The 72,089-nt window shown below is 41.5% G+C and overlaps 1 protein-coding gene across 1 annotated transcript; it reads right to left on the reverse strand.

Annotated features, from left to right (window-relative positions):
• Positions 1–565: 565 nt before the first annotated feature.
• On the reverse strand, positions 566–54,694 carry LOC138850928 (cytosolic phospholipase A2-like). Its single transcript, XM_070101581.1, has 17 exons — positions 54,293–54,694; positions 35,158–35,163; positions 30,145–30,163; positions 26,647–26,731; positions 26,053–26,199; positions 21,338–21,491; positions 20,576–20,708; positions 19,833–19,969; positions 19,095–19,311; positions 18,562–18,675; positions 16,678–16,816; positions 15,653–15,760; positions 14,246–14,744; positions 13,614–13,840; positions 11,093–11,343; positions 8,361–8,487; positions 566–2,926 (listed from the first exon to the last, which is right to left on the reverse strand). Exons 1-17 carry the CDS (start codon positions 54,421–54,423, stop codon positions 2,484–2,486), a joined length of 2,937 nt encoding a protein of 978 aa, XP_069957682.1. The 5' UTR covers positions 54,424–54,694; the 3' UTR covers positions 566–2,483.
• Between the last annotated feature and the right edge of the window lie 17,395 nt (positions 54,695–72,089).

Raw genomic sequence — 72,089 nt, forward strand, 5'->3', positions numbered from 1 at the left:
TTCCTCTCAGAATTTTATGTTATCATGGCCTCCCTAACCTTCCTGTCCTCCAGTGTTGTCAGGTTGATTTCCCTCCCAGCATACATCAGGGGGATTACCAATAGACCCCTGGCAGTCTTCAAGCAGGCACTGGACAGGCACCTAAAGTCAGTACCTGACCAGCCGGGCTGTGGTTCGTACGCTGGATTACGTGCGGCCAGCAGTAACAGCCTGGTCAATCAAGCCCTGATCCACCATGAGGCCTCATCACAGACCAGGCCGCAGGGGTGTTGACCACCGAAACCCTCTCCAGGTATACTCCAGGTGAGGACAATGGGGTGAAATTTCTTATGTACATATACTTTTGGGTCCCACTTTATGGCATTTCGCTAATATAATTTCAAATTATGACCAAAACTCGTTATACAGCTCCCTACTTGACTCACTATTATGGCATGTGTGCACCATTGTTGTTTACATCCTCCATGGGTTCTGTATCTCTCCATTATACCTTGAAACTTTGCAGAATTTCAAGTTGTTTAGAGTTATTGTGTATCAGAGCAATGTAGTTAGAAAATAAAAATACTTTTCTCTGTATAAATGTTTAATGTACTGACTGTACAATATCATTTGTACTAACAGTTATAATATAAATAAATAATATGTCTACAGGATACATTTGTCATGAACAGTTTTTAATGAAAATGAAGTTTAGGACAGTATACACCTATCATGAACAGTTATTAATGACAATGAAATGTAGAAGAGAGCACAGCTTATTTCATGTACATTTTCAATATGCCAAGATGAACAATTAACAACTAATGAAATGTAGTATTCCTAATTAAAGGAAGTCACAATACTCCACAGGTCTTAACTGGCACACAATTTCTCTTTGCAACATACTGATATAATAAACATCAAACAAAATAAATTCCTCTGTTGAATATAATTTTGATGTATAAAACTGAGGTATACAAATTAAGGATTGTAATTCTAAATACCGAATAGTCACATTCAAAAGCCCAGTGTATATTACCTTCGGAATTTTGTTATCAAGCTAAAGGGATTTTTATCTACAAAAATACTTGATCCATATTTTTACCAAAATATTTGCCAGTTATAATATCTTTAAAACTTAAATGGAATACATTAAATACAATATTGTATTGTTAAATGTAAGTTTACATGAAGCTCATGCAGTAAGCTGCTATTTCAGGAGAGATGATATGTAATGACAATAGTTCATAGCCACCCATATACAGTGGAACCTCGGCTTATGAATGCCCCACCATACGAATTTTTCACGATATGAACAGTCACTCGATCGATTTTTGCTTCTGGATACGAACAAAATTTCAGGATGTGAACGTCCCCCTCAAGGGAGGTTCTTTGGTGAGGGGCTCTTGATCAAGGGAATTGGATCTGTGCTTCACCTTCCTAAATTAATAATAATAATAATAATTATTATTATTATTACTTTAATACAACCATACTAATAATAATAATACACTGCAGCAGGCCTGTTGGCCCATACTAGGCAGGTCCTTCACAATCCATCCCACTAACAGAACATTTGCCCAACTCAATTTTCAATGCTGCCCAAGCAATAAGCTTCGATAATTTTATTTACTCATGTGCAGGTCCCACTCACATCCAACCCCTCCCACTCATGTATTTATCCAACACAAATTTGAAACTACCCAAGGTTTTAGCCTCAATAACCAAACTAGGCAGATTGTTCCACTCATCAACATAAGAACATAAGAAAGGAGGAACACTGCAGCAGGCCTGTTGGCCCATACTTGGCAGGTTCTTCACAAATCCAGCCCACTAACAGAATAAACGCTACCCAAGCAATAAGCTTTAATAATCCTATTTACTCACGTGCAAGTCCCACTCAAATCCAACCCCTCTCACTCATGTATTTATCCAACCTAAATTTGAAACTACCCAAGGTTTTAGCTTCGATAGAACCTTGGGTAGCATTAAAAAGAGATTGGACAAATATATGAGTGGGAGGGGATGGGTATGATTGGTGTCATGGGTACATAATAACATTAGAAAGGAGGAACACTGTATTAGGCCTGTTGGCCCATATTAGGCAGGTCTTTCACAGATCCAACCCACTAACAGAATAAGCGTACCCAAGCAATAAGCGTTGACAATTCTATTTACTCATCTTGACTGTGTGATAATGGAGTTACAGGAAGCTGACATCGAAGAAATGCTGAACACTGACAATGATGCACCTGTTGTGCATTCCTTGAGTGATGGTGAAATTAGGTGAATTGTGATATATAAATAAGCCGTAGAGTTGATATTAGCATCATAATGAAGTATTTTGTCATGCCTCCTAAGAGCAGGGAGTCCGCTGGAATGCATTAATGCCATTTCAATTAATTTAAATGAGGAAAATTGACTCAGCATATGAACAAATCGGGATGCAAACGAGGTCACGGAACGGATTAAATTCGTAAGCCGAGGTTCCCCTGTACCTAGGTTCACAAATTAATGGATTCATCTGAGAGCTCCTCTAAAGCATCTGTGTAGTCACTCTCAGAGCTGTCTCTACTAATCTGGCGGTCCTGTATGAGTGATTTCCGTGCAAAAGTTTTCAACTGGTTTTCATTTTTTTTGGAAACTTTCAATTTGAGATCTGAACTGCCTACAATGCCACAAAAGCTTGACACACGTTTCACTGTCTTGACCACAGCATCTAAAGTGATCTTTCTTGGGTAATACTGTTTTTTCCTGGAGATAACATCTTCAATTTCCTTCTTCACAGTGTCGATGCACAACAGGGTGTTAAACTCCACTAGCTTTGTCAGACGATCAAATTGCTTTGGTTCGTACACAAAGTTCATAGAAGAAAATGAATTATTTGGATCATCAAAAATGGGAAAGTCAGCAAATTTAATTTCCTCTTCAGTTTCCCGTGGAACTCCTGAAAAGAATAAAATTTTATAAGTAAATTTATTTTAATTCAGGCGCCAAAAACATAGTAATTCATAGTAAGGATGTTCTCATTACATCCTACATTTACAAAAAAAAAATCATCTATTTATTAAATAAAACAGGAAATTGTTTATTATTTTTGAATATTACCCTACTAGAATTTGTTGAGGATAATTAGCAGGACACTCCATGGGAAAGTGGAGAAAAATCCTTCCTCTGTAAACCATGTATGTTGTAAGAGGTGACTAAAATACCATGAGCAAGGGGCTGGTAACCCCTTCTCCTGTATACATTACTAAATGTGAAAAGAAGAAACACGTTTCTTCTTTTTTCGGATCACCCAGCCTCGGTGAGTGACAGCCAGTGTGTGGAAAAAAAACAGAAGGACAATCACTAAAGCCCATGAAAGATATGATGATGATACAACTGCACTTCAAAAAACTAATGTACTGCATTGTAAATAATGCACCCTTCTATGGATGCAAGTGATAAAAATTGCCTGCTGCCAAAATGAGGGAATGTCAAAAAACGATCACCATCCAGAGGAGATGGCTTTTGATTCACTGACTAAGAACATAAGAACATAAGAACGAAGGAACACTGCAGAAGGCCTACTGGCCCATGCGAGGCAGGTCCAAGTCCCTACCGGCTTAAGCCAATGCACCCAACCTAGTCAGGTCAGGTCACATTGAGTTAAGGGAGGAACACGGCAACCGACCTGTTAGCACAAGCTATCAGGTCTAACTCACACCCACCCACATCTACTCATGTATTTATCCAACCTATTTTTAAAGCTACACAACGTTCTGGCCTCTATAACGGTACTTGGGAGTTTGTTCCACTCATCCACAACTCTATTACCAAACCAGTACTTTCCTATATCCCTCCTGAATCTGAATTTTTCCAACTTAAAACCATTGCTGCGAGTCCTGTCTAGGCTAGATATTTTCAGCACACTATTTACATCCCCTTTATTTATTCCTGTCTTCCACTTATAAACCTCAATCATATCCCCCCTGATTCTACGTCTTTCTAGAGAGTGCAGTTTCAGGGCCCTTAGTCTATCCTCATAGGGAAGGTTTCTGATACATGGGATCATCTTTGTCATCCTCCTTTGTACATTTTCCAGAGAATTTATATCCATTCTGTAATACGGTGACCAAAACTGTGCAGCATAATCTAAATGAGGCCTAACCAAGGATGTATAGAGTTGAAGAACAACCTGAGGACTCCTATTATTTATGCTTCTTGATATGAAGCCAAGGATTCTATTAGCTTTATTGCGAACACTTATGCACTGTTGTCTTGGTTTCAGATTACTGCTAACCAGAACTCCTAAATCTTTTTCGCAATCCGTAATATTAAGATCTACATTATTTAGTTTATATGTGGCATGGTTATTGTCCTGTCCAACATTTAGAACTTTGCATTTGTCTATATTAAACTGCATCTGCCACTTCTCCGACCACTGCATCAGTCTATTCAAATCTTCCTGGAGTGCTCGAATGTCCTCGTCAGAATGAATTCGACGGCCTATTTTGGTGTCATCGGCAAACTTGCCGATGTCGCTCTTTATGCCCTCATCTATGTCGTTTATGTAGATTGTGAACAGCAGGGGGCCCAACACTGACCCCTGTGGAACACCGCTCGTGACGCTTCCCCACTCTGATTTCTCCCCATTTATGCAAACTCTCTGCTGCCTATTTGTCAACCATGCCTCTATCCAGGAAAAAATTTCTCCTCCTATTCCATGTGCTTTAATTTTCCTCAATAGTCTCTGATGTGGGACCCTGTCAAAAGCCTTACTGAAGTCCATATACACAATATCATATTCATTACCATGATCTACCTCCTCAAATACCTTAGTGAAAAAAGTTAATAAATTCGTAAGGCAGGAACGCCCCTTTGTAAAACCATGCTGAGATTCGTTGATTAATTTATGCTTTTCAAGGTGGCTACGAACTGCCTCGGCAATTATTGATTCCATAAATTTTCCCACTATGGAGGTTAGGCTTATTGGTCTATAGTTCGAAGCTAAGGACCTGTCACCTGTTTTGAAAATAGGTATCACATTTGCCATTTTCCACTTATCTGGCACCATGCCAGTTTGTAGTGATATGTTGAAAAGATTAGCCAAAGGTGTGCTAAGCTCCTCTTTACATTCCTTTAGAACCCTTGCATACAGTTCATCAGGGCCTGGGGATTTGTTAGGTTTTAATTTATCTATTTGCCTAAGGACCATGTCACTTGTGACCCTAATCGTGCACAGTTTATTATCGTCCTGTTCTACATAATTTATCATTACTGGAATATCGCTGGTATCCTCCTGTGTAAAAACTGAGAGGAAGTATGTGTTAAAAATTCTACACATTTCCTTATCACTGTCAGTGAGCTGACCCGAGGAACTTTTGAGTGGGCCTATCTTGTCCCTGATCTTACTTCTGTATACCTGAAAGAATCCTTTTGGGTTAGTCTTCGATTCTCTTGCAACTTTAACCTCATAATCTCTTTTTGCTTTTCTAATTCCCTTTTTTATTTCTCTCTTTAACTGAATATATCGATTTCTTAATTGCCCCTCTCCTCTTTTGATTTGCCTATATATGCCTCTCTTTTGACCAATCAGATATTTTAATCTATTGTTCATCCATTTAGGATCATTTTTGTTTGATCTGATTTCTCTATTTGGAACATAATTTGACTGAGCAGCTAGAACTATGCCCTGGAAAGCATCATATCGGCAACCATCACCACCTACCTGACCCCTAGTCAGGTCATTCCAGTTCAGCCCACCTAAGTAATTTTTCAGTCCTATGAAATCAGCCAAGCGAAAGTCAGGGACGGAGACTTGATTGCCATTATTAGGGGAATTCCATGATATGTTAAAACTGAGTGATTTGTGATCACTCTCCCCAAGCTCATCATTAACCTCAAGATTATTAATTAGTGTTTCCCTACTGGCAAGAACCAAGTCAAGGAGGTTATTTCCCCTAGTTGGCTCTGTCACAAACTGTTTTAAAAAACAATCCTGGATCGTATCAAGAAAGTCACCCGACTCTAAATTTCCTGTCAAATTGCTCCAGTCAATCTGTCTATAGTTGAAATCTCCCATTAGCACAACATTTTCGTATGTAGATGCCTTACGAATTTCGTCCCATAGAAGTTTACTGCACTCCCTATCAAGATTTGGGGCCCTGTAAATCACACCCAAAATTAGTTTTTCTCGGCCCTCGAGAAGCTGTAACCAAACAGATTCAGTGGCTGACGCTTCTAATTTAATATCTTGTCTAACACAACAATTTAAATTGTCTCTGACATACATCGCTACTCCACCACCTTTCCTGTTGACCCTGTCAGTGTGGAATAATTTATAGCCTTGTATGTGACATTCAGAGGGCATCTCTCTATCTTTCAGATTGAGCCAGGTCTCTGTTATAGCAATAATATCTATGTTTCCTGCACTTGCAATTAATCTTAGCTCATCTATCTTATTTCTAACACTCCTGCTATTAGTATAGTAAACCTTAAGGGAGCTAGTCCCTTGCTGCCCTCTGCTGTCCCCCTTTGTTTGCTGACCTGTTCTATTGTCTTTATTTATAACTTCATGCTGAATGCCTTTTATACATTTAATGTTTCCAACCCTAGTGTTGCAACCTGCTTGTTTCCCACACACACCCATACCTCTATCTTCCATCAGTTTAAAATCATAGGCATTTCACCAATGGCCTTCTCAATCGAGTCTGCAAGTGCTACCACCCCTGCCCCAGAGAGATGAACCCCATCCCTTGCATACATATCATGTTTGCCATAAAAGTTGTTCCAGTTGTCAATGAATGGGATTGCAAGCTCCTTGCAGTATCTGTCTAGCCAGCAATTTACACCAATTGCCCTAGACAACCATTCATTTCCTACTCCCCTTCTAGGCAAGATGCTACATATGATTGGGATCCCTCCCTTAGACTTAATGAAATCTATAGCTGACCTGTACTTATCTAGCAGCTCTTCTCTCCTACCCTTCCCAATATCATTTCCACCAGCACTGAGACAGATAATGGGCTTGTTCCCATTACCTGACATGATATTATCCAGTCTGTTGACAATGTCCCCAACACCAGCTCCAGGGAAGCACACTCTATCTCTCATCTTCTTATTCCTATTACAAAAAGCACGGTCAACATATCTTACCTGAGAGTCACCAACCACAAGAATGCGCTTACCTTCATTAGCAGGGGCAGTAGTACCCTTACCTTCACTGGCCACTGAAGTACATTCATCCTGGAGAACAGAGAAGCGATTTCCTACCTTCAGATCTTCACTCTTAACTTTCCTTACTCTGATGCGCCTCCCATTACTGTGAACAACTCGCCACTTGTAGCAGGTGCTGGGCTGCACCTCACTGCTGGTAGCCGTTGCTACCTCCCCACCTACAGCCTCCTCACAGTGAGAGACAGACTGCACCTCACTGCTAGAAGCCTCATTCCCCACATCTCCAACCACCTCACACTCTCTCCCAGGCCCATTGAGGTGGACCTTCAGCCTCCTAATCTCCTCCTGGAGAAGCAAGACCTCCTCCTTCAACTCTCCAACCTCAGTTTTTAAAACACTGCAGAAGCAAGCCATGCTTTGTAACCGTCCACGCTAATCCCCAAAGCAGCTCAGGGTCTGTGACCTCACGTGACGACTGACCACTGAACACTTCTAGTGTGAATATATACCTCAGAACTTCCTAGTGTGAATATATACCTCTGAACTTTCTAGTGTGAATGTATACCTCTGAACTTTCTAGTGTGAATGTATACCTCTGAACTTTCTAGTGTGAATGTATACCTCTGAACTTTCTAGTGTGAATGTATACCTCTGAACTTTCTAGTGTGAATATATACCTCTGAACTTTCTAGTGTGAATATATACCTCTGAACTTTCTAGTGTGAATGTATACCTCTGAACTTTCTAGTGTGAATGTATACCTCTGAACTTTCTAGTGTGAATATATACCTCTGAACTTTCTAGTGTGAATGTATACCTCTGAACTTTCTAGTGTGAATGTATACCTCTGAACTTTCTAGTGTGAATGTATACCTCTGAACTTCCTAGTGTGAATATATACCTCTGAACTTTCTAGTGTGAATATATACCTCTGAACTTTCTAGTGTGAATGTATACCTCTGAACTTTCTAGTGTGAATGTATACCTCTGAACTTTCTAGTGTGAATGTATACCTCTGAACTTCCTAGTGTGAATATATACCTCTGAACTTTCTAGTGTGAATATATACCTCAGCCTTCGTCAATCTAACTTTGTGTTAAGTTAGGTGAGGGATCTACACTGGTATATTCAGAACTTTTGGAAAACCTTCAGAAGAGGTACAGTATATAAAGCCCACAAAAATCTCAATAAATTACATAAAATTCACTTCCTTAACATACCTGGTGCTTTAAAATTCTTAAACTTGTTGTTGACTAGAGGGAAATGCAATATGACCGGACAAAACTGGTCGGTTGGATGCCTGAAAACGTAACACTCACGTACTTCTTCATTTTCATACTGAGCAACCTGTAAAATAAATATATTTTTCAGTATCTGCACTGTATATTTAAACTTCAGTGCTAAAATAATGTTTTATACAATATTTCTTAGTTTTAATAACCCCTTTGAGAGGGTGCTTTAAGGCTGATGCAAGGTTCTTGATCCAAGGAAATGGAGCTATCCTTTCCTGGGTAAATGAAGGCAAAGGACAGCAAGCTTCAAGAACTCTTGTATTACCGCTATAATATTTTGGCCATGACTGGACTTTGTCAATTATAGAAAATAACACACTGTACAGTAACGGCCCCCTTCAAGGCTGGCGACATTGCAGACCTGGAGAGTGTACAAAGAACTTTCATGGCACACGTAAGTGCGATAAGGCACCTAAACTACTGGGAACGGTTGAAGGTCCTTGATCTGTATTCCCTCGAACGCAGGTGAGAGAGATACATGATAATGTACAATTGGAAGGTCCTGGAAAGACTGGTACCAAACCTGCACATAAAAGTCACTCCCTGTGAAAGCAAAAGTCTTGGCAGGAGATGCAACATTCCCCCAATAAAAAGGAAGGGCGTCACAAGTACACTGAGAGACAACACAATAAGTGTCTGGGGCCCAAGACTGTTGAATTGCATCCCAGCATAGAAAAGGGGGATTACCAATAGACATCCCAGGCTGTCTTCAAGAAGGTACTGGACAGGCACCTAAAGTCAGTACCTGACCAACCGGGCTGTGGTTCGTACGTCAGCTTGCGTGCGGCCAGCAGTAACAGCCTGGTTGATCAGACCCTGATCCACCATTAGGTGTGGTCTTAAACTGGGTCGTGGGGGCATTGACCCCTGAAACCCTCTCCAGGTAAACTCCAGGTCACTGCAAGTATAAGTACAATAAAGCACCTCAATTACTGGGAACGGCTGAAGTCCCTTTTGACCTGTACTCCTTGGAATGCAGGCGAGATAGATGTATCTATGAAAGCAAAAGACTCAGTAGACAGTGCAATGTCCCCCCAATGAAAAGCAGGGGTGCCACGAGTATGTTAAGAGACAACACAATAAGTGTCAGGGGACCAATTGCCTCCCAGCATACATATGGGGGATTACCAATAGACCCCTGGCTGTCTTCAAGAGGAAGCTGGACAGGTTCAGCTGTGGTTCGTATGTCAGTTTGCGTGTGGCCAGTAGTGACAGCCTAGCTGATCAGGCCCTGATCCACCCTGAGAATTGGTCATGGACCGGGCCACGAGAGCGTTGACCCCCGAACACCCTCCGGGTATATAGATACTTTTTTTTTCGACAAACTGGCCATACCCCACAGAGTCAAGGTGACTTAAAAAGAAAAACAAAATTTCTCTTTTTAAATTTAGTAATGTATACAGAAGGGGTTACTAGCCCTTTGCTCCTGGCATTTTAGTTGCCTCTTATGACATGCATGGGTTACAGAGGAAGAATTCTGTTCCACTTTCCCATGGAGGTGTACAGATATACCACTTCATAAAACAAATAGGAATCCTGAGGTCAAGTTCGAGAAAAGTCACAGAAGAGGTCAATGTGGGGTAGGGGAAATGATTCAGGGATGAAGTAAGAGATAAAGTGAGGGAGGTGCAGTCATAGGGTCGCCTGACCTTCCTGATCTCACTTCTGTGAGCTCACCTCTTCATCACCTCCTGGACTTTTTTCTTTATCAAACCTCTGACCTCTCCTATGACTGCCTTATAAGGCAGTATATATGTATTTTTGCACACATTTGATAAAGTCCAGTCATGGATGAAATGTTATAACAGTAATACAGGTATCTTCACAACCATTTCTTCTCAAACCTGTCCTCCTGAGATCAGACTTCATGACCTCCCATTCTAGGGAATGGGAGGTCATAAGTATAGTTTTAACACTTCCAATTAAATGTAGAGTAATAATAAATAATAACAGCATTTTGATCACTCCAAATGTGGAGCAATCAAGGCCGCAAGACTGAAACCTTTATAATAAATATGCAGCACTATATGACCCTTACAGGTTTAGCGCTTGATTATCATTACATTTTTATTATAATCATGGGGGAGCGCTAAACCCGTAGGATTATACAGCGGATGTGGAGGGGAGGATGGAAGGTACTCAGGCTTAATTCGGGGAACTGGAGCACAGATCCAATTCCCAAGATCAAGAGCCCTTCACCAGCATCAAGGAGCTTCCTTCGAGGAGGGTCACCATTACAATAAATTACAATAAATATGTCCTAAGTTACTGCATTTTGTGTCTTTTCACATTATTAATTATTATTATTGCTGTACATTTAAGGGGAAGTGTTAAAACTATACAGTCCATGATTTTGTGATTAGTCTGCGTGAAATGCACTGCATGCTACTGGATTTCTTTTGTGCTTAATATTTTATTACATGTAAATTATATATTGTATACTGCAGAAAAGAAATAGAGTTATATTGCATTGCACTGAATTTCCAATACTTGTTGGTATCATATAACTTTGTAATGATAATTAAACATAAAAAAATTAAAACTTATTCAAAACAGATATTGTACAGGTCGGCCATCACTAATCCGGCACACTACAGGTCCCAATGATGCTGGATTAATGATGGCCGACCTGTATTATGGTAATATGTTTCAAGGTTTACCTGGTTTTCTATTGGAGGGAATGGAACTTTGTTTTGAATTGCCCACTTTTCAGCAAAAAGAAGCTCTTTGAAAGGCTGTGTTTTGTCTGAAGTTCTCTGAGAGAAGTCAAATGAAAGGTAGATATCCACAGCTCGTTGTGGCCGCAGGAGGAGAGGGTACGGAGAGTTGAAAGCCAAGCCGGAGTCGACTATAAACAACTTCTTTGCTGTGTTGTCTAAAGGTCTGTATCTGCTGCTGATTCCGATATCCACTGTAAAAAAAGAAAATAATGTTTAGACACTCAGTCAATGCAAGAATTGGTAATAAATTATGAGACTAAACAAGTGCTTATCCTAAAAAAATTCTTCCCTTCAAAATTAAAATATCTCTTTATTTGGTTAACATATTATTTAATTGTACAGTAAAGTATATAGCTCTAACTGAACTTTTGCCATTTATTTCTCAAAGAATTTAAACCTTGTGAAATAGACACCAGAATTTTGAAACTTACAAGACATGAGCATTTGCCACTTGAAAATCTTTCCCTCAAATACATAAAATTTGATCTGCAGTAGCCTCTGCCAACCTGTTGCAGGTACAGTATATGCCACTGCTACACATGAGACTATTATTTTAAATTACATTAATCCACTTTTTCCCAAATCAATGTCAATATAATCTAGTTTAATTTCAAAACTTTTAGATTCATCTCCAAATGTCATCCATTTTTATCTCCAAAAGGTGTCTATTTTCATCTCCAAAAGTCTGATTTCATCTCCAAAAGATTTCAACTCCAAAAGGTGTCTAGTTCTGATTTCATCTCCAAAAGGTGTCTAGTTTATTTTCATCTCTGATTTCAAAAAAGGTGTCTATTTTCAACTCCAAAAGATTTCATCTCCAAAAGGTGTCTAGTTAGTCTCATCTCCAAAAGGTGTCTGATTTCATCTCCAAAAGGTGTCTATTTTCAACTCCAAAAGGTGTCTAGTCTCATCTCCAACCATTATCAAATTTCATCTTTTAGCATCATCTAAATACATTTGCAAGTATTCAACTCTAAATACTAATACTTATTTCATCTAAATAAACTGTTAATTTTCATCTCCAAACATCTAATTTTATACTTAAACATTATCTCATTCCATCTCCAAACAATATCTAGTTTCACCTCTAAACTCCTTGTTTCATCTATAGAAATCATCTAATTTCACTACCAAATGTCATCTAGTTTTATTTCTAGACATCCTCTAGTATTTTCAAAAGTTGTCTAGTTATATTTCCATACTGTGAGTTAGTTGTAAATTCAGTGATATACAAATATGAGAAACCAGATGCAGTGAATCAATCCCATTCAAAAAGAAACCATGAACACTAATGAAGAAAAGATAATCAGAGCTTGCTTACTAATTTATATCCATCATAAACAATGGACATTCGATACAGAAATAATGAAGAGATGTTGCAGATTATTATTATTATTATTATAATCAAGGGGGAAGCGCTAAACCTGTAGGATTATACAATGCTTGTGGGGGGGATGTGGAAAGCATTCAGGCTAAATTCAGGGAACTTTAACAGAGATCCAATTCCCTAGATCAAGAGCCCCTCACCAACATCAAGGAACCTTCCTTGAGGGGCAGATGTTGCAGAACAAGCATTTATCAAGACAATGTGTCACTCGGTGTAGAGCAAAACTAATGTCAGCAGCCATTTGGATATGATATAAAAATAGTGCACTCATAAACAAACCATGGTACGGGTGGGGATTGAACTCACAGCGAGTCGTGGTTTGTTTGCAATCGTTTCATTATGAGTTTGTGAATCATGGTGCAGTCATGTGTGATGGTGCTTCCCTGATCTCTGCCCTTTATTGTGGCAGAGATGCAGGGGCATGAGCCTCCTGGCCTGCATGCTCCATGCTGTTGTATGAAGGGCAGTGGCTGCACCTAATGCAGCAGCAGGTGCTACATTAGGTTCAGCCACCTATATATCAGGTGTGACTAGAAATGAAAATGCTCTCTAATTATCAATGGAGGGAAAGATTCAGGACAACTTTACTGAACAAATTTATATCACTAATAAGCTTGTGAACATCATTTGTTCATATAATCGTGAAGAAATGCTAAACCCATAGTTTATAGACCTTTAGCGAATGGGAGGTACATACAGCACAAAGTCTAAATGAAGTAGGGCTAAAAGAAGAGCTTTAAAGGATAAAAAATAAAATGACACCACTGTAAGTATCTCTGTCAATATTTACAGGAACATTTTAAAATTCATTATTCAAATATTATGTATCCAGGCAACCTCTTATTCATTAGAAATGTTTCTTTAATTCATAACCTTTAAAAACTAATAGTCATGAATCTTGTAAATGAATACCCAGTAACCAAAATAATAATAATAATATAAATCCCATCACTCTCAGGACTAATGCAGTACATGCACAATTTTTTTTTAGCACACTGGCCGACTCCCACTGAGGCAGGCACAAATTATTACAAATTCTTTACTGACAGGACATAATATAGTGTAGAAGCTTACTCTCAGAATCCACTTTGTCCTCCTGATCCTCATCTTCACCCATAACATCAACAGCAAAAGGTGATATAGGAAATGAATGCCTCAAGGAAAGTCCACGGAAGGGATTCAGCACTTCGCCAGCTCTCCCTGCTCGGGAGTTGAGTATATTGGTCCCCGTCATGATGTTCTGTTTCAGTGCATCCCATAAACCTGCTTTCTTTTCTATTCTTGACCTTCGAAGTGTTTTTCTGTAAAATAAAAACTGAATCATGATTTTGAGTCTTAATGAAAAAAAGAACAACAGCAATTTTTCTCTGAGTGAATGAAAATAATGTATAATGACATGCAGTAGTGCATGTTATAATGTATTTTAACTTGATTAATGTTGTGGTTGCAGTATATGGACAAGAGGGATTACATGTATTTATAATAGGCTGGATAATCAAAAGTTTGTAATGATTTATTATTTTATGAGAGTTCATTATTTTTTATTTTTTTTATTAACTATGATAAAGTTATATTTCTTATAAAAGTAAAATGACTCTTATTGATACTGAAAGTAGATACTGCAAGTTACGATGGTGCACATTAAGACTAGAACAACAGCTTGTATTCCAAATATGGGATAATTCAATTGACAATGAAGTATTTACCTTCTTTCAGACCAGACGTTTTGTTCGACTGCGTCGTCTTTCTTTATGCGTGATCCTTTAATGGCCCCTTTGCGAGTTAATCTCGAGGCCCGAGCTGTCTGGAGTTCTGTATTACCCCCCGGGTCACTCGCACTGCTGGTCTTTCTTTCCTCTTTAGAAATTTTTCTCCTGGTCACATCAAAACTAAATTTTCTGTTTTTTTGCTTTAAATCTTCTTCAGTCTTTCCAGAAAGTTTTCTTCTCTCTTCAGAGTCATTTAGAGATAGAGAATCAAATGATTTGGATGTCTGCATTATTTTGTTTTGGTTGGTTTTCTGGTCCACAGACTTTGAAAATTCTGATAAGCCATTTTCCAAAGGCTGTAACTTAAATTGTTGCTTCAGTGTACTTCTATGTTCATCAGATTCCTCTTCAGATTCCTTATCATCCTTACCTTGAATATCTTCTTCATCTTCAGAGTCTGAACTCTCCCCTGAACTGTGTGTATCATTTCTTTGATCTGAAAAGGAAAAAAGTATTTGTAGTAATGACAAATACTATAAAGTACTGTACATATTGTATATTATAATATAAACACATGAGTTACTATTGAATTAGATTGCTAGCCTAATTTTTTTGCTAGTCTAAATATGAATTTATTTACCACACTGTATATTTCCCACCAAGTTAGGGTGACTCAAACAAGGAAGCACATTCACCATAACTCAATTTATAGCTGTGTTGTAGCTCAGAAAAACTCTACAGATAGGAAGTGTATCTGTCTCGCACTAAGCAGACGGAGGATTGAGCCTTCACCACATCTTGAGCTGGATGACTCACATGGGTTTAGCTGAGTCTGTGAACTTACATTAACTTAAGATGTAAGACTTTGCTCAGGGCCTGTAATTAGAGATGCTGTGCGTTTGCATCCTTACATCCAACAATCTGAATTTTAAATTGCCCAGTAAACAGGTTATGAGATTTCTGTCTCACTATTATCTCACAGAAAGCAGTTTTTCATACTTCAAAACATTATAAAGAACTTAAAGAACTTTTTCTAATCCTTCAGTAATTTTTTTCTCTATATCAAGTGAAGATGTTTTATACATCCTCTCTAGGTATACTTTTTTATCTTTAGTTCAGCTTACATAACATTATCTGAGGCATGAGTAAATTTTTAGAAATTAAACATATACTGTACATATTCAAGGAACTTTTACTGATGCATTATCCTAGTGGAAAAGCAGTTAGTGGAAAAAATCTAGGCATCAACAGTGAGTAAGAGACATACTCAGCAGATTAAACATTTTTTGCAGCAATAATAATTAAATATTAATACCTATTTTCCAGTTCATCCTTTTGAGCATCTCATGATCTGTACAATGCTTTTATTGTGGCAATAATATTTAGATATCAATATGTACTTACTTTCCAGTTCATCCTTTTGAGCATCTCTCATGATCTGTACAATGTCCTTCTTCCCTCCCTCCATTACTAGTGTCTTGATTAGTACTGTGAAGGCACTGCCCCATACACCTAAAATAAAGATCATCTCATTACTTAATGAAAACCATTTAAAGACTTATAATACAATTATCTACCTATTTTTTGCTTGGGCTGTACATTTGATTACCACATCAACATTTGCAAAAGGTTGAATTTCATTTGGAATTTGATTATGTTCCTATACGAGCCCACCAAATTCAAACCCCATTTTTCTCGTTCTGTTCTGCACAAAATGACCTGAATGTATTTTGTTTAAGCAGTTAAAACACTATTAGCTCCCAATTTAGAGGACTTTGAAAAAAAAAAGAACAAAATCCAGTGTCAACTGACATGGAACCAACAAAGACTGTTGATTACAAAATATCTTGTTATTGTTATGATCACAGTCCAACACTGTATGACCCTTGTGGGTTTAGTACTTGGCTCTGATTATAATAATAATATGATCACAGCCAAACAATTATCTCTACTCACCACAATATCAACTGAAAAATGGTATGGTGATACCAACAAGATGTAAAGAAGGACACTAACGTACAATTCAGGACATTTATTAGAGGAAACATTTCGTCACGAGTGGCTTCTTCAGTCCTCTAATAAATGTCCTGAACCATACATAAAAGCCTTTTTCCATAACCATTTTTCAACCACCAGCTCCAGCCCCTCATTAGTCCGCTAAATCAATGGATCACTAAATAACTGAAAATTTATCCTACAAATAAAATTTATGTTTTTAATCTGATTCATAAATGCACTTATTGAATATTTAAGCAAATACTCTAGGCATACTACTGAAGATCTTCATCACTTAAATTTAAGATACAGTGCCCAAAAATAAGGAACTATTCTTATAAATACTACATATCTTTGGAAAGCGACAGTAAGTAAGTAAGTTTATTACGGTTCAAGTGTTAAAAAAACAGTAGGAATCTGAAGGTAGAACTCACCTTGCAGGAAATGGAGAGGAAATTCATCAAAATGTTTTATTTTTTTCCCAACAATGAATTTGCATCCAAAATCCTGTGTCTTCATAAATGTACCATACTTTGCAATGCCTATCTCAAATGGAGAGAATTCAACCCACTCCTGAAAAATAGTAATACGTACAGTATAATTTTTATTATTATTATTATTATTATTATTATTATATTATCTTTCTTTAACATTGGCTGTCTGCCACCAAGGTACGGTGACCCAAAAAAGGAAGGAACATATTAGTATTATGATTATTATTATTAGGAAGAGCTAAATTTATTGGGGGTCATATAGTGCCTGGGAAATGGGAGGTCATCAGGTTTGATCCAGGTAAAAAACTTTCACTACAGGTCACTAAAATAATCTTCTGGAAAATCATCAATTCTTCAATAAGCAAAGTTTTGGAACCTGTATGAGATTTCCACGATGAATTTCACCTTATAATGATGATATAAAAAAGTTGAAAATTCAAGCAAAGAATATCTTCATTTACTACAAGTACATGTACATGGTATACAGACCATAGCTGACATCAATGACATACTGCACTACCATATAGAAAGCCCTTTGTTATGCTGAACATTTCGGGCAAATTAGGTCAGTGTTCCAGGATGCGACCCACACCAGTCGACTAACACCCAGGTACCCATTTTACTGATAGGGAACATAGACAACAGGTGGAAAGAAACACGCCCAATGTTTCTACTCTGGCTGGGAATCGAACCCAGGCTCTCGCCGTGTGAAGTGAGAGTGGTAGCCACCAGGCCACCAGAGCTACAATAATGATCTACATCATTTAAATAAAAAGCTGATACAACATTGGACCCCAATGGAAATAAGTCACTCTGTCTGACTTTTTTGGGTTATCCTAGGTTCTCTACACATATGCTACTATGTATGATAATTCTATGTAACTGTATTTGTGTATACCTGAATAAACTTACTCTATAAAAGTAAAGTGAAAAGAATTTTTATAGACTTTCAGAGTCTTGTTAACTGCAAACTGTACATTACATAGCATCTGGAGGAATGAGATATAATGAAGTTGCTAGGGAAGAAAAGTGTGACTTTAATTCACTAGATTAAAAAACCCTTCACCAGGATTAAGGCACAGCTCCCATACTGAATGATTCATCATCTTATAAAGTAAAAATTACATGGAAACATTGCATCTCTTCAAAAAGCACATAATAATCAACAGGAAACAGTAAACAGATCTTGATTTAATGGATTAGAGAAATATGGAACAATCTACTGGGTCAGTTGAATCAGAAGCAACAGACAAATTCCATTGTTTACAGAGCAGTTTGTAATTGATACTATCATGGCAAATCTTACCACTATCTACTACAATCACCATTGTTAGCCATCCATTCCTCACTATTATCCCATTAAATCAAGAATTTAACCCTTAAACAGTCCAAGCGTATACATGTATATACGTTCTCTCGCGTAGTGCCCCGAACGTATATATACGTTTCATTTGCCATTCATTCAACACTGGCACGATAGGCCTGAGTCGCCTAGACATGAAAGAATGGGTGTGCGCACTCAGTGTGTGCCATACGAAAAAAATTGGGGATGCCTGGGTACCACTTGCTCTTTTTTCCTACACAAAAAAACAATTTTTTTTTCACAAAATATTAGGGGCGCTGTGCAAGAGAACGTATTTATACGTTTGGACCGTTTAAGGGTTAAGTGAGTTTATTTAGAACAGGTACACATAAATACAATTATCACACATGGTATAATTTACCAGGATAACCCTCAGACTTATTTCCATTGGATTTCTTTAATATATAATGCAAGGCAAAACTGAACATGGTCTCTATGAAAATTCCTGCTAGTGTACTTACTGAGAAAGAGCGACATGATACTTTCTTCTTGGCATGAAGACATGTGTAAAGAGGCATGGGTACGACTCCTTGGACAAGTATCCGCTGTGATTCGGTCAGTTTTTTGTGTTTTTGCTGAAATAAATTTTTATTTTAATGATTCAAATTTTACAGTAAGATTTCAGGAATATTAGTACAGTGGACCCCCGGTTAACGATATTTTTTCATTCCAGAAGTATGTTCAGGTGCCAGTACTGACCGAATTTGTTCCGATAAGGAATATTGTGAAGTAGATTAGTCCATTTCAGACCCCCAAACATACACGTACAAACGCACTTACATAAATACACTTACATAATTGGTCGCATTGGGAGGTGATCGTTAAGCGGGGGTCCACTGTATACTGTATAACAAAGATAGCCATCTTCCTGTTTATTCATTGACAGTCGTTTATTATGACTTAATCTGAGATCAAAGACAACTTTTGTTTAAAATTCTAAAATTTTTACATAATTATAGGTCAAAAAATAAAAAGTAATAAAATTTCTTATTACCCCTTTGAGAAGAACATCTCCAAGAAGATGACCAAAGAAATCGGTGAATGACACCGGCTGTCCTTGTTTGTATTTGGCAACCATACTGGCCACGTACTTTGGTGCATTGAGGAGTTTCCACTTCCAGTCCATTGTGACAGAGTCTCGAAGTTCCTTTTGTATTTGAGCATGTGTTACATTGGGGAATAAATCATGCGAATACAGTGTCGAAATGTACCTGGGAAAATGAAAAAAATGTGATGTAGTAAATTGAAGTTTATTTGGGAGTACATTATAAGCAATATGAAAAGCTTGAAACTACTGTATACATGTACATGTAGCAATAAAGATTACACAAATAACTCGCACATAAAAGAGAGAAGGTTACGACGACGTTTCGGTCCGACTTGGACCATTTACAAAGTGTAAATGGTCCAAGTCGGACCAAAACGTCGTCGTAAGCTTCTCTCTTTTATGTGCGGGTTATTTGTGTATCGTTCCATTCACGGTATTGTGCCTTTTTTTGTTATTTAATAAAGATTATTATTATTATTATTATTATTATTATTATTATTATTATTATTACAGTATTATTATTATTATTATTACCATGTACTATATCATAATATAGTGAAAATCTACAGAAATTAATGCTCCACTGCTGCTGTGTTAAATGCTTACAAAGAAGGTTTAACTTTTCAAACCACGGAATGGGTAGGATTTGAACCCATGGCGAGTGAGTCCTAAAATTTGGCTTACCATGAAGAGCCTGAGAGCCCAGTGATGTATGTGGCACAGTCAAGAATGCCAGACTCTTGCAAAGCCTTCACTGCACCGCTGAGACACGTCATAGCACGGAACCCACCACCCGACCCTAGTACTCCAATAATAGGAACCTGCAAGGACATACATGATTAACCCTATGAAAAAAATACCTATTCCTCTAAAGATATGTGTATAAGCAGATGAAAGCTCTCAGGTTTTATTTCCTGTTTTCACTGTGGTATTTTTTCATTTTGACAAACAGGCATTTAATTATGATTTCTTCCATTTTCATATTGTACTTAATAAATGAAGTATCAGCGCCCCTCTGGTAAGACAGTGATAAAGTGAATGATGGTGAAAGCGTTACTTTTTTTCGGGTCTCCTTACCTTGGTGGAAGACGGCCTACTAATGTTTTCTTACATGTAAATTATATTATTTGTTCTGCATAAAGGAATAAAATTATGTATTTTGATTTTTTTTTAACTCTTTTTTTCCTCTCATGTTTATATACAGAGAGTTTCTACTTTGACCTAATTCATGTCTGCATAAATAACACATTATGATTGTAACCAGATATAAACATTTAAATAGTTCATTACCATTGTAACTTGTTCAGCTATCAAAACTTAGGGGCCCAGTACCTGACTCCATTATGTGTCTCTGTAATCTTTTGATTACCACCCACAGGATGGGTATAGGGTGCATAATAAAGATATTAAACTGAAAACCACTTTACCTGTTGTTCAGTGTCTGGTGCTTTATCTCCCAGTAACTTCTTCATTGCAACTAGCACCTTCTGCCGACGGGTTTGGAGAAATTCTTTCTCTTCATTACACAATGCCAAAGAGAAACGTAGATCGGGTACTTTGCTGTAAAGATACATTCTCTTTATTACGTAATTTTTGAAATTATGCAAAAAATTTAATTAAAAAATATTTTAATGATAAAATCATTGTATTTTTAACACTGTCACATGCGCCACATAACTATTTTCCAGTAAGTGTTGTTTCTCCACGAAAGTGCTCCAATTAACTTCAAGATTAATTTTTTTATTAGGAAAAGGCCATAAGTTTTCCATGTCTTGCATTTATTTTCCTTACAAATGGAATATACAGATAGCTAAATTTATATTTTTTTATTTTATTTTTTAATGATACCTTATAATAATTTAGGTAAACTATGCGAAATATACCTAAAAATAGTCCTGATCTGCATGGAGTGTTGACTCGGTTGTCTTAAATATGGACTATCAGAATTATTTGCGAATCTGTGCATTCGTAGAATAATTATGGAAGAGCGCCATACTGTATGATGATGTCTCCCAGGCCTTGCCCATCCAAAACAGAACTGAATAGACCTAGCAATTATGGCAAGATGTGCTACAATTGCAAGTAATTGATGGTAAATGGAAAACAAATTAACAAGTCAAATGAAACATCAGCATTGTTGATCTAAAATGGACAAATAAATGTATTGTACTACAATACTGTGTACTTACTTTTTCTGTAGCGTAAGAACTGCATGAACCTTGGAGCCACCAGGGAAGATAAATGTGTAAGGCATAGGAATGTCATTAGGTAGTTCATTGACACAAAAGGTGTCCTCCCCTAGAGTTTCATCCATTGTGTAGTTGGCATCCATTAATATCGCTTCTGCAAAAGAATAGAGTAAAGGCTTTAAAAGGTTAGGTTTCAAACTGAGGGAATGCCTCTCCTCACTTAGCAACATACATGTTTATCAACGCCTTGTACTTACAATGGGCTCTGAAGAGTATTTATACCTAAATAATACTATATTAGAATTGATTTCCTCTATTCTGTTTATTTCAATATAGTACAGTACACTACTGTATAAACATTTAAAAATATACCAGAAATGTTATAAATGGTGAAAAGGTGACATTAAAGCAATATCAAAGATGGTTGACACAAACTCACTACCATTACAGTATGCTCCTCACTTAGTGACGAATTTGTTTAACGACGTGGTCTTAGGAACAGAACTCCTTTGTTAAGTGAGGAGAGATTGTATGTTCATTTATAGCATTTAATCCATAATTCAAAGTACTGAGAAATGTAAATGTACTTTTTATTTAGGTTTACAAACCACTAGAAATACCAATTTACACTAAGTACCTGGAGAGTAAAACTGTAGAGTATTATTATTATATTTATTAGGAAGTACAGAACCCATAAGGCTCATACAGCACCTGGGGAATGGGAGGTAATCAGGATTGATCCAAGGAAAGAAAGGTTGGCTCCAATTCCTTGGATCAAGAGTCCTTCACCAGCATAAAAAAGTGCAAAACTGTAGAGGGACTAACTCTTTCTCAGTAGCAGTTCTTGGAACCCATTCCAATGTAGCACAGGATCATCAACTGACTGCTTCTAAAGCACCCATGCAGGTAGATTCTGTGATTCATATGTCGGCATGCGTGCTGTCAGCAGTAACAGCCTGGTTGATCAAGCCCTGATCCACCGGGAGGTCTGGTCATGTACCGGGTCACAGGGGCATTGACCCCCCGAAACCCTCTCCAGATATACAGTACTGTACATTCATTGGTGTGCTAAACCCATAGGGTCCACACAGCGCCTGCCACAAAAGTCGAGTGTAGCATTTCAGAGATTATGTACACTTACTCTTAATCATTTTCAAATCAATGGCAGTGGGTTGCAGCATGTCACTAACCTAAACTGAACAACTACTGTAGCTGGTATGGAAACCACCAAATGGGTTTTCTCTTAAGTCAAAGCATTTTGAATAAACAATCCTGGCCTATGCAGCTTTCAAAATTTACAGCATGAATTTTGAGAATTCTTTTCTGTCACGTAATTTCACAAAATATACATGAAAACATTTAAAGAAAGAATCTTACTCTTTACATGACCACTGAATGAGGCAGCTCCTTGTTTAGCCTTCAAATTAAAATTATTCTCTTGTTCAAATGAGATAAGGTTATTTTAATGCTTGGGCTGGTAAATTTAATATGCAAAGTACAGTGTCTCGTGGCTTGGTTGCCAAGGTTCACACCTCACACTTTGAGTATCTGTGGTTCAGTCCTCAGCATGGATGGAAACGTTATAGTATATAGAATCTTATTTATTATCTGTGCTGCGGTTTATTATTTTTTTCTGTATACCTAGAGTATACCTGGAGAGGGTTCTGGGGGGATGTCAATGCACCTGCAGCTTGGTCTGTGACCAGGCATCATGGTGGATCAGGGCCTGATCAACCAGGTTGTTATTGTTGTATGCTTATTACCTGGAGTTTACCTGGAGAGAGTTTCGGGGGTCAACGCCCCCGCGGCCCGGTCTGTGACCAGGCCTCCTGGTGGATCAGCGCCTGATCAACCAGGCTGTTGCTGCTGGCTGCACGCAAACCAACGTACGAGCCACAGCCCGGCTGATCAGGAACTGACTTTAGGTGCTTGTCCAGTGCCAGCTTGAAGACTGCCAGGGGTCTGTTGGTAATCCCCCTTATGTGTGCTGGGAGGCAGTTGAACAGTCTCGGGCCCCTGACACTTATTGTATGGTCTCTTAACGTGCTAGTGACACCCCTGCTTTTCATTGGGGGGATGGTGCATCGTCTGCCAAGTCTTTTGCTTTCGTAGTGAGTGATTTTCGTGTGCAAGTTCGGTACTAGTCCCTCTAGGATTTTCCAGGTGTATATAATCATGTATCTCTCCCTCCTGTGTTCCAGGGAATACAGGTTTAGAAACCTCAAGCGCTCCCAGTAATTGAGGTGTTTTATCTCCGTTATGCGCGCCGTGAAAGTTCTCTGTACATTTTCTAGGTCGGCAATTTCACCTGCCTTGAAAGGTGCTGTTAGAGTGCAGCAATATTCCAGCCTTGATAGAACAAGTGACCTGAAGAGTGTCATCATGGGCTTGGCCTCCCTAGTTTTGAAGGTTCTCATTATCCATCCTGTCATTTTTCTAGCAGATGCGATTGATACAATGTTATGGTCCTTGAAGTTGAGATCCTCCGACATAATCACTCCCAGGTCTTTGACGTTGGTGTTTCGCTCTATTTTGTGGCCAGAATTTGTTTTGTACTCTGATGAAGATTTAATTTCCTCATGTTTACCATATCTGAGTAATTGAAATTTCTCATCGTTGAACTTCATATTGTTTTCTGCAGCCCACTGAAAGATTTGGTTGATGTCCGCCTGGAGCCTTGCAGTGTCTGCAATGGAAGACACTGTCATGCAGATTCGGGTGTCATCTGCAAAGGAAGACACGGTGCTGTGGCTGACATCCTTGTCTATGTCGGATATGAGGATGAGGAACAAGATGGGAGCTAGTACTGTGCCTTGTGGAACAGAGCTTTTCACCGTAGCTGCCTCGGACTTTACTCTGTTGACGACTACTCTCTGTGTTCTGTTAGTGAGGAAATTATAGATCCATCGACCGACTTTTCCTGTTATTCCTTTAGCGCGCATTTTGTGCGCTATTACGCCATGGTCACACTTGTCGAAGGCTTTTGCAAAGTCTGTATATATTACATCTGCATTCTTTTTGTCTTCTAGTGCATTTAGGACCTTGTCGTAGTGATCCAGTAGTTGAGACAGACAGGAGCGACCTGTTCTAAACCCATGTTGCCCTGGGTTGTGTAACTGATGGGTTTCTAGATGGGTGGTGATCTTGCTTCTTAGGACCCTTTCAAAGATTTTTATGATATGGGATGTTAGTGCTATTGGTCTGTAGTTCTTTGCTGTTGCTTTACTGCCCCCTTTGTGGAGTGGGGCTATGTCTGTTGTTTTTAGTAACTGAGGGACGACCCCCGTGTCCATGCTCCCTCTCCATAGGATGGAAAAGGCTCGTGATAGGGGCTTCTTGCAGTTCTTGATGAACACAGAGTTCCATGAGTCTGGCCCTGGGGCAGAGTGCATGGGCATGTCATTTATCGCCTGTTCGAAGTCATTTGGCGTCAGGATAACATCGGATAGGCTTGTGTTAATCAAATTTTGTGGCTCTCTCATAAAAAATTCATTTTGATCTTCGACTCTCAGTCTGGTTAGCGGCTTGCTAAAAACTGAGTCATATTGGGACTTGAGTAGCTCACTCATTTCCTTGCTGTCATCTGTGTAGGACCCATCTTGTTTAAGTAGGGGCCCAATACTGGACGTTGTTCTCGATTTTGATTTGGCATAGGAGAAGAAATACTTTGGGTTTCTTTCGATTTCATTTATGGCTTTTAGTTCTTCCCGCGATTCCTGACTCCTAAAGGATTCTTTTAGCTTAAGTTCGATGCTTGCTATTTCTCTGACCAGTGTCTCCCTGCGCATTTCAGATATATTGACCTCTTTTAGCCGCTCTGTTATTCTTTTCCGTCGCCTGTAAAGGGAGCGCCTGTCTCTTTCTATTTTACATCTACTCCTCCTTTTTCTTAGAGGAATAAGCCTTGTGCATACATCGAGTGCCACCGAGTTAATCTGTTCTAGGCATAAGTTTGGGTCTGTGTTGCTTAGTATATCTTCCCAGCTTATATCGGTTAGGACTTGGTTTACTTGGTCCCACTTTATGTTTTTGTTACTGAAGTTGAATTTGGTGAATGCTCCCTCGTGACTAGTCTCATTTTGTCGGTCTGGGGCTCCACGCATACATGTCTGAACCTCAATTATGTTGTGATCTGAGTATATTGTTTTTGATATGGTGACATTTCTTATCAGATCATCATTGTTAGTGAAGATGAGGTCTAGTGTATTCTCCAGTCTAGTAGGCTCTATTATTTGCTGGTTTAAATTGAATTTTGTGCAGAGATTTAAAAGCTCGTGTGAGTGTGAGTTTTCATCAGAGCTGCCTCCTGGTGTTATTACTGCAACAATATTATTTGCTATATTCCTCCATTTTAGGTGCCTTAAGTTGAAATCCCCCAGGAGCAAGATGTTGGGTGCAGGAGCTGGAAGATTTTCCAGACAGTGGTCAATTTTTAACAGCTGTTCCTGGAATTGCTGGGATGTTGCATCCGGAGGCTTGTAGACTACCACAATGACTAGGTTTTGGTTCTCGACCTTTACTGCTAAAACTTCCACTACGTCATTTGAGGCATTAAGCAGTTCTGTGCAAACAAGTGACTCTGCAATGTACAGGCCAACCCCCCCCTTTTGCCTGTTCACTCTGTCACATCTGTATAGGTTGTAACCTGGGATCCATATTTCGTTGTCCAAGTGATCCTTTATGTGGGTCTCTGGTACAAAAAATAAAATACTTACTTAAGGTATATTCTTTTGAAGGATCCAGGTAAAAGTGAAAAGTTTCATTCCAGAGAGGATTGGTACAGTTGTCCACATGGCTGGTTCTTTTGGAGGGGTTGGAACTACCAGGTATTCTTAGTATCACATATGGATCAGGAGTGTCCACTGAAAATGGAAAATATATTCAAATGCTATGGAGCTTTTAAATTTTAATATTTATATGAGTACCCCCATGTTTGAATAATGCATTAAGTAATCACACAATAGTGCTTTGATATTAATTAAAAGCCAGAACACTAAATAAAATTTCATAAATTGGCAGGTTATCCAAAGTGAAGGCTATTCCGCTTCGAGCAATTATGTGCTTTTCACTTATCTAACGATGCCATATTTTATATCCAATGACAGGACTTAATTCAAGCAAATAAAAATATTACGTTCTACATTAAAAATGGAATCAGACACCTTATGTATATTAACTCTTGATCATACAACAAACCACATCACAAACTGGGCTCGCATGCACTATGGCATATATATACTCACTGAATGAATGACTCGTGTAGATTTAGTGGCTGACTGTAGATAATACAACAATAACAATATACTCACTCAAGTCCTGTAGTGTGCTGCCCTTAGTGATGGACTCTCCTCGGTCAATCTTAATTTCTAAGTCCAAACACGCCTCGTGTTCAACCTGAATACAAATATGACCACATGAATGTTACATAAATAAATTGTATATACATACATAAACATATAGTGTGTGTGTTTGTGTGTGTGCCTGCTCACCTCTCTCTCTCTCTCTCATATGGTTTTTACTGATGGATGGAACAGGTTTGACAGGTCACCTGCTCTCATGACTTCCAGTCTCAACTTTCACCTCTGGGAATTCCTCTTCTCGAGTGGTATCCTCGACCACATGAGGATTATTATTAGAGGGTGTTATCACAATCATGGGGAACCCTTATTATAAAAACATAACAATAGAGAAGAACTACAGTAGGCCTACTGGCCTGACCCTCATCACTCCTATATCTATCAAATTCATTTTTAAAGCTAGTGCTGTACGACCCTAGTAGGTTTAAAGCTAGTGCTGTACGACCCTAGTAGGTTTAAAGCTAGTGCTGTACGACCCTAGTAGGTTTAAAGCTAGTGCTGTATGACCCTAGTAGGTTTAAAGCTAGTGCTGTATGACCCTAGTAGGTTTAAAGCTAGTGCTGTATGACCCTAGTAGGTTTAAAGCTAGTGCTGTATGACCCTAGTAGGTTTAAAGCTAGTGCTGTATGACCCTAGTAGGTTTAAAGCTAGTACTCTATGACTCTAGTAAGTTTAGCTTGCTCAAGACTGTTCTACTCATCAACAACTCTATTGCTAAATGAGTGAATTTTCCCAAATGGAATCCACCGTTTTGAGTTATTTCTTGGTTAATAGTAGTTTCGATAATGGACTAACATGGGGTAGCAGGTGGCCAGCAATGGTGTGTGGGTGGACAGAAAAGAGATTATTTTGCCGTTATAATAACAATAGAAAATAGTGTAATCAGTGGACTTTGTCCATCGTTTCTGAATAGGCTGACCCAGCTGGTTTTGCTCCATTTGTCTGAAGTCTGTTATATAGAGGTGTATTATACTGATGGTTTATTCTGAACATGTTATTTATGTGTCCTTTATTCATAGCTGTCTTAAACTTGAAATATCTCAGTCATCTCTACCTTCATTCTACAGCTTTCAAGAATGTAGATTCTGAGACCTCAATTTTTTTTTTTTTTTCAACAAGTCAGCCATCTCCCACCGAGGCAGGGTGACCCAAAAAGAAAGAAAATCCCCAAAAAGAAAATGCTTTCATCATCATTCAACACTTTCACCTCACTCACACATTATCACTGTTTTTGCAGAGGTGCTCAGAACACAACAGTTTAGAAGCATATACGTATAAAGATACACAACATGTCCCTCCAAATTGCTAATATCCCAAAACCCCTCCTTTAAAGTGCACGCATTGTACTGCCCATTTCCAGGACTCAAGTCCAGCTATATAAAAATAACCGGTTTCCCTGAATCCCTTCACTAAATATTACCCTGCTCACACTCCAACAGATCGTCAGGTCCCAAATACCATTCGTCTCCATTCACTCCTATCGAACACGCTCATGCACGCCTGCTGGAAGTCCAAGCCCCTCGCCCACAAAACCTCCCTTACCCCTTCCTTCCAACCTCAATATGTAGTCATAAAAAAAAAGATTCCCTAATATGTACAGCAGATTAACATTGACATTCTAGTTAACAAAAACTCGTATAGTTATGATATGCCAATTATCAAGGACAAACTGAGAGTCATCCAAAGGTTCCTCTCTATCCTCTATTTTACCAAACATGTTCCTTTCAGTATCTGGGTTAGCTGTGTTTACAGAGGTCAAGTTGCAGCTCCTGGCTTCAATTAATGTGCAGCTGAAGCATGAGAATGTAGCCTTCTTATACTTGAACCAGAAGTGAGGTGTGAAAGTTGAGATGGAGCCACAGGAATAAGAATTAAGAAGCAGCACAGTAAGCCTACTGGCCCATGCTAGGCAGGTCCTCAAATTCAACTCTTGTCAGTCATAACAAGTGGCTGAGCAACTAACTTGTAGAAATGTTCTCTGTACCAAGATACATTGATGTTGTTGTGTATACAGTATTGATAAGTAGATCTAGTAAGTTTGTTTAGGCACAGGTACACTTAAGTACAATTATCATAGTGTAAAGTATCTAGAATAACCCCAAAAAGTCGAATTGGTACCAGTAGTAGTGGTACTAGTAGTGGTATTAGTAATGGTAGTAGTAGTAGATGAGCCAATTATATTAAATACTGATAATCTTGGTGTGTGATCATTTTAAGTGGTGAACCCTGGTTATTTCCCATTCCCCAGGTACTGGGGCCTGAAGCACCTATCATGAGCCTTTTCCATCCTATGGAGATGGAGCATGGACACAGGGGTCGTCCCACAGTTACTAAAAACAACAGACATAGCCCCACTCCACAAAGGGGGCAGTAAAGCAACAGCAAAGAACTACAGACCAATAGCACTAACATCCCATATCATAAAAATCTTTGAAAGGGTCCTAAGAAGCAAGATCACCACCCATCTAGAAACCCATCAGTTACACAACCCAGGGCAACATGGCTGTCTTAAACTTGAAATATCTCAGTCATCTCTTCCTGTCTGTCTCAACTATTGGATCACTACGACAAGGTCCTAAATGCACTAGAAGACAAAAAGAATGCAGATGTAATATATACAGACTTTGCAAAAGCCTTCGACAAGTGTGACCATGGCGTAATAGTGCACAAAATGCGTGCTAAAGGAATAACAGGAAAAGTCGGTCGATGGATCTATAATTTCCTCACTAACAGAACACAGAGAGTAGTCGTCAACAGAGTAAAGTCCGAGGCAGCTACGGTGAAAAGCTCTGTTCCACAAGGCACAGTACTCGCTCCCATCTTGTTCCTCATCCTCATATCCGACATAGACAAGGATGTCAGCCACAGCACCGTGTCTTCCTTTGCAGATGACACCCGAATCTGCATGACAGTGTCTTCCATTGCAGACACTGCAAAGCTCCAGGCGGACATCAGCCAAATCTTTCAGTGGGCTGCAGAAAACAATATGAAGTTCAACGATGAGAAATTTCAATTACTCAGATATGGTAAACATGAGGAAATTAAATCTTCATCAGAGTACAAAACAAATTCTGGCCACAAAATAGAGCGAAACACCAACGTCAAAGACCTGGGAGTGATCATGTCGGAGGATCTCACCTTCAAGGACCATAACATTGTATCAATCGCATCTGCTAGAAAAATGACACGATGGATAATGAGAACCTTCAAAACTAGGGAGGCCAAGCCCATGATGACACTCTTCAGGTCACTTGTTCTATCTAGGCTGGAATATTGCTGCACACTAACAGCACCTTTCAAGGCAGGTGAAATTGCCGACCTAGAAAATGTACAGAGAACTTTCACGGCGCACATAACGGAGATAAAACACCTCAATTATTGGGAGCGCTTGAGGGTCCTAAACCTGTATTCCCTGGAACGCAGGAGGGAGAGATACATGATTATATACACCTGGAAAATCCTAGAGGGACTAGTACCGAACTTGCACACGAAAATCACTCACTACGAAAGCAAAAGACTTGGCAGACGATGCAACATCCCCCCAATGAAAAGCAGGGGTGTCACTAGCACGTTAAGAGACCATACAATAAGTGTCAGGGGCCCGAGACTGTTCAACTGCCTCCCAGCACACATAAGGGGGATTACCAACAGACCCCTGGCAGTCTTCAAGCTGGCACTGGACAAGCACCTAAAGTCAGTTCCGGATCAGCCGGGCTGTGGCTTGTACGTTGGTTTGCGTGCAGCCAGCAGCAACAGCCTGGTTGATCAGGCTCTGATCCACCAGGAGGCCTGGTCACAGACCGGGCCGCGGGGGCGTTGACCCCCGGAACTCTCTCCAGGTAAACTCCAGTACCTGGGGATTGAACTAAATTTATAATATCCAAACTCAGCAAAGATGTCCATTTACCTTATACCCTGAGAACTCTATTTATGATTCTAAATCAGCAATCCACGGTATTTTAGATCGCTATGCTTTCACCTGCTGCCCAGAAGCTTCCAGCTGCAAATTTTTGCATCTTGTGCTTTCAGAAGTGGTCCGGGATGTGGACACAGCAAGTTTTTTGTGCTCATCAGATAAGGCAGTGATCATTGACTTTGGCTGTCTTGAAAGTCATAACCCGGGCAGTCAGGTCCCGGAGATGATAATACAAATACAAATACGTACAATTTTTTTTTTCTTTGCAAAGGTTACAACAGAGGTTCGGAGGGGAGGGGTGGAAAGATAGCAATGAAAGAGGGGATGGTCACTCACTTTATTTGACTTTTGTGGAGTTATCCTAGGTAATTTACACATGTTACTATTACCAGTGCCTTCTAGAAGACAGCCAAGGGTCTATTGGTAATCCCCTTTATGTATGCTGGGAAGCAGTCAAACAGTCTTGGGCCCCTTACACATGTTGTGTTGTCTCTTAGTGTACTTGTGGCCCCCCTGCCTCTCATTGAGGGAATGTTGCATCTCCTGCCGAGTATTAATGAAATCACGAAACAAATGATTTTGAATCATTAACGGAACTGCGGCTGGCCAGGATTCGGTCCTGCGGTCCCATGCCCAGCCCTGTGAGAACAGGACACAGTAAGCATCCATCTATCCACTGGGAGAATTTGTGGTCCAGTAAATAGAGGTATGTGTACTGTGTCCTATTCTCAGAGAGCTGGGGATGGGAATGCAGGACCGAATCCTGGCTAGCCGCAGTTCTGTTAATGCCACATGAAGAAATGAAAACTGTACTCTATTGGAATTACATGAATAAAAATCAACACAGATGAGAGAGAGAGAACAGCATGGGAGGCAGAGAGAGACATCAACCATCATGTTTTATATCAGTGTAGAGAACAGCCCATGGCCGGGCTCCGAGAGTAGTGAAACTCTCGAAAGTCTTCAAAGGTATAAGCTAGGTAAGGTTTGTCAGGAAACAGGACAAGTGTTTCCTGATGTTGGTCTTCAGTCATATGATGACCCGCAGCAGCTTTTGGTCATCTGACCGAGGCCTTCCGCTGGCTTACCTCTCCACTCCTTTAAAAATTAAGGTTATAATTATAGCCATTTTTATTAAGGAACGAAAAATAATGAGTATGTATATATGTATATAAATATACTGCTGTAGAGACCATAGGTCCTTTGTTTCAAAATTAAGTGAAATTAAGTGAATAAAGTTAACATAGGTGGCACTACAAGAATTAAAGATAAGAGGTTCATGAGTTAGAATGTTAATATAATGAGTGAGAATGTTAATGTAGTGGATGAAAAATGTTGAGTATGTTAGTATGAGTGAGAATGTTAACATAATGATAATATAAACAAAGACACTGGCCATACATTATTATTATTACTGTCACGGGGAAGGGCTAAACCCATTGGGGTACTATAGCGATTGTGGAATGGGAAACAAAAAGGTTCAGACCAAGGGAGAGAGTAAGCAGTGAAAATTTGTCAAAAATCCTTTACCACCATCATGGCACCTCTAAAGGGACAGTATTTCTGAAAATCAGATAACATCTTAAAGCTCTACAGGATTACTTCAGAACTCACTGAAATTTCACTGTAAAGTCGACATGAAAGAGGAAATAAATACGTAAGAATATCGACATAGCCCAGGTGAAGTCTGACACATCAGACTGGCATATTCCATTACCTGGAACATGAAATATATCCTGTGTGGTGGAATGTGACACAGTAATATTCTAGCAATGTAACTACTGTACAGAATAGAATAATGGTAACCACACATTGTGGGTGTTCCCACTGTGTAACTATCATATAGAATAGTGTAGCAGTACACTGTGGGTGTTCCCACTGTGTAACTATCATATAGAATAGTGTAGCAGTACACTGTGGGTGTTCCCACTGTGTAACTATCATATAAAATAGTGTAGCAGTACACTGTGGGCATTCCCACTGTGTAGCTATCATATAAAATAGTGTAGCAGCACACTGTGGGCGTTCCCACTGTGTAACTATCATATAAAATAGTGTAGCAGTACACTGTGGGTGTTCCCACTGTGTAACTATCATATAAAATAGTGTAGCAGTACACTGTGGGTGTTCCCACTGTGTAACTATCATATAAAATAGTGTAGCAGTACACTGGGTGTTCCCACAGTGTAACTATCATACAGAATAGTGTAGCAGTACACTGTGGGCGTTCCCACTGTGTAACTATCATATAAAATAGTGTAGCAGTACACTGTGGGTGTTCCCACTGTAACTATCATACAGAATAGTGTAGCAGTACACTGTGGGTGTTACCACTATGTAACTATCACATAAAACAGAGTAGCAGTTCACTGTGGGTGTTACCACTATGTAACTATCACATAAAACAGAGTAGCAGTACACTGTGGGTGTTACCACTATGTAACTATCACATAAAACAGAGTAGCAGTTCACTGTGGGTGTTACCACTATGTAACTATCACATAAAACAGAGTAGCAGTACACTATGGGTGTTCCCACTGTGTAACTATCATATAAAATAGTGTAGCAGTACACTATGGGTGTTCCCACTGTGTAACTATCATATAAAATAGTGTAGCAGTACACTATGGGTGTTCCCACTGTGTAACTATCATATAAAATAGTGTAGCAGTACACTATGGGTGTTCCCACTGTGTAACTGTTATATAAAATAGTGTAGCAGTACACTGTGGGCGTTCCCACTGTGTAACTATCATATAGAATAGTGTAGCAGTACACTGTGGGTGTTCCCACTGTGTAACTATCATATAAAATAGTGTAGCAGTACACTGTGGGCGTTCCCACTGTGTAACTATCATATAAAATAGTGTAGCAGTACACTGTGGGCGTTCCCACTGTGTAACTATCATATAAAATAGTGTAGCAGTACACTATGGGCGTTCCCACTGTGTAACTATCATATAAAATAGTGTAGCAGTACACTATGGGTGTTCCCACTGTGTAACTATCATATAAAATAGTGTAGCAGTACACTGTGGGCGTTCCCACTGTGTAACTATCATATAAAATAGTGTAGCAGTACACTATGGGTGTTCCCACTGTGTAACTATCATATAAAATAGTGTAGCAGTACACTATGGGTGTTCCCACTGTGTAACTATCATATAGAATAGTGTAGCAGTACACTGTGAATGTTCCCACAGTGTAACTATCACATAAAACAGAGTAGCAGTACACTGTGGGTGTTACCACTATGTAACTATAACATAAAACAGAGTAGCAGTACACTGTGGGTGTTACCACTATGTAACTATCACATAAAACAGAGTAGCAGTACACTGTGGGCGTTACCACTATGTAACTATCATATAAAATAGTGTAGCAGCACACTGTGGGCGTTCCCACTGTGTAACTATCATATAAAATAGTGTAGCAGCACACTGTGGGTGTTCCCACTGTGTAACTATCATATAAAATAGTGTAGCAGTACACTGTGGGCGTTCCCACTGTGTAACTATCATATAAAATAGTGTAGCAGCACACTGTGGGTGTTCCCACTGTTTAACTATCATATAGAATAGTGTAGCAGTACACTGTGGGCGTTCCCACTGTGTAACTATCATATAAAATAGTGTAGCAGTACACTGTGGGTGTTCCCACTGTGTAACTATCATATAAAATAGTGTAGCAGTACCCTGTGGGTGTTCCCACTGTGTAACTATCATACAGAATAGTGTAGTAGTACACTGTGGGTGTTCCCACTGTGTAACTATCATACAGAATAGTGTAGTAGTACACTGTGGGTGTTCCCACTGTGTAACTATCATAAAATAGTGTAGCAGCACACTGTGGGTGTTCCCACTGTGTAACTATCATATAGAACTGCGTAGCAGTACACAATTGGGGTTCCCACATATATTAACTATATAAGGTATAAGGTTCGTCAGGAAACAGGACAGGTGTTTCCTGACGCGGGTCTTAGTTATATAATGGCCCTCAGCTGGAGCTTTTGGTCATCTGACCGATGCCTTCCACTGGCTTACATGTCCACCCTTTTAAAAATCATGGCTATGATTATAATCATTATCTATCCCACATACATCTCTCGCACAGAATACTGTAGTTATACACCGCGGAATTACAAATTTTTAAGGGAAACTCAAACAAAAAACAGCAGCACTACCTAACGGCCTTGGGAAGCCACAGTAAATGCGACTTGCGGCACGCAATCTCGGTATCACGAAAATGCTGCATTTTACACGGGAAAAAAATGTGCAAGAATGAAAATGCTGCTTATGTTGTGATGCTGAGTGTAAGATGTAGGACCTGATGCTACTCTGGAGATGCTGAAATCTATCATTAACCTCGATTATGTTAAACGCAAAGTGTTGCAACACTCTGGGATGATAGGATTATGTATACACTGTGAGGTGTGTCTCTGTGTATGTGTATACACAGAGAAGTGTGTTCCATATTTTAGGTATTAATGTATTCTTGGCTGGTGGTGAACAGTGACATGCAGCTTTAATGACCTTCGTGTAGCAGACTTGAAGCTCCATTAGCTAATCAACCAGCCTTAATGATCCTCTTGTAACAATCTTTAAGCCCCATTAATCAACCAAGTGAACTAACGATCTTTAATGACCCTAGTGTTGTAAATAGGCGGCCTTAAGCCGCATTAACCCACTAAGCAGCCTGAATTAACGACCCTCGTGTAGAAAACATACTTCAAGCCTTAACGACCCTCGTGTAGCAGACTTTAAACCCCATTAACCAACCAAGTAGCCTTAACGACCCTCGTGTAGCAGACTTTAAACCCCATTAACCAACCAAGTAGCCTTAACGACCCTCGTGTAGCAGACTTTAAATCCCATTAACCAACCAAGTAGCCTTAACGACCCTCGTGTAGCAGACTTTAAACCCCATTAACCAAGTAGCCTTAACGACCCTCGTGTAGCAGACTTTAAATCCCATTAACCAACCAAGTAGCCTTAACGACCCTCGTGTAGCAGACTTTAAACCCCATTAACCAACCAAGTAGCCTTAACGACCCTCGTGTAGAAGACATACTTCAAGCCCCATTAACCAACCAACCAGACTTAACGACTCTTGTACAGCAAACGGTCTTAAGCCCCATTAACCAACCAACCAGCGATGACTTTTTTATTTTTTTGCAGTGAATCACCAAAATTGGAAACAACAGTGAAGGGGCAGCTGCTCAACATTACCACAACTGTAAATCGCAAGCAGCTGCGACATATGACGCAAACATCACCACCACACCAAACTGCAGTGACAAATACTTATTAATAAATTATGAATGGAAGCCAAAATGGCGACAAATAATAGCGATATAATTATAGCAGAATAAACCTCGATACAGGTGTGGTGATGGGGGCTCTAGATCCAAAGAAATGGATCTGTTCTATCATTCTTTGCATCATATCTGATTGCCTAAATCCCTAAAGATTTAGCGCTTCCCCTTAATAATAATAATAATAATAATAATAATAATAATAATAATAATAATAATAATAATAATAATAATAATAATTTGCAATACCAGGACAGATTATAACTTGAAAAACACTAGACATTTTTATTTTTATTGTAAATATAATGACTTCAACATAAGTTTGTATATTTACACTGTCAACATAAAGAATGTACAATGCCTGGCCTGGTCAACACTCTCGAGTGTATTGTTGACACCTAACTACCCCGTCATGGGAGTGCCTTGATCCTGATGAAGGGCTCTTGATCTAATGCATTCATGCTATTCTTCGGTTCCTTGAATCAAGCTTGCTGTCTTCATTTCCAAGGCATTTCATTATTATTATTATTATTTATTATTAAAGATTCTCCGGTATTCTCCCGGCCCGGCCTTGGCTCCCTCTTTAGGGAGTGTCTGAGACCTAAGTTTCCCATGGGAGGAGGCACAAGTACTTCCTCATCTTTGGGACCAACTGTCCCCAGGCCTAGAAACTAGGCCTCTCTGGGCTGCTATCCCAGCCCCAAGGGGGATAATGGGAATGACAGGCTGGTGAGCTGCAAGTTCGGGCTCAGGCACCTACCCTATATATATATATATATATATATATATATATATATATATATATATATATATATATATATATATATATATAAATGAACGCTGTCTCCTGACAAGACAACAGCTTAAGGAGACGAGTCTCCACAGCAACAGTAGAAGTAAATCTAGCAGTGGCAGACGTAGTGCCATCTGTCATGATGTGAGTGTCAAGCAGTGTGGCACCAGCTGTGGAGGCACCGCATACCACCTGCTCTATAATGGGCCAGTGCGAGCCAGCCGGACTAACTATCGCTCATTACAAGAGACTGGCGGCTTCCTGACAGAGTGACCCTGTCTACTTCCGCGTTCTCTATATAGCGTCATCTTTCAAGTTTACTAATCTTGTCAGCATAGTTGCTGATCCCTGTATTCCCAGTATTATATAGCATAGCATATTAGTATCATCCCTGTGCTTTAGACACGAGATCCCTCGTAGGCCTTTGGCTTTGTGTGACGTCATAGGGATACACATGGGCAGTGATCCCCCTGTCCCGTCCTCACTCGGCGGCAGTCCATACAGGCGTGAACAGGCTAGGCACCGGGCTCCATCTCTCATCTCAGTCTGACAATACACCTACCATCCTACAAGTGTGTCTACCTTATCCTACGATATCTCCATTCAAGAACCCTTACGACAAATGGTGGCAGCGGTGGGATTGAGTACACCATCCCCGTTCACAACTCCTTTGAAGCCTTAAGCAGTCTCGAGAATGACAACCCTGCCGAGGTTGTTGCTTCACATGTCTCTGACACAGATGATTTTGGGGATGGAGTAGAACAAGTCTTTTCTGATGACAATCCCACCGCTGTCACCATTTATCATGTGGGAGTTCGATACGTGGATTAGGGTAGAAATACTCACGTAGGCTGTTATACGTATAATTACTGATATGTGGACAGAGCCCGCAGCCGTACCTATCTCCTTGCTTCCACTCGTAACACTGACTAGCCGTCTGGCCAGTACCCCGTAGTGGGTGTTTTGAAATAGTGTCAGCTCAGCACAATATGAGTTGAATCAACGGACGGTTACGGTAACTGGTTACTAGACTGGTAACTGGTTACTACTACTGAGAATCTGGTTGCTAAAAGAGGTCTCCATGGCCTGGTGGCAAAACTTCTCACTTTACACGGTGAGGGTCCGGGTTCGATTCCCGGCAATGGGGTGGAACCACTGGACGTGTTTCCTTACACGGGTTGTCTATGTTCACCCAGCAGTAAAATGGATACCTGGGTGTTAGTGGATTGGTGTGGGTCGCATCCTGGGGACAAAAGTGACCTAATTTGCTCGAAATGCTCAGCATAACAAGGGACTTTTTATATAGTAGTATGTCACTGATGTCAACTATGGTCTGTATACCTTGTACATGTACTGGTAGTAAATAAAGATATTATTATTATTATGTTTATCTAGTTCAAAGCTTGTTAGTGAAGTATTACACATTAATCGTGTACTGTACCAGTGATTAATGTACCATACAGGTACCATACTTGTCTGACACAGCAACATGTAAATAGTTCATTACCTATGTAACTTGTTCAGCTCTCAAAACTTTGCTGCCCAGTACTGGGACTCATTATGTGCCTCTGTAATGTTGAGGTACAGTCCCTGGACCCATTATGTGTCTGTAATGTTGAGGTACAGTCCCTGGACCCATTATGTGTCTCTGTAATGTTGAGGTACAGTCCCTGGACCCATTATGTGTCTGTAATGTTGAGGTACAGTCCCTGGACCCATTATGTGTCTGTGATGTTGAGGTACAGTCCCTGGACCCTTATGTGCCTCTGTAATGTTGAGGTACAGTCCCTGACCCTTATGGTCTTAATGTTGAGGTACAGTCCCTGGACCCATTATGTGTCTGTGATGTTGAGGTACAGTCCCTGGACCCTTATGTGCCTCTGTAATGTTGAGGTACAGTCCCTGGACCCGTTATGTACCTTTATAATGTTGAGGTACAGTCCCTGGACCCGTTATGTACCTCTGTAATGTTGAGGTACAGTCCCTGGACCCATTATGTACCTTTGTAATGTTGAGGTACAGTCCCTGGACCCAGGGATTGTACCTCAACATTAAACTATGAAATTAAAATTTCAAGATTAACAGAAAAACAAACCAGGATTGATATACTAAAACTTGAAATGACAATGAAAGAAAGAAAATAACAGTTGATCAAAATTTGAATTAAACAAAATCAACAACGAAAAGACCATATAGATACCAGATGTTGTATATGGCAATTCATCAACATTGGAAAATACAGTATACAGAAGAACCTGACACGCTAACAAACAACAAAAAGAAACATGAAAAGCCAGCAAGTTCAGATCAGCAATTGCATTGCAACGAATCAGCAAGCGATAGACGCGTACTAGCACCCGCAGCATGCTTGCAGCTGCTAGCAGCAGCGAGCCAGCTGTTGCATGCATGTCAGGAGCAGCGCTGCTAGCGCGCCAGGCAGCAGCGCGCGCAGCAGCGTAGCGCAGCGCAGCGCACAGCGGCACAGCAGCGTGCATGCTACGCGGCAGCGCGGCATGCGGCAGCAGCGCGCGCAGCGAGCAGCGCGCGCAGCGCCAGCGCAGCAGCGCAGCGCGAGCGCAGCGGGCAGCAGCGCTGCAGCAGGGCGCTAGCGCGCAGGCGGCACGCGGCGCAGCGCAGCAGCAGCAGCGCGCGCGGCAGCAGCGCGCACAGCAGCGCAGGCCAGCGGCGCAGCACGCGCAGCAGCGGCAGCAGCAGCAGCGGCAGCAGCAGCAGCGGCAGCAGCAGCGGCAGCAGCAGCAGCGGCAGCAGCAGCGGCAGCAGCAGCAGCAGCAGCAGCAGCAGCAGCAGCAACAGCAGCAGCAGCAGCAGCAGCAGCAGCAGCAGCAGCAGCAGCGGCGGCAGCAGCAGCGGCAGCAGCAGCAGCGGCAGCAGCAGCGGCAGCAGCAGCAGCGGCAGCAGCAGCGGCAGCAGCAGCAGCAGCAGCACACAAATAACCCGCACATAGGAGAGAGGAGCTTAAGACGACGTTTCGGTCAGACTTGGACTAAGGTCACACTGTGACTTTGTAAATAGTCAATGACAGAAACGTCGTGGTAAGCTCCTCTCTCCTATGTACGGGTCATGTATTGTTCCAGTCACAGTCTTGTGCCTTTTCTTCTTTATAAACTCTAATTTTAAAGGGGTGGACCGGAAAGCCAGCGGAAGGCCTCGGTCAGACAACCAAAAAAAATATATACAAATACTCGAGCTGCGGGTCATGATATGACTAAGACCCGCGTCAGGAGACATGTCCTGTTTCCTGACAAACCTTTCCTAACCCTGGCTCATTATTATTGTTATTACATACGTTTTCACCTCAGTTCGTTAACTTACGGGAATAACGTCTTAAATTCCCAGTGATTCTTCAAATCTCGCAAAGACTTCAGTGTATATAACGAGCAGCAAATCATTTGTGGACTTACTGTGTAATTTATTCATTTCCCAATGATAAAATTAGTTAATGTATCAAGTTTCAATTGTATCTGCCACACGAGGGTCATTAAGGCTGCAGGTCACCTGTTCACCACCAGTCAACAATACTTTAATACCTAAAATACTGATTAAAGTTAACTTTCCGTGTATATACTCCTGAGAAATTTACATCTCTAGGTGTATACCTAGAGATGTATATGCAGTGATAGAATATACACCTCCAGACGTATATCTTTCAGTGATTATATACTCATATATACCTGTCGGTGTGTTTTCACTGCTACTCTCAGTGTATATTCATACATCACGACATACATACATACATACATATATACCTCTCGATATACACAGGTCTTGAGAAAAACACTAACAACCCATTTCTCCAATCTTAGAAGACAGCCTAACAGCTTCAAGGATGTGCATACATGTGCAAATCCCAAACTAATCGATCGCTGCCCTTCTTTAATCATGAGTGAGTTCTTGGCCTTCAACTGATCAACTAATTAACTCTTCACTTGAGAATAGAAAGGCAGTTGATCGGAGCCGTGATGAAACACGAGACAAAACCAAATATACAGACACTTTCTCCCTGATATATATATATATATATATATATATATATATATATATATATATATATATATATATATACACGAGGGGAGGGGACAAAGAGAGGAAGAAGGAAGTGTAGTAGTAGTGGTAGATGTAATGCCGGTAGTAGAAGTAGTAGTACCAGCAGTAGTAGAAGTGAGTGTTAGTGAACTAGGGCAGTGAGAGTGTTAGTGTTAACTAGAGCAGTGAGAGTGGGTGTGGGTGTTAAAGTTAGCAATGTACAGCAGGTCGAATGTTATACTACACGACCTACATTCTCACTGCTACCAAGGTCTACTTTTTGTCACAATCATCAAGTGTGGGTCGAAGGGTCTGTCTGTCAAGTAAGTCAGCCAGCGTCTCCATCACTTTAAATCATAAACTATACAGACATACATAGTATAGTGGCCGTAAAAAAATCTATACATTAACAATTTTTGGACAATAAAGTGAAAAAATTGCAACGTACTGTGTGTACATGTATTTTATTTTCACTTTTTAGCTTCCAACTAGTACTTGGTCATGTTACCATTCTTCTTTATCACCATCTGAAGTTGCCTGGGCATCGAAGTGGCGAGGGTGGAGAAGAAGGAGGCGTCCATGTTGATGCAAAGCTTCTCCAGCCTCCTTCAGGTCCATGATGTTGGTGGGTCTAGCTTTTGCAATCTCATTTTTCATCACATGTCAGGCATTCTCGACAGGATTTAGGTCAGGGGAATTGACTGGCCACTCCAAAACACTGATGTCATTGTCCTCGAGGAACTTTTTCACTTCTTTTGACTTATGGGCAGGGACACCATCATGCATAAAAAATTCACTCATGAATGATCTCTTTACTAATTACTTCCCTTCATCGTAATGTTCTTAGGAAGGAAGTATAGTCCACCCTGCCATTATAACTACTAAAAGCACCCCAGACCATAACACTGCCAGGGTGCTTCACTGTCTTCACGGTGTACCGCGGGTCATAACGGGACACACCACTGGGACGACGGATGGTCTTGGAGCTGCTCCTGACGAGCCTGAAGGTACTCTCATCGCTGAACATCACCTTCTGTCACTGGTCTGACGTCCAATCCTTGTACATCTTTCAGAACTGAAGCCGTTTCATCTTCATGGCTTCAGTTAGCATGGGCGGGCGTCTTGGTGGCACGTCGAGCAGGCATTTTGAGGTCCTTTTGAGGTCGGTGCTGAATGGTTCGCACTGCGACGTCTTTCAGGAGTGCAGGATGCATTTTCTCTTCACACAGACAGCATCCTGAGGAAGGAAGTGTTATCAGATCCTGCCATAACATCCGCAGAACTCAAGAAAATGCATCTTGCAAAAGGACCTGAAAATGCCTGCTCGACGTGCCACCAATAAGCCCATGCTAACTATCGAGAATGCCTGACATGTGATGAAAAATGAGACTGCAAAAGCTAGACCCACCAACATCATGGGCCTGAAGGAGGCACTGAAGAAGCTTTGGATCTACATGGACGCCTCCTTCTTCTCCACCCTCGCCACTTCGATGTCCAGGCAACTTCAGATGGTGATAAAGAACAAGGGTAACATGACCAAGTACTAGTTGGAAGCTAAAAAGTGTAAATAAAATACATGTACACACAATAAATTGCATTTTTTTGCGGCCACTGTACATAACAGAAGTGTAATGAACACCATCAATGCTCAATTAATAACCCACACGGAGACAAAAACACAGGAGGTTGACTGATCTGTATATTTCGAACCCTTGAAGGGGATCCCAGAAGAGGTCGAAATATACAGATCAATCAACCTCCTGTGTTTCTGTCCCCATGTTATTATTGAGCATACACAGTAAGTTTATTTAGGCACAGATACACATAAGTACAATTACCATACATCGTGTAAATCACCTAGTATAACCCCAAACATGTCAAATTATTTCTATCTTGCACCAGAAAGATGGATGCTGTACTCTCTGGTTCATCAGGAAGACGGATGCTGCACTCTCTGGTCCTGCATGAAGATGGATGCTGTACTCTCTGGTTCAGCAGGAAGATGGATGCTGTACTCTCTGGTTCAGCAGGAAGATGGATGCTGTACTCTCTGGTCCAGCAGGAAGACGGATGCTGTACTCTCTGGTCCAACAGGAAGACGGATGCAGTACTCTCTGGTCCAACAGGAAGACGGATGCTGTACTCTCTGGTCCAGCAGGAAGACGGATGTTGTACTCTCTGGTCCAGAAGGAAGATGGATACTGTACTCTCTGGTCCAGCAGGAAGATGGATGCTGTACTCTGGCCCAGCAGGAAGACGGATACTGTACTCTCTGGTCCAGCAGGGAACAAAAACCATTGACGCTCATTTCCCAGTGACTAAACCCACTGCCCAAATACACTGTGGTCCAGTTACACGGATATTTCATCATAAGAGGAGTTTTGAAGGTAATACGAGTGTGGAGGACGTCTTAACCGGGCAGCCTGGTCCACCAGTTCCTTAAAGAACGAAAAGTAGCAATACCGCTGTGGCTGGAACAATACACAAATAACCCGCACATAGGAGGAACTTACGGCGACGTTTCGGTCCCACCTGGGACCGAAACGGGTTATCCGTGTACCAGTTCCTTATTTTCAAGACGCAAGAGCAAGTGTATTCGGTTACAAGTGTATTCGGGTACATGTAAGAAGCACAGTTACATAAATTATCATACATAGCAGAATATGTGTAGATTAGGTATGATAATACCCCAAAAAAGGTCAAAGTAACATTTGCACTGGGGTCTACCACTTTTCAACACAGATGTCGGCCATGAAGTGGCTGTCAAGACCATGGGAGGGTGGTGGTCGCCAGTTTTTTTATTTTTTATTTTTCCTTGTGTAATGGGAAAACTAGCCACTCGTGATCTAAATTTACATTATTTTTCGTCAAAAATGTCTTAAATTGAGTGGGGGAAAGTTGAAATTTGTTAAAAATTATTGGAACCCCCACAAAAAAAATGCTCGCGGGGGGGGGGAGGGCGAGAGAGAGAGAGAGAGAGCGAGAGAGAGAGAGAGAGAGCCAGAGAGAGAGAGAGAGAGAGAGAGAGAGAGAGAGAGAGAGAGAGAGAGAGAGAGAGAGAGAGAGAGAGAGAGAGAGAGAGAGAGAGAGAGAGAGAGAGAGAGAAGAGAGAGAGAGAGAGAGAGAGAGAGAGAGAGAGAGAGAGGTCAGAGACAAAAACTCATGCAGACTCATGTGACGCAGACACCTACCAACATAACTGAACAAGCACACATATCAACCACACGAGCACACAACAACCACATCGTCCACACACCACCATCAACCACAACAACCACACCATCAACCACAAACACCCCATCAACCACAACAACCACCATCAACCACAACAAACCACCATCAACCACAACAACCACCACCATCAACCAAAACCACACCATCAACTACAACAACAACCACCACCATCAACCACAACAACCACCACCATCAACCACAACAACCACCACCATCAACCACAACAACCACCATCAACCACAACAACCACCACCATCAACCACAACCACCACCACCATCAACCACAACAACCACCACCATCAACCACAACAACACCACCATCAACTACAACAACCACCACCATCAACCACAACAACCACCACCATCAACCACAACAACCACCATCAACCACAACATAACAACCACCATCAACCACAACACAACCACTACATCAACCACAACAACAACCACCATCAACCACAACAACCACTACCATCAACCACAACAACCACTCACCACCACTACCATCAACCAACAACCACCATCAACCACAACCACCACCATCAACCACAACAACAACCACCATCAACCACAACAACCACCACCATCAACCACAACCACCACCATCAACCACAACAACCACCATCAACCACAACAACCACCACCATCAACCACAACCACCACCATCAACCACAACCACCACCATCAACCACAACAAACACCATCAACCACAAACCACCACCATCAACCACAACAAACCACCACCATCAACCACAACAAACACCATCAACCACAACCACCACCATCAACCACAACAACCACCACCATCAACCACAACAACCACCACCATCAACCACAACCACCACCATCAACCACAACAACCACTACCATCAACCACAACAACCACCATCAACCACAACAACCACTACCATCAACAACAACAAACACCACCATCAACCACAACAACCACCATCAACCACAACCACCACCATCAACCACAACAAACACCACCATCAACCACAACCACCACCATCAACCACAACAAACACCACCATCAACCACAACAACCACCATCAACCACAAACACCACCATCAACCACAACAACCACCACCATCAACCACAACAACCACCACCATCAACAACCACCACCATCAACCACAACAACCACCATCAACCACAACAAACACCACCATCAACCACAACAACCACCACCATCAACAACAACCACCACCATCAACCACAACAAACACCACCATCAACCACAACCACCACCATCAACCACAACAACCACCACCATCAACCACAACAAACACCACCATCAACCACAACCACCACCATCAACCACAACAAACACCACCATCAACCACAACAACCACCACCATCAACCACAACAACCACCATCAACCACAACAAACACCACCATCAACCACAACAACCACCATCAACCACAACAAACACCACCATCAACCACAACAACCACCACCATCAACCACAACCACCACCATCAACCACAACAACCACCACCATCAACAACAACCACCACCATCAACCACAACAACCACCACCATCAACTACAACAAACACCACCATCAACCACAACCACCACCATCAACCACAACAAACACCACCATCAACCACAACAACCACCATCAACCACAAACACCACCATCAACCACAACAACAACCACCATCAACAACAACCACCACCATCAACCACAACCACCACCATCAACAACAACAACCACCATCAACCACAACTACCAGCATCAACTACAACCTTTATATTATATCCTGAGTTACTGACAATAATACCAAACTTAAGATGAGGAAAAACTCTCAGAATAAGTATATCCTTGCGAGGTCATCTACGTCAGCGTCGCAGCCAACACACTATCTCTCAGAATAAGTATATCCTTGCGAGGTCATCTACGTCAGCGTCGCAGCCAACACACTATCTTAAGGAAAACTTAAATAATAATCTTTATTTCTACATGTACAAGGTATACAGACCATAGCTGACACCAGTGACATACTGTTATATAGAACCCACCTTGTTATGCTGAGCATTTCGGGAAAATTAGGTCAGTTTTGTCCCCAGGATGCGACCCACACCAGTCCACTGTAACACCCAGGTACATACTTACTGCTAGGTGAACATGGACAGCAGGTGTCTTAAGGAAACACATCCTAATGTTTCCACCCGTACCGGAGATTGAACCCCGGACCTGAGTGTGTGAGCTGAGTGCGCTACCAACCCAGCCACGAAACACTTGATTCGTAAACAGGAAGAATTAAGCCTGAATCTCAGTCATTTAAAAAACTCAGAATACATGACACAAAAGTATGAGACAAAGGTCTGATAAAAGGCTTCCTACCTGGAGTTTACCTGGAGAGAGTTCCGGGGGTCAACGCCCCCGCGGCCTGGTCTGTGACCAGGCCTCCTGGTGGATCAGAGCCTGATCAACCAGGCTGTTGCTGCTGGCTGCACGCAAACCAACGTACGAGCCACAACATAAATTATTAAACTAGTCAAAAAAAAAAGGCAGAACAGCCTTTGTTGTTTACATTTATTGTTGTTATTGTTGTGTTTGCTGTTGTTTGTTGTTGTGCAGAAAGGGGGGGGGTCATGGAGATCCACTATTTACATATAAACTAAAATAACTAGTAGCAGTGTACTAGTGAATTCTGATAATATTTTGTATGTTAGTTTACGTGGCCTTCCTGATAATAAATATATGGTGAATATCTCTATCCTCTCAGACAGAGTAATGACTAACTAGATCAAGATTTTTGTGAAGAAAACGGTTTGGCTCTAGGCTGGTGTATTTTGATATTTATAATACCACCTAGACAAGGCTTCTAACCACAGGCCCCATCTTATAACAGAATACCAAGTATTCTCTTCAAGATTGATGGACTGACCACATCGACTCAAGGTTGAGGGACTGATTACCTCATTCTCCTCCTGTTCTTCAAGATTCTCCTTTGTATGGACTGATGAAGCCACTGTGTGGCGAAACGTTTCCTCAATAAAGATACCCAAGAGTTGCACATATGTCTAATTTATCAACATGTCGGTTCTCTGAACCATTCATCTACTAAGCCTGGGTTAACAGTGCTGAGGCCTGGCTCTTGGACCCGTCTCTTGACTTCCTCCTGGCAGACGTGATGGAGTTCATTTTGACATCATCCGTGAAGGAGGCTATCCTACCTTCCATCTAAGATCCCATATCCCCTCACCACCCCTCACTCTGAAATACTGATGTTATGGGACTCATGTGGGTGTTCAGCTTACATCTGTCCCCTCCCTGAATCCCTACCATATGTGTGTCCCCTCATCCTGGTCAACATCATGTGTCCCCTTATCCTGGTTCTCACATGTGTCCCCTTGTTGTGGTTCCTACCATCTGTGTCCCCTCGATGTGGTCCCCACCATGTGTGTCCCCTCGTTGTGGTTCCCACTGTATGTGTCCCCTTGTTGTGGTTCCTACCATGTGTCCCCTCGTGGTTCCCACCATGTGTCCCCTCATCCTGGTCAACATCATCTGTGTTCCCTTATCCTGGTTCTCACATGTGTCCCCTTGTTGTGGTTCCTACCATGTGTGTCCCCTCGATGTGGTCCCCACCATGTGTGTCTCCTCGTTGTGGTTCCCATTGTATGTGTCCCCTTGTGGTTCCTACCATGTGTCCCCTCGTGGTTCCCACCATGTGTCCTCTCATCCTGGTCTCTACCATCATGAATCAAACATCTCTCTTTCTATTTTACTTCCCAGAGCACTTAGTATGTCGTGGTCATGTCTCCTCTGCCACAGATGTGGCAGTCTTCGCAGCTTAAGTTTCTCAACCTAGACTCAACTGTCCACAGATAATATGTAGGTGATTACAGGTGATTCCTGGGGGTCAGCGCCCCCGTGTCCCGGGCCTGGTGACGAAGTTGACCCCCATGTTAGACCAGCACCATCTAGATTCAGACTTTCATATATTTTGAACCGTGTTTTGAATCATATGTTTTTGATTCGTGTTCTGAATCACGTTTTGAATCGTGTTTTGAATCGTTTTGAATCGTGTTCTGAATCATGTTTTGAATCGTGTTTTGAATCACGTTTTGAATCGTGTTTTGAATCACGTTTTGAATCGTGTTTTGAATCGTTTTGAATCGTGTTCTGAATCATGTTTTGAATCGTTTTGAATTGTGTTCTGACTCATGTTTTGAATCGTTTTTTGAATCACGTTTTGAATCGTGTTTTGAATCACGTTTTGAATCGTGTTTTGAATCACATGTTTTAAATCGTGTTTTGAATTATCTTCGTCCTAATTTTAGAAGCCAGCCTTATATGTGCTAGTTTGTCAGATGCTAGTGTTATTTTCCTCATAATATGCACTTTGAGAAACAGCTTTGGCGTGATGTTGACTCCCAAATCTTTCTTCATAATTATTTGAGTTATTCTTTCACTGAGATGATGTTAGTCTTCCAGTGTCTCTCCTAAGTACGGTCTTTCCCCAGTTGTGTGTGTGTGTGTGTGTGTTTACCTAAATGCGGTTGCAGGGGTCGATTCATAGCTCCTGGACCCACCTCTGTGTGTGTGTAGATACCCCTGAAACCACATAAATATCATCTTAATTAAACGCAACAGTAATCCAGGTACGCGTGTAATTTTAAACGTTTTGCGAGACTGCTTAATCACCGCGATGCCACACACGTCACACTCGTTATTGATTTATTTTATATATAAAAACGTGGTGAAACTGACATGAGAAACAAGGAGGATTTCCCATTGACAAGGATGGTGAGGAAGGTCAGCACACTCCTTACGTAATGAGAAATATAAATATATCCAGACTGTCTTCAGGAACTTAATAACTTAACCATGTAGGTTCCTGATCTGGGGCCGGTCAAAGGAGGATTTAGGAGGCATTGACCCCCCTTCCCTTTCCCAGTAAGACTACCTTCAAGTAGGATCAGTGATCAGGGTTCATGAACCTTGTTCTTGCAGACATTAACACCAGGGTTCATGAACCTTGTTCTTGCAGACACCAACGCCAGAGGGCCGGAAGCCACCTCGTCTAGCTTCGACAAGTCACGGGTTGCCTGGTGCAACATGCAGGCGTTGTAACTTCAGAGTTAACAGTGCAGAGAAAACTTCAATCAGAGAGGACGCTTCCCTCTGTGTAGTGCTTTTCCATTGTAATAATGCTGGTAGAATTGCCGACTTGATAAAGCTCCTGGAGAGCGAAACGTTGCCACAATAAAATGTCGCCTTAATAGGACTTGTATCCTTGCGCCTGACATATCTTTCTGTTGTTTTCAATTATCATTTTTAATATTGGGAATGCATTCATATTTTTTCCCGAATCTGTAGCGTTGTTCACGCCTGCTCTTTGAATGAAGATCTGGGCTAGTTGTTTGCATAGGGAAAAGGGGTTGTTTGCTGTGTTCGAACACGGTTTTTTTCCGCCTGTGTTGGAAAAGCAGTGCTCGCCTGTCGCCTGTGTTTGAAACAGTGGCTCTTGCCTGTGTTGGAACAGGGGTTGTCGCCTGTGTCCTGCAGGACTCTAGGACCAGGTAGGGGTAAGAGGAAGGGAGGACGATCAAAGGAGTGTGTGTGTGTAGATTCGTCAATATCTTCGTACGAGGCTAGAATTGAGCCCGCTGTCTCCCCCTGGTGACCTTCGACAGACTTGCACCTTTTTGGGACTACAACAAAAACAGTGCGTAGCGACAAGAAGCCGAAGACTTAGAACATAAGAACATAAGAAAGGAGGAACACTGCAGCAAGCCTACAGGCCCATAGTAGGCAAGTCCTCAAACCCAAATCCACTAAAGTTGTAAGACAGGTTGCACCGGGACCTCGCTTTGTTCAGTGTAGAGCCTTACACAGGGCGATACAAAGCCACATTTAAATGCTTCTTGTGTAGTGGTGTTCCACAGAGGGACATCTTTGGCCCCTTGCCTTCGCGAGCACTGCCAGTCATCATTATTGTTGTTATATCAAATGTTTATCAATGCCAAACTCCATTAGTATGGAGATAAATGGTATAAAAACCCCGGCATGATATTGGATTTCTTTCTACTTAGCAAACCAAAATTGTAATTACATACTGTAACCTTTACAAAGAATTAAACTTTTACTTTACTGTGTGGGCGAAACGTAGTCAATAAAGGATCACATTATACTCCATTTGTTTATTTTCCCATCAGTATGGGCCAGTAGGTGTTAGGTAAAAGGACACAAGTGCAACTAATGTGACATTTCATTGTGGCAACGTTTCGCTCTCCAGGAGCTTTGTCAAGCCTTTACAAACAATACAGTAATGTTCTTAGTGTTACATGCAAAACTTTGCAGTATTTTCCAGTGTTCCCTCACAAAGCACACTATCTCAGAGATGTCGCTGATATATATTATCAGATATCGTCCTCCCATGATAACTCTTACCAAGCTGTGTCTGTCTTATCAGCAAACAATGTCGGAGTTTTAGTTAAAAAGTGCTTGATGTTATTAAGAAGATTGTTACCAAGAGTACTGACTACCATCAGGGGACTGACTACCATCAGGGGACTGACTACCATCAAAGGACTGACTACCATCAAAGGACTGACTACCATCAAAGGACTGACTATCATCAAAGGACTGACTACCATCAAAGGACTGACTACCATCAAAGGACTGACTACCATCAAAGGACTGACTACCATCAGAGGACTGACTACCATCAGGGGACTGACTACCATCAAAGGACTGACTACCATCAAGGGACTGTCTACCATCAAAGGACTGACTACCATCAAAGGACTGACTACCATCAAAGGACTGACTACCATCAAAGGACTGACTACCATCAAAGGACTGACTACCATCAAAGGACTGACTATCATCAAAGGACTGACTACCATCAAAGGACTGACTACCATCAAAGGACTGACTACCATCAAAGGACTGACTACCATCAAAGGACTGACTACCATCAGAGGACTGACTACCATCAGGGGACTGACTACCATCAGGGGACTGACTACCATCAAAGGACTGACTACCATCAAGGGACTGTCTACCATCAAGGGACTGTCTACCATCAAAGGACTGTCTACCATCAAAGGACTGTCTACCATCAGGGGACTGACTACCAACAATGCTAGCAACAAATCCGGATAAATATTCTTGCCCTAAGACGCGAGTTGCATTACGAATTGTGTGTTGATTGTGTTAGAGATTTGTATATAATACACATCACAATTCTAGAGAATGTTATTATGAATGAATGAGAGAGAGAGAGAGAGAGAGAGAGAGAGAGAGAGAGAGAGAGAGAGAGAGAGAGAGAGAGAGAGAGAGAGAGAGAGAGAGAGAGAGAGAGAGAGAGAGAGAGAGAGAGAAGCTCATATATACAAACCTAAAACAACAAATATTCATGTTTTGCATGGAAGGATCAGGCACAAACCAACGAACTGTAATGCGTGGAAAACCGTACGTACGTCAGTTTAACTACCGACACCTAGAAAACAAGTATCGTACTTGTCAGACTGGTTCTTGACCTGTAGCGTGTGCTGTGTTGCTTCTAGCACACCGCCCGTCTCCCACAGAGACAGTGACCAAACAAAATACAAAAGAAAACACGTTCACCATCATTCATTCCATCCCTGTCTTGCCAAAAACGTGCTAAAAGGTCATGAATGTGTATATATGTATATAATAACAAACCAGATGTTAGAACACACCTGTATAAGGCGTTACCCATTCTGGCTATTGCTTCGACGATCACAATATGTTTTCATTTTTTTCTAAATTGGGGTCGAAATGAAAGAATAAGTAGTAACTAAGTAAGTTTATTTAGGTACAGGTACATAATTATGTACAGTTACACAGATTATCATACATAGTAACGTATGTGTAAATTAACTAGGATAACAAAAAAAATAACCCCAAAAAGTTAGACAAAGTGGGTTATAGAAGGTACAATTACACAGTTAGATGACTGAATTAGTTTTACAATACAACATGTGTAAATCATTATGATAGTCCAAAAAAAGGGAGTCGTCCTTCACACATGACTCGAGTATCTCAATAACTTTTCCGTTGTACCCTGAAGTGTGCCATTCAGACCTCCACGTTCTCTTCTAATATTTTCACTAGGTATTCCCTGGATAATGTCCATCCTACACATTGATCTGAACCGCCCTGACTTTTCTGGGTTATCCTGTAGGATAATGTATACATATGCTATGTATGATAATTTATGCAACTGTATTTATGTATACCTGTACCTAAATAAGCTTACTAACTTGCCCTCAGCCTCCTCCCTGGCCTGGTGGCTAATGCTTTCGCTTCACACGGTGAAAGTCCGGGTTCGATTCCTGGCGAGGGTACAAACATTGGACATGTTTCCTTACACCGGTTTGTCTATGTTCACCCATCAGTTAAATGGTTACCTGGGTGTTAGTTGACTGGTGAGAGTCGCATCCGGGGGACAAAACTGACTTAATTTGCGGGAAATACTCTACATAACAAGGGACTTTCTATATAGTACTATGTCATTGATGTCAGCTATGGTCTGTTTACCTTGTACATGTACTTGTAGTAAATAAAGATATTATTATTATTATTATTATTATTATTATTATTATTATTATTATTATTAAATACCACGTAGGGCATACGCAACACTACTCTCACGTGTTTTTTTCCCTCTTCTCCCGTAATATGAAATGTTTCATCATTTACATACCCATACTACCAGCACTACGCTTATACTTCATTACTAGTACCCATACCACTACTCCACTACCACCACACTACCAGTACCATACTAATACTACTCCACTACCACCACATTACCAGTACCATACTAATACCATACCATACAATGTGTACCACTAACAACTATCTTCAACACAATCGAAACAGGGAGATTATCTGAGGTATGAAAGACAGCAAATGTAGTCCCAGTTTTTAAAAAAAGGAGACAGATAAGAAGCACTAAACTACAGACCAGTGTCACTGACATGTATAGTATGCAGAGTCATGGAGAAGATTATCAGGAGAAGAGTGGTGAAACATCTAGAAAGGAATGATCTAATCAACAGCAGCCAACACGGTTTCAGGGACGGGAAATCCTGTGTCACAAACTTACTAGAGCTCTATGATAGGGTGACGGCAGTAAGACAAGAGAGAGAGGGGTGGGTAGATTGCATTTTCTTGAACTGTAAGAAGGCGTTTGACACAGTTCCACACAAGAGATTAGTGCAAAAACTGGAGGAACAGGCAGGGATAACAGGGAAGGCACTACAATGGATCAGGGAATATTTGTCAGGAAGACAGCAGCGAGTAATGGTACGTGGCGAGGTGTCAGAGTGGGCACCTGTGACCAGCGGGGTCCCAAAGGGGTCAGTCCTAGGACCAGTGCTGTTTCTGGTATTCGTGAACGACATGACGGGAGGAATAGACTCCGAAGTGTCCCTGTTTGCAGATGATGTGAAGTTGATGAGAAGAATTCAATCGGACGAGGACCAGGCAGAACTACAAAGGGATCTGGACAGGCTGCAGGCCTGGTCCAGCAATTGGCTCCTGTAGTTCAACCCCACTAAGTGCAAAGTCGTGAAGATTGGGGAAGGGCAAAGAAGACCGCAGACGGAGTACAGTCTAGGGGGCCAGACTACAAACTTCACTCAGGGAAGAAGATTTTGGGGTGAGACACACATCAACCAAATAACTGCTGCAGCATATAAGCGCCTAGCAAACCTAAGAACAGCATTCCGCCATCTTAGCAAGGAATCGTTCAGGACCCTGTACACCGTGTACGTTAGGCTCATATTGGAGTATGCGACACCATTTTGGAACCCACATCCAGCCAAACACGTAAAGAAACGAGAGAAAATGCAAAGGTTTGCAACAAGACTAGTTCCAGAGCTAAGGGGTATGTCATACGAGGAGAGGTTAAGGGAACTCGACCTGACGACAATGGAAGACAGGAGAGATAGGGGTCGACATGATAACGACATATAAAATACTGAGAGGAATTGACAAGGTGGACAGAGACAGAATGTTCCAGAGATGGGACACATCAACAAGGGGGCACAGTTGGAAGTTGAAGACATGAATCACAGGGATGTTAGGAAGTATTTCTTCAGTCACAGAGTTATCAGGAAGTGGAACAGTTTGGAAAGCGATGCAGTGGAGGCAGGATCCATACACAGCTTTAAGTAGAGGTATGATAAAGCTCACAGTTCAGGGAGAGTGACCCAGTAGCGGCCAGTGAAGAGGCGGGGCCAGGAGCTATGAATCGACCCCTGCAACCACAACTAGGTGAGTACACACTGGTACTTACGCAGCGTCCCACATGGTGCTTGTGGTACGGTTCCTGATGTCTGGTATCATCTTGAGACGTGGGTGAGAAGGCTTGTTACCGTAAGTATCCTCCATCATGGTCTCCTCAAACCTCTCCTGCTCCAGCACCATACTTCACCTTGTCCTTTCACCTCCACTCTTACTCCTTCTACACTAACTATTATCATAGGTTCTCACCACAGATGTTTTTTTTTTTCAGTACTGAGCACCAGCTGCTTGTCTTGTATAATTCACAGAGGGTTGTTTACGCTAACACAGGTCGGGATGCTGCACGAAATGGCAAATGGAGTAGTGAATGGAAGTTTAGTTATAGATGTTAGGAACAACCCGTGCAACACACACTAGCTGCACCTTCTATATGAGCTCCTGCCTCCCCAGCTACACTACTACAATATACTGGCAACTCGACATCTTTGCCCACACCACCTCAGCTAGAACTTCTCGTCTATTTAATAGCTACCTATTTCTGTTAGCAGGCTATTTTTCTATCTGGTATGCTCGAGTTGTCCTCTCAGTTAATGCAGTACACTATGCTAATGACAATCCATGCGCTTCAGGAATCACTACATAACAATTTTGCTGCTGGTCGAGTCTCTGGCAACCCAGAGTGACCTGTGAGATAATCATAGTGACGTTTTCCTTACGTAGTGTGAGAATATTTTTGAGAGCTCATTCGTTGCTGGAAAGGCTTTGCTCTGACGTTATATACAAAATACTTCAAATGTATATAACTGTCTTTAAAAATGGTAAGGTGTAAGTACACAAAACAGAAACATAAAATAATTATTTTGTCAGGCTTGTATCTTGGCAAGCTCCATGACTGAGAATTCCTCCCTCGTCTGGCAGCATCTTCCTCTTAAATACTTATTACAACACATTGCGGCTTGAGTATTTTTTTCTATTTCCGTCACTTAAAGAAAACGAAGTTTGTGGGCGTTGCTACAGAAGCCAATCCCATGAAAATCCTCAATAAAACAAAAAAAAAAGGTGAATATAAAGTGTGTTGAGGTTGACTCTGAGCTGACATTGCAACATTTGCCTCATCATTACTGACAACAACCATCTTGAGAAAAAGGAACTGTCTTCAGAAAAAAAAGGAACACCTAGTGGGAAAGTTTGTAAAGTACAGCAGGAGTTTAAGTTTATACAGTTTTAACTACACAAATTATCATACATAGTAACTAACGTGTAAATTACTTAGGATGGCCCACAAAAAGTCAACCAAAGTGACTTATTTCCACTTGGGTCCTTGTAATATCCTATTATTAAACTTTAAAAAACAAACCAGCCTAAGTAACTGTGTGAAAATCACTTACAGTCAAAGGAAATATACTAGGAATACGGTAAACTGAGTTATCTGCATTAAAAAGAGGATCAGCTTACAATAATAGGTATATGAATCTTACCTATACAAGAAGTCACCGCATCTTATAAGAATATAAGAAAGAAGGAACACTGCAACAAGCCTACTGGCCCATGCGAAACTGCATATTTTACAGATAAAAACCAATTAGTAAGAAGGAAGAATTCTCCCCCTGTACATAAGTAAGCAAAACAATAAACAATAATACTTGTTTATATTGCAGTCCCTCTTAAGCATCCCCGGGAGGCCACCCACAACAAGAGACTAACTTCCAATTGTTTATTTACAGCTATGTCAGGGGCAGCAGGTATTAGGTGACCAGGAGCTATGAATCGACCCCCTGCAACCACATATAGGTGAGTACCTGTCCATGCGTCCCTCCTTGCCCAGGGTTCGACCAGGGCACTTTAGGTTGTGAGTTTTTCTACTCCCGGAGCCCGGCCATAGGCCAGGCTCGTCTGGTGCTTGCGTGGTCAACTAGGCTGTTGCTGGTGGTGGTCCACTGACCCACATGGGTTATTTTTGTATCTCTCATCTTTCTTCTTTTATCTTCCACCTTTCTAATTAAAAAAAATTATTTACGAAGATAATACTTATATAACAGAATGAATGATGTAAGTCTTTATACATGATAAAGCCCGCACAGTGTGACTAAATGGTCCAAGTGGGACCGAAATGTCGTAAGCTTCTCTCTCTCTCTCGTATGTGCGGGTCATTTGTATATTGTTTGAGTCACGGTATTGTGCCTTTTTCTTTCAAAACTCCAGGTCAGTGTACAAGACACTGACCTGGAGTCTTACGACTCACTTGCCATGAATTTAAATCACTGGCAATGGATTCAAATCACTTGCCATGGGTTCAAATCACTTGCCATGAGTTCTAACTCCACCCATACCGTGGTTTGTTTACATTCGTGTTAATAGTTTCGTGAGTCATTTTACTAATTTTTATTCACCTTTCTCTCTTTGTCTTTCTTGATTTGCCTTAACCTAGCCTGAGAGCGAGGGTTGACCTTAACATGAACTTCAGGCGTGGCTCATGGTTCTTGCTGCCTCCCGCAGTGTTTGATATAAACATCACACACTCCCGTACTCTAATACATTTGATGACACAACAGACTGACACACACGTGAATGTCCTGCTTAAAGGTAGAATGAGTAGTGCATTCCAAGAGGCTGGGGACTTCCACACTGCTGTACACTTCCCGCAGTCTCCTCACACAAGTTCAGCTATTCGTAGTTTAAATTCTCAAACGGCAGACGACGAAATTCTGACCTTGAAAACTAGTCACTAGGTTTCTCTCTCTCTCTCTCTCACACACACACACACAAGAGGTACAATAAGGATCTTGAAGTTAGGAGTGCATCTAGTGCCGATCAGTGAAGAAGCGAGGCCAGGAGCTGTGAATCAACCCATCCACATAAGTGAGCACACACACACACACACTGCACAGTGGGGTTCCCAATTACTAACGGCGACAGCACTCTATCACCCCGTGCGGAATCCCCAGGTGCGTAACTGCGCGGAAATCGAGACAAACAGGACCGTGATTGGCATGACAGAGGATCGAGGATCGTGATTGGCATGACAGAGGATCGAGGATCGTGATTGGCATGACAGAGGATCGAGGATCGTGATTGGCATGACGAATTTATCATTTCATAAAATAAAATATTAGCGTCTCCCCATTGTTGGACGATAACTTCTGCAGTATTAAGAAAGCGGAGTTTTGAAACGAGCTAAGATAGCAGCTCATAGCTATCAATAATAATTAATTTCAGAATGATACAATGTACAGAGATAAGTGACATTTAGATATGCATGCAGAAAGCCCTTAGTGATGCAGAACATTTCGGGTATATAATGCAGACAAGATGATGAATTAGACACGTGTAACATCTGGGTATCTTTATAATGCAGACGTTTCGCCAACCAGTGGCTTTATCAGTACAATAAAGAAATATAAACAGAAGCTATAAACAGGCAGAAATTTATTTTAAAATGTTTAGGAAGACGCACGCTTATAGTATACTGGAGTCAGATGAGGCGCAGCAGGTAGAGGCACTGTCAGAAGTGGGCGGGATCCACTAGTGGGGCTAAGTCATTCCCAAGAATTGGGCCAGACATACTTGTGTAAATGTCATCTGTACCACTATTCCACGATGTTATTTTGCCTGACAAGTAATCATCAGTCGTATACAACACAGAGGCGAGGCTGAGAGATTGATCACCTCCTCTTCTACAGCCTTATGTCCTTGGTACTAATGAAACCACTGGTTGGCGAAGTCTACAAAATAAAGATACCCAGATAGGATGCAAGTATAAACCCTTCGGTATATATATACATGTGTATGGGAAGCAGCGTGATATGTGAAATAAAGAAGTGGTAGACTAATTATGTGCCAAGAATTTTAATATTAAGAAGGAAGTGAAAAGATGCGACAAACTTTCATTTCCTTTGTGTTACTGAACGAAATCTGTGGCTTCCGGCCTGTGTATAGTTAAGTTTGTGAGATATTTTTAATGTATTGTTGGGTAACGAGAAGTGACAGATAATGCAATCCTACAACATAAGACTGAGGAGTAACTGCAGCCCTGTGTTCTGTCTTTTGTTTGTATCAAGTCATTTAGATTTTCCTTTCTGGGATCTATTGTTTGTTATGGCGTCGACTGAATAACCCAAGACGTGGGTTACTTCAGCCTTCTGTTCCGCTTCAACCACAATATACGGACTATCACACTACTGCCATATTAAGTTTATACAGGCACAAGTACACATGCGTAAAATTATCATAGTGTAAATTCCCTAGGATATCCCCCCAAGTCAGACAGTGACTTATTTCCATTGGGGTCCTTGTCATCACAACGATTGCTGTGGAAAATACTGTATATATTTTCCGGAAATACGGTAATTTATAGGTAAATAGATGGTCTATACTGTATTTAATAATATTTGTCATAGAAAACGGAAAGCCTGCGTCTGGGCAGGGGACTCGCCATCTTGGTTTTGAATTTTGTACAAACGTTGGTGTAATGGGAAGAATTTTTCGTGCTCTAGAGGTTAAAATTGTGTTGACACCTCTCAAATAGGAGGCGAAATTGGTGGATGTGCATTCCTGCATAACTTGAGATATCAGACGACTGGACAAGACAGCTCCAGGAACCTCAGATAAGCTCTCTAGATTTGTGTGTAATTCTGACCAGCATTATTTTCATAGATTTAGTTAGAGTGAGGTTTTCTGAGTATGATACACATTAATCTCCAGTCAAATTGGTGAGTGATATTAAGATATATTTTCCTTCTGTTATGTAATTGTGTATATATATAACCATTTATTATTTTTAATATACAGTCCACAAATTTATATATTTACCAGTATTCCTGGTGTATGTATATTTCATTTAATTAATAGGTCCAGAGCAACTTGTGGTTATGACAGTGGTAGGTATCGAAGGGGGACATTTTTTGCGACCTAGGTGTCCCAAATTCCTACTTGTCTATGTAACATTGATAAATAATAATTATCTTTGTTATCATTTACTGTTATGTACATAATTAGTTACATTCAGATAAATGCAATTTTCCACATTTAACATCACAAGTATCGGTCACGCGCTGGTACAATCCAGAGAAAGTAAATGGTTTACTTACTTGGAACTGAAGAGCCAACATTGGCTTGTGGTCAAGAGACGAGTGCAATGAAACACATTACGTCTGAGTGCCACGCTTGTCCTGTCCTGGGAAACAGGAACTTCGTGGGTCCGCTCCGTAATACACACATCACATGACTCTCCTTCCCGTATTGTAGTTAATGACGGTGGGAAGAAGCAAGACGATGACCTCTTTGACGACAAGGGGCAGGAGGTGGACGCGAAAGCTGCTGGGTAGGAAAAGCTGGACACATAACGTAAAGATGGAGAGAAAGAGGATGAAGAAGTAGATGAGACCAGAGAATCTCCGTCTCCCATCTGTGCCTCAGGCCGTGTATTACTTTCAAGACTATTGTTGATGTTGTAGTTGCTGTTATTGTTTCCGGTGGAGTTTATGCTATTGTTCTGTCCATCAGTTTCACTCGTGCCAGCGCCACCATAGCTACTTTCTGTCTCAGTGTTCGTAAACGTATCAGCAGCGTCATAGAATTCTTCCTCATCATCTTTATAGAGGTGAGGGAGTGTTGGTGGTTGGTGCTCATCGCCATTATCACCAACACTATCGCTACCATGAGGGTGAGGGAGTGAGTGTTGATGATCACTATCCCCAACATCGTCGTTGCCATGAGGGTGAGGGAGAGATGGTTGGAGCTGGTCTTCAGCATTACAAACTCCTTTTCTCCCTTCTTCCTCCACAATATTCCTCATTTTATCCATCGATATTCAGGACGAAAAGCTAAAACAAATGCCCACTTTACCTTCTCAAACAACATACAAACGGTACCAACACAGTACTCAAAGATCGTACCCCACAGCTGACGCACAAAGTTGGCATACACAGCTGGTATGTTCAACAAGCACACATTGCTGAATAAGTGTGATGGATAAGGGTCGTAGAGCTGAAGTTCTGGATCAGAGAGCTTGCCAGCTCCCTCCTGCAGCCAACACACTATCGCTCCTCCGGTGTAGCAAAGAATCAGTAATATCCATCACACGGCGATTCCTTAAACCAGTGCTTGACACACAAGTGTTCCTCCAAACACAGAGTACTCTAAGATCCACCAACACACGTAGAATATCATTCAACTGCATCAAATAAAAATTAAAATGAGAGGCCAGTATACAGGTCGAACAGAGCTTGGCTGTGACTAGCGGACATATGAGGCATCTTCATTCAGATTATCACAACGGTGCCACATCGTTCATTAACAAACCCATTTAACCCAAACCAAATATGGCCTTCCTCCTCTTTTGACACATGTCCAGTCTTCTGACCTGACCTGAAGTCAAGCAGGGGTCGCCCCACCTTCCCCGACAATTTACTTTTCTCGCAAATGTTAAAATTTAGGAAACAATTATTATTATTTTTTTGCGAGTTGCGCCAAGACGAGTCTACAGCAGAGGATGTATCGTCCGGTATAATATCCAGAACAATTCGTCCAGTTTCGGTTGTTTTTTGACACCGTTCAATAAAAAGTTTGAGGTAATCAATCTCTCAGCCTGGAGGCGATGTGTTTAGTCTATCAGTCTTGACAAAAGTCCACCTTTATCTAAACTGGACTGAAGAATCCGATGGCTGACGAAACGTCTTCAGAATAGTTACCCAAATGTTGCACAAGTGTCTCATTTATCAAATAAAAGCGACGCAGTTCTGACAGAGGGACCTAGATAAAGAGGCGAAGAACCTAGGAGAACCTGAGACACACAAGCAACAAATTAATCAAGAACAAAAAGGCACAATGCCGTGACTGGAACAATACACAAATAACCCGCACATAGAGGAACTTACCACGACGTTCCGGTCCGACTTTCTTTCTTATGTTCCAGGTAGGAACTAAGGGTTGAAGATGGAGATGGCAACACGGGAATCAAAAGAAGGAACAAAGGGTAAAAGAAGACATTCACAAATAATATAGTCATTAACGAGAGACAGTAGGAAAGTTAGGAATATTGTGCAACAGGGAGGGACTGTAATGTTTTATTGTGAAGTGATAAACACAAGAGGGAGACAAAAGGAATAGAAGAGTGAACGAATGAAAACAGTGCGAAGTAGGTGAGGTAGGCAGTAGGTGAAGTAGACAATGAGACAGTAGGTGAAGTAGACAGTGAGACAGTAGGTGAAGTAGACAGTGAGACAGTAGGTGAAGCAGACAGTGAGACAGTAGGTGAGACAGGCAGCAGGTGAGGTAGACGATGTACAAATAAATCTCCGGACGCAGGGAGAGGTGAGATAAGCCAGCCTAGGCAACAACAATGATAAATTTCCCGAACCGTCCAATTTCATGTGCAAGGAGCCAACGCAGGCTAGGCTGCCATCCCTCACACATTACACAGTACTATTAAGATACTGCAGTAGCAGAGTACACACCTTAGAGGGACGGAGGTGGCTGTAATATCCTCATGCATTCTTGTAGTCACGCGAAGCGCTAATCCCGTGTGGGCTACTCGGGGCAAGGAGCACTGGAGACGTGTTTGTCAGCCACTAGCCTGAGTAAACAATGTCTAGCTGACACAGTGCAAGGTTAGGTAAAGTTCATCAGGAAACAGGACAAGTATTTCCTGACGTGGGTCTTGGAGCTTTTGGTCATTTGACCGAGGCCTTTCGCTGGGTTACCGGAAGTTCTTGCGCGAATCCTCAGCAATCCTGGCACACTTCACGTAGTAATAGTAATAACACTAGTACAGTAGTAGCAGTAGTAGTAACCAGAGTGAAGACTACTTTGATATAGTGCAGGTGGCCCGGTGGCCCGGTAGCTAAAGCTCCCGCTTCACACACGGAGGGCCCGGGTTCGATTCCCGGCGGGTGGAAACATTTCGACACGTTTCCTTACACCTGTTGTCCTGTTCACCTAGCAGCAAATAGGTACCTGGGTGTTAGTCGACTGGTGTGGGTCGCATCTTGGGGGACAAGATTAAGGACCCCAATGGAAATAAGTTAAACAGTCCTCGATGACGCACTGACTTTCTTGGGTTATCCTGGGTGGCTAACCCTCCGGGGTTAAAAATCCGAACGAAATCTTATCTTATATTGTAATTTATACCAAGAAAACACTGTAAGGACTGGCTCAAAATATTTACACTGAAATCACTACCTATAGAAGTTACAAAATGCCACCATATACAGAATTAGCAAAATAAGCAGACTAAGACACACTCAATAAGCATAAATGTACTATTACTACTACTATTAAAAATAATAATAGTAATAATCTTGATTTCTACAAGTACATGATACAACTATTACAGACCATAGCTGACATAATTGACATACTGTATAGAAAGTCCGTGGTTATGCAGAGCATTTCCCGCAATTTAGGCTTAATTTATCCCCAGGATGCGACCCACAACACTCGACTAACATCCAGGTACCTACTTATTGCTAGGTGAACAAGAACAGCAGGTGTAAGTTGACTAACACCCAGGTACCTACTTACTGCTAAGTGAACAGTGACAGCAGGTGTAAGGTTACTAATACTCAGGTACCTACTTACTGCTAAGTGAACAGTGACAGCAGGTGTAAGGTTACTAACACTCAGGTACCTACTTACTGCTAGGTGAACAGTGACAGCAGGTGTAAGGAAACATGCCCAACGTTTTCACCAGTGCCGGGGATCGATCCCGGACCCTCGGCGTGTGCCCTGAGGAAACTTGCTAGCCTAACTAGCTGCACTGTGGTGGCTCCTTGGACATGATCCAGTGAGTACCAACAACCTGACTGATCAGACCAGCTACCAGGAGGCTTGATATGAGACCGGACAGGGAAAGAGGGCGAGGACCCACAAAACCATCAACAAGTTGACAATCACTAGAAAAATCCACTCACTTAAATGTCGTTCAAAACAAAGAAAGGAGAGATAGAGTAGAGATAATCAAAGGAAGGGGATGAGTAGAGAGATAGACAAGTGATAAATGAATAAAAGCAGTAAAGAAAGCATAGAATAGGCAAAAAAACAGACTTACCTGCTCTGATCCCTGGCGTTCCGTCTCCAGGTGTGCAGTGCTTTAGATACTGTGTGAGACATAATACGTTAGTCATATATTTACTATATACACATACATATATACACACACACGCATATCTCTAGAGCATTTTCAGCAACTGTCCTTCTTGAGCAAGGGGGTATAAAAGTATTTAGCCAGAAAAATCCAAGTGAAGCACACAGAAATCTGGCCATCCTGTTATCAAAACACTGGTGCCATTATTTTTGAAACTGCGGGTGGGATTTCTCGACTCTTTACACAAAATTTCCTGGGTAAATCCTTTTTAATACCCTTCAAGGAATCAGATATTAAAGAAGGCTGTGACTGTAAGTGCTGGAGGTGTGTAGTCTCATCCTTCTATAAGTTCTATCATGCAATTGCAGAAATAAAGATTATTATTACATATAACATTGACATATCCAGATGTAAGACGCACCAGAAAACACTTACGAATATAAGTATTGTATTTTTCTGCAGAAATGCACCGCTAGCATGTGGTAGATTTTGGGCATTATGGAGAAAGATATTTGTCGTGGGACGTTGTTCACTACTGTACATGGTATAGAAACATGAGTAAATATATACAGGGAGACATGTAAGTTAAGGTGCTGTGGGGATTATTATTATAATCAAGGGGAAGCGCTAAACCCGTAGGATTATACAGCGCCTGGGGGGGGGTGTGGAAGGCATTCAGGCTTAATCCGGGGGGCTAACCACTAGACCAGCTAGCCACAATAAGATTCATCCAACTAGGTATATTTCTACACCATAGGAAGGTTAGCACAGGCACCTCTGTGACCACAAATGCAAGTTTTTACAGACGAATCTCCAGCTAGCGTGGCCGTGACGAACTCTAGCTCAAGTCCCTTCACTGCCGTCAACATGACTTAAGAAATCGTAATGACACGATTGCAAATAAACCATACCCCCGGCCGGGGGTTCAATCCCGGCCGGGGGTATGGTTTATTTGCAATCGTGTCATTACGATTTCTTAAGTCATGTTGACGGCAGTGAAGGGACTTGAGCTAGAGTTCGTCACGGCCACGCTAGCTGGAGATTCGTCTGTAAAAACTTGCATTTGTGGTCACAGAGGTGCCTGTGCTAACCTTCCTATGGTGTAGAAATATACCTAGTTGGATGAATCTTATTGTGGCTAGCTGGTCTAGTGGTTAGCGCGACGGGCTGGAGTTTTGAGACTCTATGACCGCGGGTTCAATCCCGGCCGGGGGTATGGTTTATTTGCAATCGTGTCATTACGATTTCTTAAGTCATGTTGACGGCAGTGAAGGGACTTGAGCTAGAGTTCGTCACGGCCACGCTAGCTGGAGATTCGTCTGTAAAAACTTGCATTTGTGGTCACAGAGGTGCCTGTGCTAACCTTCCTATGGTGTAGAAATATACCTAGTTGGATGAATCTTAATCCGGGGAACTGGAAAACGATCGAATTCCCTAAATCAAGAGCCCCTCACCAACATCAAGGAACCTTCCCTGAGGGGTGTGCTGTGGGGAGGTAAAACAAGGAATTGCAGTGAGGTTGTGAAGTCTTCTGACAGCCGTGTCCCGAGGTGGACCGGGCCATGTGTGATGCAGAACCATGTGGACCACCTGATAAGATAAGATTTCGTTCGGATTTTTAACCCCGGAGGGTTAGCCACCCAGGATAACCCAAGAAAGTCAGTGCATCATCAAGGACTGTTTAACTTTTTTCCATTGGGGTCCTTAATCTTGTCCCCCAGGATGCGACCCACACCAATCGACTAACACCCAGGTACCTATTTGCTGCTAGGTGAACAGGACAACAGGTGTAAGGAAACGTGTCGAAATGTTTCCACCCGCCGGGAATCGAACCGGGGCCCTCCGTGTGTGAAGCGGGAGCTTTAGCCACCAGGCCACCGGGCCACCTGGACCCATTATGTGCCTCAGTAATCTTTCGACTACCGCCCACGCCATGGGTATGAGGCGCATAATGAAGATATTAAGCTACAAACACCGTGGTAGCCATGTTTCTACCCCAGGCAGATAAACTGTGAACTCTAGGATGGAAAAATAGACAAATACAGTATAGTTCGATGTGGAAAAAGGGACTTATGCACGCTAATGACTTCTTCAGTCCAAATACAGAAATAACTAGTATATATACTCGTTTCTTAGTTATCTCTATTAGGACAGCAGAAGCCACTAGTAGCGAAATGCCCTCAACTGCACATAAATGTCTTTTTCCATATCTTGTTGGTACCACCATGCCATTTTTTCAGTATAATGGTGTTTCTACCCCATTATAGTAGCAGTGAACAGTGTCCCAGATGAGAAATATCCTCTTTATAATGTCCTAAATGCTTGCTTGTGTGGCTCACAGCCTCAAGCTTCTACCGAAGAATGAAAAACAACGAAGATAAACAAGACTAATCCTAATTATATATATTTTAAAATAGCCTATAAAAATAATAGGCTCTATTAGTGATTACTGAAACCTAGTAACATCATTCTTCAGGGACTTTGCAAGTAAAAAAATGATATATGTGTTTACCATGTTGGTCATCCATGGCCTCTAGTAGACGACACGGCCACCAAAATTGCCCTGGAACAGATAATATATGTAATTAGTGGACTAATTAAACAATAACGCTAAAGATGCGAAAATGTGATAAATGAACCATTATACGAGCATAAAAGTTATATTTTTTTTTAGACCTAGTGAGTTTTTAGGCCTTTTTTTGAGCTGAAGTTTGTTACACTATTGCTGGATGGCAAGCTTTGTTACTGATGATTATAATCATAACTGTGGAAAATACTGTATATATTTTCCAGAAATTCAGTATTTATATGTAAATAGATGGCCATACTGTATTTAATAATATTTATGTCATAGAAAACGGAAAGCCTGCGTCTGCGCAGACGAGTCTCGCCATCTTGGTTTTGAATTTTGTACAAACGTTGGTGAATGGGGAAGAATTTTTCGTGCTCTAGAGGTTAAAATTGTGTTGACACCTCTCAAATAGGAGGCGAAATTGGTGGATGTGCATTCCTGCATAACTTGAGATATCAGACGACTGGACAAGACAGCTCCAGGAACCTCAGATAAGCTCTCTAGATTTGTGTGTAATTCTGACCAGCATTATTTTCATAGATTTAGTTAGAGTGAGGTTTTCTGAGTATGATACACATTAATATCCAGTCAAATTGGTGAGTGATATTAAGATATATTTTCCTTCTGTTATGTAATTGTGTGTATATATAACCATTTATTATTTTTAATATACAGTCCACAAATTTATAGTATATATTTTCCAGAAATTCAGTATTTATATGTAAATAGATGGCCATACTGTATTTAATAATATTTATGTCATAGAAAACGGAAAGCCTGCGTCTGCGCAGACGAGACTCGCCATCTTGGTTTTGAATTTTGTACAAACGTTGGTGAATGGGGAAGAATTTTTCGTGCTCTAGAGGTTAAAATTGTGTTGACACCTCTCAAATAGGAGGCGAAATTGGTGGATGTGCATTCCTGCATAACTTGAGATATCAGACGACTGGACAAGACAGCTCCAGGAACCTCAGATAAGCTCTCTAGATTTGTGTGTAATTCTGACCAGCATTATTTTCATAGATTTAGTTAGAGTGAGGTTTTCTGAGTATGATACACATTAATCTCCAGTCAAATTGGTGAGTGATATTAAGATATATTTTCCTTCTGTTATGTAATTGTGTGTATATATATAACCATTTATTATTTTTAATATACAGTCCACAAATTTATATATTTACCAGTATTCCTGGTGTATGTATATTTCATTTAATTAATAGGTCCAGAGCAACTTGTGGTTATGACAGTGGTAGGTATCGAAGGGGGACATTTTTTGCGACCTAGGTGTCCCAAATTCCTACTTGTCTATGTAACATTGATAAATAATAATTATCTTTGTTATCATTTACTGTTATGTACATAATTAGTTACATTCAGATAAATGCAATTTTCCACAATAACCATAATTTTTTAAAAGGGGTGGAGGGGTAAGCCAGTGGAAGGCCTCGGTCAGATGACCAAAAGCTCCAGCTGTGGGTCATCATATGACTTAAGACCCGAGTCAGGAAACAGTTGTCTTGTTTCCTGACAAACCTAACCTAACCTAACCTAACCTAACCTAACCTAACCTAACCTAACCTTACCTAACCTAACCTAACCTTACCTAACCTAACCTAACCTAACCTAACCTAACCTAACCTAACCTAACCTAACCTAACCTAACCTAACCTAACCTAACCTAACCTAACCTAACCTAACCTAACCTAACCTAACCTAACCTAACCTAACCTAACCTAACCTAACCTAACCTAACCTAACCTAACCTAACCTAACCTAACCTAACCTAACCTAACCTAACCTAACCTAACCTAACCTAACCTAACCTAACCTAACCTAACCTAACCTAACCTTACCTAACCTAACCTAACCTAACCTAACCTAACCTAACCTAACCTTACCTAACCTAACCTAACCTAACCTAACCTAACCTAACCTAACCTAACCTTACCTAACCTAACCTAACCTAACCTAACCTAACCTAACCTAACCTTACCTAACCTAACCTAACCTAACCTAACCTAACCTAACCTAACCTAACCTAACCTAACCTTACCTAACCTAACCTAACCTAACCTAACCTAACCTAACCTAACCTAACCTAACCTAATTTATCTTGTTACTGGGACAACGTTTCAGTCTGGCTTTACAAATGTTTATTGTGACCTGATTTTGTACATTATATATAAAATCTTCTTCCACGATTTTGTACATTCTGTACAAAATCTTCACGGCCTAGTTGGTGAGGCTGTGGCCTTGCATGGGTAGTTAGTACACAACACATACCATGATAGCCTCATCAACACACTTGTTGCAGCTATTCAGGAACAGGTTGTGTTCCTACGATGTAACACTCATCACCTGCTTCGCAACACTCTAGCAACACTTCATGGAGTTGTAACACTGTAGTAACACTCATCACCTGGGTCTCAACACTAGTAACACTTCTCCGAGTTGTAATACCGTGGTAACACTTCACCGAGTGTTCACTGGTGGCCTCGGTGTGTTATGGTGAACACTGAGTGTGTGTGGATGGCCCAGATGAACACTCAGTGAATTAAGAAACGGGAACAGGAGCCATGAATCGACCCCCTCAAACACAAATCGGTGAGTACGAAGACCAAAATAATTCCAGAAAGGAAGGGCATGTCAAACTGTATTCATTTATATTACACAATTCTCTGGATAAATTGCTAAACATCTAGTGTAGATGTGTGTTAGTGAGGCAATCACGGCCAGCAGCTGTAGTTCTACTCTCACAGACTCTGCAAGGTAGGAAAAAACATTACCAGGGATTTCCCTAAGTTTCTCTCAAGTGATGCTGTAATGACGAGCATCCACCCTGCTACCGCCCTTCTACCTCCCTGCTTCCTCCCTGTTTCCTCTCTGCTTCCTTTCTGCTCCCTCCCTGCTGCCTCTCTGCTTCCTCTCTGCTTTCTCCCTGCTACCTCCCTGCTTCCTCTCTGCTACCTCTGCTTCCTTTCTGTTGCCTCCCTGCTTCCTCTCTGCTACCTCTGCTTCCTTTCTGTTGCCTCCCTGCTTCCTCTCTGCTACCTCTGCTTCCTCCCTGCTACCTCCCTGCTGCCTCTCTGCTTCCTCTGTGATTCCTCAATGTTGCCTCCCTGTTAAGGGAGTCCCACTCGCTGTCATTTGTTTACAGAGGTGTGATTATGATTTCGTAAGTCAGAGTTGTTTTTGCATAGCTAGTGAGCACGTTTGTGCGCTCACCTAGTTGTTGTTGTAAGAGTCGAGCCTCAGCTTCTGGTCTTCCCCCTCTTAAAAGGTAGTGGTACAGAGGGTGTGGAACACCAGGTATCCCCTTGATATTGGCACAGAGGGTGTGGAACACCAGGTATCCCCTTGAGATTGACACAGAGGGTGTGGAACACCAGGTATCCCCTTGAGATTGACACAGAGGGTGTGGAACACCAGGTATCCCCTTGAGATTGACACAGAGGGTGTGGAATACCAGGTATCCCCTTGAGATTGACACAGAGGGTGTGGAACACTAGGTATCCCCTTGAGATTGGTTCAGAGGGTGTGGAACACCAGGTATCCCCTTGAGATTGACACAGAGGGTGTGGAACACCAGGTATCCCCTTGAGATTGACACAGAGGGTGCGGAACACCAAATATTCCCTTGAGATTGACACAGAGGGTGTGGAACACCAGGTATCCCCTTGAGATTGACACAGAGGGTGTGGAATACCAGGTATCCCCTTGAGATTGACACAGAGGGTGTGGAACACTAGGTAGCCCCTTGAGATTGGTTCAGAGGGTGTGGAACACCAGGTATCCCCTTGATATTGATTCAGAGGGTGTGGAACACCAGGTATCCTCTTGATATTGGCACAGGTGTGGAACACCAGGTATCCCCTTGAGATTGGCACAGAGGGCGTGGGACACCAGGTATCCCCTTGAGACTAGTTCAAAGGGTGTGGGACACCAGGTATCCCCTTGAGACTAGTTCAGAGGGTGTGGGACACCAGGTATCCCCTTGAGATTGATGCAGGGAATGTGGGAGCATAAGTCGTGGGAGTCCACTCATCGCTCTCCTCAGGATTTTCCCACTTTCACCTGGGTGGAACTGGTAGATTTAGTGAACATGTTTGGCAATAACCAGACAGCCAGGTAGGGCGGGACTCGCACTGATAACAGTGTGTGTCTATATTAAATAGTGAAGCGAGGTTGTGCTGGACCGCAGGAAATAACTGAATAATGGCAACCCCCACCATTGCACTCAACACTGTAACCCCGAGGACCCCCATGGAAGCCGAGGACCCCAATGGAAGCCGAGGACCCCAATGGAAGCCGAGGACCCCAATGGAAGCCGAGGACCTCAGTGGAAGCCGAGGATCTCAATGGAAGCCGAGGACCTCAATGGAAGCCGAGGACCCCAATGGAAGCCGAGGACCCCAATGGAAGCCGAGGACCCCAATGGAAATATGCCACTCTTTGGGTTATTCTAGGCAATTTACACTATGATAATTGTACTTATGTATACCTGTGCCTAAATAAACTTACTGACTAACGGAGGAGGAGAAGGAGAATAAGGAAAAGAAGAAGGAAAGACAGTCCAACTTCCGTCACGCGTGTTCCAGGAATAGCATTCAGCCGTGGTCTGGTATTCCCTTTCTGCTGACTGCTCCGAACACGAACATTAGGGGTTCATGGAGTTTATTTTTTTGGTGCGTGAGTGGCGTGCTTTATGGTGCTGGCGAAGGTTAACTTCCGCCATTACAGTTATTCGAGGAATACCTTATCTGGATTTTAAGTAATGGTGGACGTGGTCTTCGTCAGTCTGATCTCGCAAAGATAGAAAAGTGTGTGTGTGTACTCACCTATTTGTGGTTGCAGGGGTCGATTCACAGCTCCTGTCCCCGCCTCTTCACTGGTCGCTAATAAGTCTACTCTCTCCTTGCTCCTTGAGCTTTGTCGTATCTCTTCTTAAAGCTATGTATGGATCCTGCCTCCACTATGTGATGTAGTCCACTATGCTTGTGAGGTCTCTGAGGGAGACCTAATTGAACCAATTAAATGGTCACACCTTGCCTTGGCAAATAGCTGTTAGGTCTCTCTCAGAGACCTAACAAGCATAGTGGACTATATCACTCTCCAGATTTTTCAACTTCCATGACTGAAGAAATATTTCCTAACATCCCTGTGACTCATCTGTGTTTTCAACTTCCAGTTGTGACCCCTTGTTGCTGTGTCCCTTTATTGCTGTGTCTCCTTGTTGCTGTGTCCCCTTGTTGCTATGTCCCCTGGTTGCTGTGTTCACTGGTTGCTGTGTCCCCTGGTTGCTGTGTCCCCTGGTTGCTGTGTCCCCTTCTTGCTGTGTCACCTTGTTGCCGTGTCCCCCTGGTTGCTGTGTCCCCTGGTTGCTGTGTCCCCTGGTTGCTGTGTCCCCTGGTTACTGTGTCCCCTTCTTGCTGTGTCACCTTGTTGCCGTGTCCCCCTGGTTGCTGTGTCCCCTTCTTGATGTGTCCCTTTGTTGCTGTGTCCCCTGGTTGCTGTGCCCCCTGGTTGCTGTGTCACATCTCTGAAACATCCTGTCCCTATCCACCTTGTCAATTCCTCTCAGTATCTTATAAGTCGTTATCATGTCTCCCCTATCCCTTCTGTCCTCCAGTGTCATAGGTTGATTTCCCTTAACCTCTTCTCGTAGAGTGTATGTGTGTGTACTCACCTATATGTGGTTGCAAGGATCGAGTCATAGTTCCTGGCCCCACCTCTTCTTAAAACTATGTAAGGATCTTGTCTTCACTACTTCACCCTCCAGATTGTTTCACTTCCCCCTGTGTGTGTGTGTGTGTGTGTGTGTGTGTGTGTGTGTGTGTGTGTGTGTGTGTGTGTGTGTGTGTGTGTGTGTGTGTGTGTGTGTGTGTTTTGTTTTGTTTTTGCCATTTTGTTCATAATCCTCTCACTCTACTGTTATTGTGTGTCATACTCAATGTTTTGACCTGGTGGTCTCAACTGTTATGTAAACAAAAGGTCGGCTAATGTTTATTACTTGACCTCAAAAAGCACATAACTCCTCAGGAATCTCTTAAACCTAATATTTCTTCAACATGTTAGACACGTCACGAAACACTGCTTCATTCAACACAAGTGGGGACTCCTTTCATCAAGTAGGAGAGGTTGCGTACTTCCAAGTTAGTCTTAATTTGTCTTCTTCTTCTTCTTCTTCTTCTTCTT

The sequence above is a fragment of the Cherax quadricarinatus genome, chromosome 78 (assembly GCF_038502225.1).
Source record: "Cherax quadricarinatus isolate ZL_2023a chromosome 78, ASM3850222v1, whole genome shotgun sequence".
In the NCBI taxonomy this organism is placed as follows: domain Eukaryota; kingdom Metazoa; phylum Arthropoda; class Malacostraca; order Decapoda; family Parastacidae; genus Cherax; species Cherax quadricarinatus.

Excerpts from the sequence above, each read along its gene's own strand:
- LOC138850928 (XM_070101581.1), bottom strand. The coding sequence starts at position 54,423 with ATGGTGCTGGAGCAGGAGAGGTTTGAGGAGACCATGATGGAGGATACT. Across the intron at positions 26,200-26,646 it reads CAGCACACTACAGGACTTGA|TGGACACTCCTGATCCATAT; the intron begins GTGAGTATATTG and ends TTCCATTTTCAG. Across the intron at positions 11,344-13,613 it reads GGACAAAGTGGATTCTGAGA|TGGATATCGGAATCAGCAGC; the intron begins GTAAGCTTCTAC and ends CTTTTTTTACAG.